At 43.4% G+C, this 71,889-nt stretch overlaps 1 protein-coding gene across 1 annotated transcript; it reads left to right on the top strand.

Annotated features, from left to right (window-relative positions):
- Positions 1–32,720: 32,720 nt before the first annotated feature.
- On the top strand, positions 32,721–67,128 carry PDGFRA (platelet derived growth factor receptor alpha). Its single transcript, XM_015625763.2, has 23 exons — positions 32,721–32,837; positions 39,974–40,034; positions 41,385–41,699; positions 44,406–44,669; positions 45,360–45,490; positions 46,803–46,974; positions 47,077–47,266; positions 47,759–47,874; positions 48,351–48,477; positions 48,980–49,173; positions 49,616–49,710; positions 49,820–49,952; positions 54,028–54,132; positions 54,794–54,904; positions 55,641–55,794; positions 56,898–57,064; positions 58,210–58,325; positions 58,883–59,005; positions 59,575–59,686; positions 61,476–61,575; positions 61,700–61,805; positions 62,505–62,740; positions 63,823–67,128. The coding sequence occupies exons 2-23, from the start codon at positions 39,986–39,988 to the stop codon at positions 63,968–63,970; spliced, it is 3,264 nt and encodes a 1,087-aa protein (XP_015481249.1). The 5' UTR covers positions 32,721–32,837; positions 39,974–39,985; the 3' UTR covers positions 63,971–67,128.
- Positions 67,129–71,889: the final 4,761 nt, after the last annotated feature.

The raw sequence follows: 71,889 nt of genomic DNA, 5'->3' as shown, positions 1-71,889 counted from the left end.
TTGTAGAGTTTCCACATCCAGCATTCAACATTTTGAAATTTAGGCAAATTTACATTAAAATATGTTGTTTTTTTCCTTCTGCACCCTCCCCCTTCTTTTTTCTATTAATTTTTTTTCTTCCCACAAAGTGTGAAGTGCAATATTTTCCCCTCGCTCATCCAGTGTCTAAGACACTGGCAGTGTTCAGCTCCTTATGGAGCCACTCGTGGCATAACTTGGTGGCAGAGCAGTTACCTGTGTCCTGGGTGGATTTCAGGTGTGGAACAGCCCCTAATGACCCTCTGGGTCACTTAGCCCCCCAGCAGCTGCTGCACTGGGCCCCCTACAAGCAAGGATCTGCAAGGGGAAGGTCACACAACTAAAGCCTGAGTGTTTGAACAAGAGATGTGAGTCATGTTTGTGTGAATGACCTTGCTACAGGCCTTCTGTAACTTGTTGGGTTAGCATCCCTCCAGAAAAGCTTTCCCCTTGAGATATTTATTTGCTAATTGTAATTCTACTTAACTCTTAACAATTATTTAAAAAAAAAAAAAAAAAAAAAAAAGAAAATGGAAGAAGAAAACATCATCTTGAGGAGTTTCCCTGACCTTGGTCTGCACGGCTGAGGTCATGGTACTGATTTCTCTGGTTGTGGTTCTCCTGGTTGAACCTGCTCCCATGTCCTGATCAGAGGAGTTAGCCCATGGGCAGCATTGGCCATGAGCTGATGGAACTTTGCAGTGCTGAAGACAGCACGCTCCCCCATCTGCTCTTTTGAGCCCTGCCCTGAAGTCCCCATAGGCGCTGCTGAAGCTTTTCCCCACTGTCTGAGTGAGCTCTTGCCAAAATGTCCATTTCTAGCATCTCGCACCTCTACCCCAGACACGGGGAAGTGAAGGCCCTTGCATCAGCTCCTTGCTTCCACCCGTGGTTTATCTGGGACACAAGGGCAGGTACGTTCCAGAGATTCCCAGACCAAAGAGCTCAGTGTTCTGGCCGGCTGCACATCCTCCCTGCGGATGTGCTCATCAGTCAAGCCCCAAGCACTCACGGAGAGGAGGGCTCACAGTGCAGGCATCCAGGCCAGGGGACTGCGGGAAACTCTCCTGCCTCAGTACCTCCGTTTGGAGGTTGGGCAGGGAGGGGCAGTCTATCTAATCCCACTGCATCCACCTCTAGTTTTTCCTAATTTCTTGCTCCTGCCCTTCCCGCTGACCTACCCTCCATGGGACACGGCCTGAGGTGCGGCTCCCCGGTGCCTGGTGCTGCCCTTGCGGGCAGGGACAGCCGAATCGGGGCAGCGCGTCTCGGCGGCTCGGCTGCTGCCCGGGGCTCCTTTTCCCTCTTGCACGCTTCAGTCGACGGCACAGCCGCAGGACGAGGCCACGGCCAGAAAGGATCACTCGGGAGTTTCTGTGGCGCCCACGGGGATAAGATGGCCAGTAAGGGGCGAGCCCTATTACCACCGCTCCGGGACCCCGGCGAGCGTCCTGACACCAGCTCGGAGGACGCGGGCAGGGCTGGGAGCACCCCCATTCTGGATCCGGAGACTAAAGATGACAGAATGCAGTCCTTCGGGAAAGACACCCGTCCAAAAAAACTACCCCCCCCCCCCCCCCCCCCCGCCCCCGCTGTTGCTGTTGCGTGAGTTTCGCGGCTGCTCGAAAAGCATGTTAAATAGTAGAGAGGGGAGCGCAGCCCGCAGCCCCCGCGCACCTCCGCCGGCTGAACCGGGGCTCGGTCAGGGCGAGAAACCCCGGGCACGGCTGGAGCCCGGGCCCGGGGCTCCTGGGTGGGAAGGCGGCCTGGCTTCGCCGGGCCCCCCCGGTGGCGGAAAGCCGTGCGCCGGGCAGCTGCCGGGGAGTCCCGCATGACAGCGGAATAACAAACAGCCCCAACCCAGTGTGCCACTCGGAAAACCTCGGGGCGTGTGTCCGCGCTGCAGCGCGCTCAGCCTCGCCGTGAAAGGGCCGATTTCACGCAGGATCTGCTCCGCGCCCCTCTCCGCCCCCCTGCGCGCTTCCCAGCCGGCCCGCTCAGGGCGATGCGCCGGCCTCGGCCCCTCCACGCCTCCCCCCTGCCCCGACCCCAGCCGGCGTGTCCGGGGGGATTTAAGCTGTTGGAAGCGAACCCAAAGAGATCGGAAGCGTGTGCTGTGTGCTCTGGAAAAATAACTAGTTTCAGATTAATGAAGGAGTGACAATTTCAAGGCTAACGTTGGCACTGCCCAAGCCAGAGCGTGGGGAGCTCGCCAGGCTTTGCTTTATATTGTCTGCTTTTCTGAAGAGCAGACAAAGATGGATAGAGAGACATTGAAAAGCAGAAGGCGTATTTCAAACAGTTCAATAAAGAGGGTTGTCACTTAAAGACAAGAACCATAGTGCTTTGATGACTTTGTATTAGCCTTACCGTTTCAAATAAGTGACTCTACTCTCTTTGCGGAATTCACCGAGTTTTAGTAGATGACACTTCAGTGAAGCCGCTTTAGACAGAAATGAGAGCTCGTAACTGCGGGGCAAAGCTTCTCTTCGGGAGGGTTTTACATAGAAGATTGCCGGGGCTTTTTTCTTCCCGTCCTTAAATTAAGGAACCTCGGTAAAACTGAGGTTTACAGTTTACGTGGAACTGCTGTATGAAATAGAGAAAAGTGCTCAGCCTCCTTGTGAATGTAAAGCAAGCGAAAGGGAGACCTCGCCTCGACGGCGAGAAACGCTGCCTCCCGGCAGAGCCCAGCAATACAGGGGCGGGCTTTCCAAACCAGTTCTACACCCTCGGAGGAAGCGCGGACACAGAGCGCTGGAAATAAAGTTGTCTGGAATTCCCCAGGCAGCCCGTGTGCTTTCCCACGTGTGTACGGACAGTCTTTCCATGGCCGTGTCCCCTCAGGTCCCCTCGTGTCCCGGCGGGACGACACCTCCCCTGTGCCCGGGGGGCAGCCGGAGTGCCGCAGCCCCGGGGTGTGCGCGCTGGGAAAGGGAGAGACCTCGCAGCCCTGCCGGGGGAGATTTTGCTGCCAAACTCGATAATTATTTTATATATATATAGATGTAAAATCTTTTTTAAGATGAGGACCCCCGACCGCTGCAGCCCCCCAGGCTTTGAAGGCACAGCGAAAGGGCTTCTCTGTGGGTTTGAGAGAACCATTTAGTCACTGTTTCATTAGGCACTATTTGAACCTTGCAACATGTGGTAATTTCTGGGGCAAGCTGAAAAGGGGGGATTATGTAGGAGGGACACAAGGAAATTAGCTAACGGTTAATTTAACTCGTTTTCTGGTAGAATTTTCGATACATTCCTAATTGACTGAGGAGGCAGGTGAAGTCTTCAGTTCCAGGCAGACTCATTCACGGTGAGAATAAATGGCTCTTTTTCAACTCTCACTGCTCACAATATATCATCAGGGAAAAGACATGCAATGAATATGTTGATTTAGGGTTTTTTTATCATTATTATTAATGGAATTACACCCTGCTACGCAGGTGTGAGGGTAAAACCTATACTGCGATGAAATCAGATTAACAATGAAATGAGAATTTTATTAGCTTTCTATGTCATATAGACCTGGATTTAAACTGTCAAAACAAGAAACAAGAGCGGGGAAAGATAAGTCTGAAGAAAACAATGTCAATCAATGGGCAGAAGTAGTAGCTTAGATTCCAAATGGTAATTAGCTGTAATTCAGGGTGAATATTGACACCCCGTACTCTACACCATTTATATAAAATAGAGAATATATGATTAGCCCATAATGGAAAATCTCTTTGAGTCCGGGGTTTGCCAATTAATCCTGACCACACCAATTTACTATGAAACCGGAACACTTGGTCGTAAGGTCCGAGTTTTCATAAAAGGTCGTGTCGGGAATAAACTCTGGCATTCTTGCCGTGCTCGCTGAGGAAAAGGGATCCGGCCGGATCGGAGTGTCCCGAGGGCGTTTGGGAGCAGCCTGGGGAGCAGCGGAAAAGCAGCTGTGATCCTGCACCGGGCAGCTTCGGACAGCGGTGGGCTGGAGCTGACCCTGTTTTGGGGGCGGTGGGCTGGAGCTGACCCTGTTCTGGGGGCGGTGGGCTGGAGGTGACCCTGTTCTGGGGGCGGTGGGCTGGAGCTGACCCTGTTTTGGGGGCGGTGGGCTGGAGCTGACCCCACGCCGGGCGGGTGGTGGCAGAGGCGCTACCTGCGCGGTGTGCGGAGGTGTTGGGCGCAGCCAGGCAGGACCCGCCGTCGCCAGAGGAGCCCGCCACGTCTGCCAAGGCCCCCTTTGTAACCTGCTATAGAAAATGGAGGTATTCTGCATGACAAAGCCCAATTAAGCTCGCTATTCAGTACTTCTGCAGCTGGTAGCCCATTGGGAGAGTGGGAGGAAACGCGAATATATATTCATTATGCGAAGGGGCGGTGAAAAGTACCAACAACCGCGGGTCTGGGTTGGGTGTTGGGTATGTTTGTTTGGTGTTTTATGTGTCATTCCCGTTATCTATATATGTAATTTGGTGGCAGGGGTGGGAGGAGGAGGAGGGGCGAGGTGAGCGCTGCCCGGGGCGCACAAGTCCCGGCCCACGGAGCCACAGCGGGTCTCGAGCGCAGCGGCAGGAGCATCCTCCTGCAAAGAGGAGCAAGGAAAGTTCCCTGCCAGGCTGCAGGACTGCGCTGTGAAACTGTCGATTAGTACACTAGCAAGGCTGTCGGTGTTCTGTAAGAATTCTCTCTTTCTTTCTTAACTGTCACTCAACAGAGGTCAGCTGTGAACTGCCAAGGGGTTTTCACAGGCTGAGGGGCATGAAACCCCAGGGTGGACGGAAGGCCATCCAGACAAAATACCTAACACTAAGATTGACCCAGACAATTAATTTATTCATTTGCTTTCCGTTTCTACCTTCCTGAGCCAAGAAGCCATAATATATGCATAGCTGTAGCTGGTATGTAAAACACAATTTCCCAAAGTGTCTGAGAAATAGCTTACATATTGTAGTCATCTTACCCTAAATAATCTGACTCCTGTAATAGGAGAGGAATTTTAGCTCAGGCCTATGTGCCACTGCACACAGAACTGCGTTTGGGGCCACGGAGTCTTCAGCCCTGACCGCCAATGCATACATGTGAGCACAGATCATTCCCTTTTCTTCTGTACAGTATAACATGATGGAGAAAATTCCATCTCTCCATGCTTCCAGTCTTCTCAAAATGCCATGAAGTTTAAGCCAGAATGTGGTCAACCACACATGCAGAAGATGCAAATTGCATTAAGCCAAGGAACATAAGACACGTAAAATGCATTTGAACAAAACTTGGTATTCCATTTTTTCTCCAGTATATTTAGATTTTAACCACCCTTATTGTATTCTTCTTGAACTGTTTTTAAAGTAGTCATGGCCTCATATCCTCAGTGTTGCTACAGAAAAGCAAGTAGACATCTCCAGGTTAGGTACAGGAAAGGAGAGAGGTATTTCTTTTTTGTTTCCATTCCCTTGAAAGACCAGTCCTGGCTTTTGATACATCTGGAGTGGATAGACAGGGATGAGCTGGTTTGAGCTAGACACCACTATGTGTCTTAGACATTTTTTACAATTAGATATGTGATTGCCTCAACCAAATACAGGAGAACAGTGTAGGTGAGTCAATCTTGCTGGTCTAAAATCGGTAATAACCCTGAGGGGAGCTAGAATAGCAACAGGAAAAATTTCTACTTGATGTTATTAAGATGAGTTTAAATTTTGTTGTAACCCTTTTCATCCCCTCCCATAGTTTTGTTTAGAAATTTCATTTTTTGGCAGTCAAATGAAAAGCCATAAGGAGGGGTGGTTTTCTGTTTGCATTGTTGTTTTTCAGCACAACCTGCCAATTTCATGTTACCAGTTTAAAATCATTATTGAAATGATGCTGTCATTATAAAAAGATCACAAGAGTTTTTGGGAGTTTTGGTATTGTCTATTTTCTCTTGCTAAAACATTTTTCAAGATCTGATTTGTCCTTTGTAATTAATGCAGGACAGAGTGGGTTTAGGCAATGTACAATTTAATAGATCGTGGCAGTTCAATGCACAGAAATTTTAGCAAAAGTTGTCAAATTGCAGTAAAATTTTCAATTTTTTTCTCTTTTCTAATTGCTATTAAATATGAGTAAGTGATTGCATATGCAGAAAGTAGCCCTCAAGCTTTTATATTTTTTCTTTCTTAGGCAAAGGTAAAATTTATTGAGTCACAAATGCATATTACTCCCCACTAATCTGCCTCAGCAATGGATTGCTTCTTCAGACAGTCTCCCAGTTTGTAATAGAATGAGCAGACCTTTTGTCTTCAGAACTAATTCTCAGAATGAGTTTAAGCTATATATTTGATTTAGGGATGGAGAGCTGCCATTATACATGAGCTCAAGAAGAAAGAAACCCCCAGCTAAAGAGCTTTTCCAAAACAGGCACTGAGTCCTTCAAACACCTTGATTTGGGACTTGATGCTTTTAGAAATATTCAGGAACAAGACTGAGACCATCACCTTCATACTTAGAGGTTTTCTTTATTGTCTGTACTATCAGTATAGGTAATAGGTCCAGCAGTTATTGGGGGTGTCTCCATGGGGTGGGAGGACGTGTGTCCCCTGCCACGGTGCTGATCTGAGCCACTTGATGCTGCTGAGATTGGAGCAGCACTGCTGGAGCTCACCATCCTGAGGGTACAGGCACTGTGCCCATCGGACAAGAAAAGGAGGTAATGCTACTTTTTGCATTGAGGGAAATCCTGTACAAGTAAATGAAAGTGAATCCTGAGAAGTGCAGACTGCCAGAATGATGTGTGTCAGCCTTGTTTATGCTGGAATCTCGTAACAGAGGACAGTGTTGTTGCTGAAAATGATGGCCTTTGCCTCTGGTCATTCACAGTTCTCTGGATCTTCTCATGTTTTGCTCTTTTTTTCTTTGCTATGGAAATCTCTGCCCTTGCCTTCATTCCATTTCTTGAGAAATACACAAAGTTAAAGGATGTGATCAGGTCATCCTCTTTACAGCCCTGCACCTACATGGGAGGACAGAGCACCAGTACATCTGATTGACTTCTACACTTTTCTAATTGACATTGGCTAATAGATCCCAAAATGACAGTGGACAAGCTTGAGAGACAGAGAGATGAAGGCTCAGACAGATCATTGTCATAAATTTAGTCTCTTTAGAATATGATATTTACAGTATCATCTGCTGGCAGAACCTGCACTCCCATAGCTACTAGGTCAAAGCTGAGGTGGTTTTAAAAAACCATCAGTGTAAATGCAGGTTTTGAAAGAGTTTTTTTCCAGAGGAAGACCTCCGCTGTGCTTGAGATACAGGAATATCAGCAGAAACCACAGTCTGCCTGAAGCCATAAAGATGATATACTTTGGTGGTCCTTTGACTATAAGAACTAGGGGATTTTGACTTAAAAAGAAAAGACTTGCATAAAATTCCAGGAAGAGGAGAGAGTAAACATAGTGCATATTTAGAGCAAAGGACAGCACTGATCTGTTGTTTTCATAACTGTTTTTTTCCCTTGTTAGTCTTGTGTTTAATTCTTCCCATAGTCTAAGGAGAAATGGAAGAGATTCACTATTTTTTCCTTATGTTAGTGCTCTCCCTGATGCCCCTTCCCACCAAGGCAAACTCCAGGGCATTTTAAGAAATTTAACATTTGAAATGAAAGACTATTTTTTGTGTTAAATGTAAACAGGAGATATAGATGTTTGAAAACTGTTTCTGCCTTACCCTAATTTAGAATGGCCAGCTCCAGCTTCCCCAGCCTCTGGAGCAAGCTGCAGTCCTCAGCCAGCCTGCCCCTTTCTGTATCTTCACCTTGGCTTTCCCATTTCATCTCATTCAGGTTCCAGCTTATCTTGAGGGAACTTGTGAATCTTCTAGGTCACATTTTGCAGTAATATTTTTTTAAGATTTTTCATAGGAAGGTAGGGTGTATTGTACCCCAACTGTCTATTACATAATGCTGTCTTTTACAGAATTAACAACACAGAAACAACTGGTTTTTCTGGATTTGTGTAATCACTTTCTTCTTTATTGGAGATTATTTAGGAATGAGATAAGGAAATGTTTCCCTTTCACCTTTTTAATATCTTTACTCTTTGGAAACAAAGGGAATAATGTTGGGCAATGGTTTATTGTTCTTTTGTTAGTTTTATACACATATGTTCTATCACCCATGTGCATGCACAGTTCTTTCTATGCACTGAAAGGAACTACAGAAACGCACAGGAAATTTTGTATTTGAAAAGATTATTTACTAATCCAAATGGTATACATTTGCAAAGGCATTTTTTGGCAGGGAATGCCGGCAAGCCTACAGAATTAACAGCTCTACAGATGGGCAACATCCAGGTCTGAAACAAGGAGTGAAAGAAGGCACGGTCCAGCAAACTCGGAGAAGGACTTTAATGGGAAACAGGCACTGGACCAAGCTGCTCCAAGATAGAATTTGAACTAATGCCACCTGATGGAGAGTGGGAATCACTGCAGCAGAAGAAAAGATTGAAGTTTGGGGTCACTTCAGGGGAGCTGGGTGGTTCCCCCCTGGGCTCTCTTTGGAAGGTATGGTGAAAGCAAAAGGTGAAAGTTGAAAAAAAAAAAAAAAGTGGAGAACAAAAGTTTTCCCTAAGAAAAGGAGTATTTTGATTCATTGGTGATTTTACTGTTCAGGCTGCCAGACTGTATAAAAGAAGGAACAGGAATGACCATCAAATCAAAGAGGGGATGGGGATTTGAAAACTTCATTGTTATTGTAGCTAGAAGAGAAAATGGCACAACATGAATCCATTCTAGGGGCAATGATTGTAAATGAGAAAGGGAATGGCACAAAGGTAACCCTTTCCAGTCCTAACAAGGTACACTTGTGTGGTCCTAACACCCTTTGGCTCTCTATTTTGTGTAATTTGCTGGTTTCTTTGCTAGAACCACTGCATGCTTGTAGCCCTGGAGCAGTGAATTAGCAAATACATTTTCATCTTTGGAAAACAGAAACTTCCATTGTAATTTCATTAATGATAATCAAGAAATGTATTTTATCTGTTCTATAGCATCATGAAAGTGATGTTACAGTGACTAAAGCAATGCTTTTGGTATCAGCCTATTCCATCCACTTAGAGTACTTAAAAAATGGGATGTTTTTTGCTAAGATGAACTGTATTCTCAGCAAAAAAGGTCAAGGGACAAACATTTCAAACCCTGTGCCTGGCTCAGATATGTGCAAACACAACTGGACAAAACAAACCTTGAAGTGTCCATGCAAACTCAAGTTTGCACAAGCAAAGCAGGATGTATATGTAAATGGGAGTTTGCTCACATACATTAACTAGCTGGAGCAGAAAGCAGCAGGAAAGTTTTGCTTTAATTATTTCAGAGAGTGAAGCAGGATGGTGATATTTGCCTGGGCCACTTCACCCTGTTGGCCATTTCCCACCCCCTTGGGAAAGCACTGAGGAGGCTTTGCTGGTTTGTAGGCACAGCTTGGTGGGTTTGTGTACAGCCAGAAGAAAAGTGGGGCAGGAATTCAGCAGTGAATTACAGCGAGGGTCAAACAGATCCTTATGGAAAACCTCCTGGGGACTGTTAGAGAGCTGCTAAATCTTGAAGCCAGACTTGGACCAGGGCTGCAGCAGGACTGAGAGTAAGTGTAGGCCAAGGTGAAGCCAATTCTCTCCAGTCAGGTGATTCTCCAACTCTCATGGTATATTTTTTGTAAACCATTTGAATTTGTTAACAGAATTTATTTAAAACTGATTAAAAGGTGTTGTGACTAATGTAGATACCTATGTATCTATATATCTCTATACATTTGGTATACTATCAGAACACTCAGAAAATCCCAATATTATGCATCCTTTAGCAAATAAATGACAATTTTAAGGGCTACTTATGGGGGAAAATATACCTAGGCTAAGTTTTTTATGCAAATTGCATTTTTAAAAAAAAGATATGAACCACAGATGAGGAGATGGGATGGGTGATGACTTCACTTTTAGACCTCAATTAGGTCTTACATCTGACACAAAAAGTATTTTTGTACTCCTGTTTTAATTATCCATGTCAGACAAATTATCTGTTTTTCCTGATTTGCATTTTTCAATACTTTTTAAAAATCTAAAAATGCTCCTTTTTTAGGACTCTGTTGCCCTTCTGCTACTGTGGTATTTGGAAGTTACCCATACCATGTATGTATAGCCACTGATCTTATGTTAAATTTATTATCAGTATTCTGAGTCAAAGGAATAGGTTTTGAAGCACAAGAGAAGACTGGAAGTGCTATGCACTGGAGTAAGTGCGAGTGTTTATTTGAATGGATCACAACACATTTGTGCATCTCAGAAATATGAGGGCAAAATAATTTTTCATATATGCAGGTTTATGAAATAGAAGGAGGTGCCAATATGTTGTCTAAATGAAATATATTATCCCTGAAGATTTATATTCAAATGCAAATCTGAAGATACTGAAGTTTACATTGTAGGTATTCACAGGTAAAGGAGCTAATATTTTAAAATTGTATGGTAATCTGTCACTGCTTTTACACTGCCACAGCTGATTTTATTTATTTGTTTAAGTTTCTCAGTTTCTTGCAGAAAGTATTGTTTGTTGCAGCTTCCCTCTACTCTGTGTCTTAAAGGACACTTACTGACATTTCTTGCTCTTGAGGAGGGTGAAAATAATGCATCACCAAGTACAGATGATGAGAGACGAGACCAGTTTTGCAAATGCTATTGTCTGTCTAACTCACTACTCCAGATCAGCCCAGTATGAAGGAGTGCTGATGAATGCTGATGCATTTGTTTATACCATTGAGTCACCTGTCCTTTTGCTTTTAACAGTTTGTCATCCCAGTATTCTATGTCATTGCCAAACAACAACAACAAGACTGTGCTCTACTAAATGCTCTGGGAGAGAATATTTACATTGACTGATTGTGCACACTGGATTTTGCTATCATTTTGTGGGCAACAGACTGTTGGCTTTGAGATCCAGGTATCCTACTAAAACTTTATGGCAAATTTTGGGACATATGTATTTCTGGCATTCAGTGTGAAAACTTGCAGCCTTTGCTCTGAAGATGGTGAGGCACTATAGCAAGTGCCCATCCATTCAAAAAGCCCCAGAAAATACAAATACAAAAAAATAAAAATAAAAATTGCATATAGTAAGACAACTTCAATGGAAATACAATTTTTTCTGGTTTTGGTTTGTTGTTTTTTTTTCAAGTGGAAATGTGTACACAGGTTATTTTCTGTTAATAGTGAATGGTAACGATTTAAGCACACACCTGAAAACAATTATATTTTAAGTAAAACAACCCAAGAAAAAATAAAATAACATGTAAAAATCACAGGTTTGATCTATTTCAGCATACCTTTTTTCCTTCAAGAACTGTATTCCAGTCTGCTTGAATAAACTCTTAGACTGGGTGCCTGAAGTAAGGCAAAATGTCCTCTCACTGGCAGGAGTTAAAAAAAACACAGTACAGGAACTGGTGATGGTAAACATTTTACCAGGTGTCAGAGCTGCCTGTTATTCCACATTTCCCCAGTCTGCAAAAATGTGAGAGCTGTCAAAAACAAGACAAGCACCTACCCTCTGTTCTAAGTAATGATTATAAAATGTTGTAAGTATGCCTTGGCATTTACATACATACTTCCTTTTTTATTTATTTACTTTTTTTTTGTTGATGAAATAGAGTGTACAACATTGTCAAGGGAATATTTTCACTTTTAATGTGCCTAAAATATTCAGCAGTGTATTCAAATTCTTTGGAAACAGAGGATTTCAACTTGAAATACTCAAAAAGCATCAGAGAGACACACACTTCACTGTCAGCAAACATTTCTGTCACTGTGGACACTGAAGCTGTCTTGTTTATAGTGTTTCAAGTGAACCATTTTAGAGGTCCTGTAGTGGATTTACAAGATGGGTTGACAGTGCTATTGTTAACCCCACTCATCAGTGCAGAGGGATTTCCCCTTGGGAACCGAGTCCAACAGGCCTTTGAATCACAAGATTTTATTTGACAATTTCTTTACTGACTTGGTCCTGCTTCTACTTCTGCAGTAGGTCAGCTAAAGGCATGTGCTCTAAAGAGAAACACTGAGAGCAGTTTCTAACTAGAGGCAGCAGGGGATTGATGCTCTTAGTATTTCATGTCCATTGCATTTCTCATCACTATGGCTATACACTGGGAACCATCCCTGTTAATTAGAGCATTCAATATTGTGTGAGCACACTTCAGAGGTTAAGTATGTGATTAAGTGCTTTCCTGAATCACTCTCTGGAGACACCTCTCTCTTTCCATGAATGCAGAGGCAACCAACTCAGCTTGGGTACCTGCATATAGAAGGCTAGAGCTGGCTACTCTAAGTGTGGATATGACTGTAAAAGGAGGATAGACAGTTTTTCATTTTCAGATCACACATATCAAGCTCCATCAGCCAGTGTCTTCCTCTCCAGGTCTGTCTGGTGTCATAACACCCTAATTCAAACTGGCTTTACTCTCTCTTGGGCAAATTCTGCTGCTCATTGTGCTATAGCTCTGAAGGCTGCAGCAGTGGGTGTCTTCTGCTCACAAGTTTGTCTGACCCTCTCACTTGCTTTCTTACTATTAAATGTTAACCCTTAATGTTTGAGAGAAAAGTAATTGTGGATGTATTCTCTGCCAACTCAGAAATTATTATGAGATTTTCCTACATTTTTCCCATTTTTTTGGACACAGGGTAGTGATGTAGAAAGAACTGGGAGGATTTTCCAGGTGTGGTTTTTTTTTTTTAATGTGAGTAGAAGGGCTATTTTCCAGTCCTGCCCTGTCCACATTCCACATATTTGTCTTCACCTCTGTGAACTTTTAATGGATTTTTCTGGGGAATGTTGCTCCTTAGAGTGAGTAGTAGCATCTCAGAGGGGTTTTGTTTTGGATCAGGTGATCTAACAGAGGAAGTCTGGAATAATTTGATTTAGGAGTAATAGTTATGGGCAGATGCATAGTCAGTCTGGTGTAGTGACAAGACATTAGTCATTTGGTAGGCAAGAAATTAAACCCACTGGCCAAAAAATGTGGAATCAGAGAGGTCAAATCCCTTATTCCTCCCAATTCCTCCATCCCCATCCAACATGTATAATGACTGTCAGGGTGTACTTCAAAATGAACCCATCAGAGCAGCTCATACTTGGTTGCTGTGTGACATTTATGTCAGGAGATAATAGGGATTGGGATTTTCTGCTCTCACCATCATGAAGTCAAGAGCTATTGAGCAAATGCTGCTCATGCAGTCTTGGCAAAGAGGCAAAGGTTGGGCAAAAATCTAAGAGGCCTGATTGCGATCTACTGTGCTGTTTTCACAACTTTATAAGAAAAAAACTGAGAGGGCAGTACCATATCTATCTAATACATTAACTTCCGTGAAGTTTATTTAGAAGTACCTTTGCACATGATATAGATTAATTACAGATAGAGAGAGTGAATACAGGATAAAATATTACACTTTTATTAATGACATTGCTTCTTCATTTTGAGGTTGACCTCAGTTCTAGGTCATCTTTATAAGCTTCTGTGTTGGGCCCCAGATTTATGCTGCATGTATATTGTCCAAACTGGGAGGATTTCTTGGCAGTCTTTGCCTCCTTTTCTTAAACACTGCTGATTCATGAAACAATTCTGCAGTACCACAAATATGGGAAACCCATGCTGTACACCAGTAATTGGCTCTGGCATGCTGAAAGAAAATTTCTTATGATGGGCAAGAAAGAATGACACGTTTTTAATGGAAGAGAATCTGTATTTTAAAATGCAAACACATATGCATAAAGATTTCTTTTCCAGCTACACATAACACAGATGAATGTGTATATATAATAATAATTTTAACAGGTGCTTAGTTTGAGAAGCCTCTTAGGTGATATTCCTGGAATAGTTGATATGAAATGGCAGGTAACATATTTTATACATAACCTGCTTTATTCTCTTACCTGATTCCCCTTTCATATAACAGAGGTGCAGCAACAGTATTAGTTCAATGGGATTCCTCCTGATTTGGACCACGTAGGCAAGAGTGGGATCTTTTTAGGCTGAGCTGATGAACATTTTGTTAAACTGCTCAGGAAAATATTTTGACTGATGGGAGAAAATGCTTGTAATACAGCACTCAATATGTTCAGTTGGTGTTGCTGTCATATAAAACAGTGGGCTTTGACAACATGAATATTTGCCATCTTTTCCCAGGAAAGTAAAAATCTTTCTTCATTTCAGTGGTGCAAAAACTGGCCTATCAAGGAAGTCATTTCCAGAAGACGATTTTCAGATTTATGGGGTTAACTCCCTACAGTATGATTTAAAATATAGGTATAATGAACTGTGTGATGATTTCAAATGATGCTTTGGAGCAATATTGCTTTCTGCAGTAAAGTGACCAACTGTTATTTCCATTCCTCTTGAGTTCATAAGAGTTATAGCCTCTTCCTGGAATTTGGAAAAGAGTGCTGATTCACTCCACCTAAAAAGCAACATTAAAGCATGGTGGGAAAATGTTGCATACCACAACTCCTTTGAGCAAAATTGCCACTGCTACCTCTTTAACATTTAGAAAGTGCAACACTAGTGAGAAGCCTGCAATCATAGACTTTCTTCTCACATATAAAAATAATCAACAATTAGGAGTAAGATGTGGCAAAACCAAAGTTGGGGAAAATACTACTCTGCCATATTGGTGTTGGTGTGTTTAGGATGGCAGGGATTTTTTCTGCTTAAAAGCCCATAGCAGATGGAGCAATACCATTCTCCTTTTACATTTGCCTTCTCTCCTGTAAGAACTGAAATGTGACAAAAGAAGTCAGTCAATGATTTTTCTGGGTTTATTTGTAATGGCTCTACTTGCATTTGATGCCTTTTTAGCAATATGAGGTTGAATCCCAAATTCCTGACCACAAGCTTTGCTTAAGAACAAAACAGCCATACCAGAGTATACGTAGTGTATATAGGCTGTAAGCATTGCTTGGGATGTTTAGGACTTGGTGCACTGTTTTCAAGGGAGAAAAACACTCTGACACTTTTAGATGACAGGCCAAGGCAACATTTCTGGGGTAAACTCCCTGGTGGCAGCTGGGTGACAGCTGCTCTGCCACAGCTGTTCATCATTACACTCCCAGCAGCTCCACACCACTTGCATCTGCCCATGGAGCACCTCCCATAAAGCTGTTCCTGGTTTTTATGGCCAACAGAGATGGACCAAGCTAACCTTATTGGATTAACAAGGTGGTTTTGGCTGACCTGAGCCACTTTAGGAGAAACATATCGGGGAGCAATCCTATGAGCAGCTGTGTGGATAGGGCAGAAACTGGTGGAGTTTCCAGGTGGGGATGGGTGCAAGGAGCAGAGGGGGTGGGAGGCTCCAAGAGCCAAGCTGCTGTGACGTTAACAAACTATGTTTCTCAGCAGCTCTTGTTAGCCTGGGCATGGTGCCATGCAGCTGAGGGGACAATGTGCAGCCAGCAGTGGCTCTGGGCTCTCTGTAGAATGCCCTGCTGTGTAGTGTAGACATCTACTTTGTGTTTTCTTCAGACCATTCATGCTACAGCTGTTTTTAAGAGGCTGAAAAGGCCTCAAACTTGACAAGATGCATGGAGTTGAAGCCCAAAATGAAATTATTAGTTTGTCTAATGTGGGCTCATGTATATCTCAGGTTATTAAATTTCATCTACTTCTTTTTTGGAGTCTGGAACTGATCCAAAGCCTACTGCAGCCTCTGGAATGACTCCAGAAAGTTCAATGGGTTGTGATTCAGGCTTTGAGTCAAGCCTCAACTTTATACATTTTTAATTATTGAAAAGACTCTAATCCCCCTTCTGCCTCCATGTGTGCTGATACAGAGACCTCATTTTCCACTGGTTAATGCTGGAATTTGTTGCTTTTTGTAGGAAACATACAGCATTTTCATTCAATGCAGTCAAACAGTGTATTTTTCTGATAGGTTCTGTGGGTGTGTTAATGAAGTTGTGGCACAGACTTAGGATGCGGCTGACAAAAATTATTTCTAAAACTCAATGTGTTGTGAGCGCAGAAACAGAAGTATCGTCCTTCAGCTTCAAATTACAGATCTCTGTTCCCTGAGTTGCACTCCCAGAGGTGAAGGGTAACACCCACAGAGGTCTACCAGCATCCCTGTTCAGGTAAGTATTCCCAAAGCTTTGAGGGGAAAAAAAAAATCTGGCTGGTTGCTAGAGTAATGAAAGCAGGCATTTGCCTCACACCATTCACAAAAACAAAAAGTGAAATGAAAAAAAAATTATTTCAAGACAAAATATTTTTGCTTCTGGAAGCAGAAGAGAAGAAGGGGACATAGAGAAATGACAAGGAAACTCACAAAGCAAGGGTGGCATTTGCCATGCAAGCATGAGCAAGCAGAACAAAATATTTCTCTCCAGCTTGGAAAAAATCTTTATTTTCTGTCTGTCAGCAGCAAAGAGGATGCACATGAGAAGAGGCTGGCACAGAACCAGCCCATATATAAAATTATTTAAAGAAACTTAGATGTTGAGTGCTGAAAAGGAGAGAGAAATCCCTGAGACCACACTGATAGCAGCTGTGTTCAGAGTTACTTAGGAAATACCCACTAACTTAATTCCCTTTATCATTTCAAAAAGAAGATAGAATTGAGTGTTGAAAGAGGAGTGCAAGGGCTAATTATTTTACAGATATAAATAACATGAGGTCCAGACCATTCTGTAAATACGACTTCCAGTTTTGCCTGATTTAATAGTGTTCCTTTACTTGTGGTGGTCTAACAAGATGGTTCAGCACATGGCCAAGGTATTTAGTGAAATGCTGTCACCTCCACACCACTTTTGTGGAGGTGCCTTCACAAGCTGCTGCACTAACAATGTGCTGAGCTGCTCTCAGAGGAGAGTGCCAGGTATCAGTGAAGTTAGCAGGTTGTAGCATGGCTTCCATTCCTGGTCTTTTTCTTGCCTGCTGTCCCAGCATTTTAATTCAGCACTGGGGACTAATCCTAGCTAGCAGCTAATTATTGCAAGCTTCAGAAAGGTGTAATTTTTCTGATGACCTGCCCTGAGCAAATACTGAACTTTTAACAAGCCAATTAACGAATCATCAGTGCAATTAATGGTTTCCTTTTATTTAGGACCTTTAAAAATCCAGATAAAGAGATATATACCTCTCTGTGCTGCAGTGATTTGTGAAGTGTCATAATTCAGCACTCTTAGCATGAGCAAATCTCTGGCTCCTCTTAAAGCTCTGGAAAATCAGACTGCAGTTAATGCAGCCACCAGCAAAGGATGAATTGGTGCATATATAGCAGAGGTTATTGGTGAGGGAGATGCCTCCTCCCCATAAGAGCAGAAGTTCCTTCGTGGCTTGCTTCAAGCTGGGAATGGGATACAATAGTTCTGATGCCCACTTGCCTTTGCTATCCCTTCCTTCTGGCAAAACAAGTGCTCTTCAGGATTTATACAGAGTCTGAGACTAGGGCCATGAGAGATCTTTAACCTCTCAGATTGATGCAGTGCTCCTGCTGACCAGCCCAGCATTTTAGAGGACAAAATGGAAGCACTTTATTTATCATCCTAAACACATGTATCATCAATATTTACTTCATTACTGATGTTTATTTACCAATATCTTTAAGCACATTTTTCTTTTTTTTTTGTTTATTTTTTAAAAGAGTTGTCTCCCTTCTGGTATTTACTTTGTTGATAATTTTTCAAGTTATTTATGCTTCTTCAGTTTTCAATTTGACAGACTGAGGTAGCCAAACTCTCCGGATGCCCTCCAACTTTCAAGGTGCCTCTTCTCTTCTACTGAAGATTTCCTTTTTATGGGTATTCTTGAATACAGCTGAACAAGGTCAACCCCATCCCTTGTAGAATGGCACTTGTTCTTCCACCTCTTTGATGTTAATTTCTGTCCTGTTATATATATCCTGTTATCTGTTTGCTTTTTTTTTATTTATTTTAATTTGACCGTTATATCTGTAGGAGATCAAAATCATCCCATCAGTCTACATGTCTTATATCCACAGCAAAAACTGTTCCTATCCCATTGGTAGATGATCTTGCACTGTCTCGTGCCAGATTTCATCTTAGTTCTCTCGCTTCAGTTCTTAACTTCTTTTTTGCCCACTGTCCTGGTCCTTTTGCCCACCAGTGATTCTTCCCAGCTTGATGCCAATGGAGTATATTGGCAGGCTCTTCCTTGCTGCTCTAGAAAGGCTTCTGCAGAGTTGTGTCCTTTGCAGTTCTTTGGCCTCCTGGAAGATCCACATGGATACTGTATGTTGTTACTGGCTGCTCAGCAAAAGCAGCCTTGAGCTTCATCACAGCCTTTAGATATATACAACACCTGGGACTGGAAACCTACTGCACTGTAAATTCTATTCCTCACTTTTTAATCTACAAGATGGCCTAATGGTTCTTAAAGAAAGTGACTTATTTCAGTTCAGACACCTTTCCATATTTCTGATGATAAATATAAATGAAAGGAAATCATGTACCTTCTTGTGGCAATTGCGTTGATTTAAAATTTTGTCTTTTATCCTTAGTGACCCAGAAAACCCCATGATCTTTCTTTAAGATCTTCCTTTCAATACAGGTAAAGAATACCTTACTGTTTGCTTTAAACTTTGTTTTTGTGCTTCTCTTTATGAAATCTATGATGACCCTTCTTCATTTTCTGCCTAATATTTGCCAGCTGTAATTTATGTTTTCTTTATTAGGATCTCAAAAATCTGAACTCACTGTCTGACACAGGACCATGACTGTCACACTTGGCCTGTCAGCCATGTGACTGCAGACTCCGGGACAGGCTTATTTATATTTATATATATCCATTTATAGATATTCATGTGTATAAAAAGCATCTTTTTTGGCAGTATCCTAATCTTGACTGATTACATTCTGCAAAAAAACTCCCAAACAAGCCACTGTTGGAAACAAACCCAGGTGTGAAGTGAAAATGTAGATAAATTAGGAAAGTTGATGGATAAAATTATGCTGGCATATATAAGTACATAGAAGGCTACAATAACAAATTGCTTCTGCATATGGTTTATTCATACTGTTCTCCATGTATTATTTTTTCAGTTCCCTACTCCAGACAGTAATAAGCTGGTTTTGTCAGTTTCTGTAGTAGTTAGAATACCAAACAATAGATTATTGTAATCTTTCTCTGGAAGAGGTAGCTTATGAAGTCATCTACATTGATCCAAAAATGGAGCAACATCCTTCTCTTCTGAAAACTGCAGTTCTGTGCTAAGAGATGAAAACACAGGAGAAGAATTGCACAACTTTGCCAGTTTACGGGAATATGTCATGTTATGTAAATAAAACAGCATTCTTGAAATCAAAATGTAAGGTAACATTACCAACTTGAAATTATGCCTGTGCCTGCATATTAGGTAAATATCAAAGTGGCAAATAATATACAGTATACTCAGGAAACTTGGCATAGCTTTTTTCTTATGAGAGAGCTATTCAATTTTTTTTTTTTTAAATAAAAGGTGCCTTGTGAAAATATAAAACTCAAAGATTAGGAAAACAAACTAATATGAACAAATAATGTGACAAAAATATTTCAAAGGAATTTCAAAAGAGATGCTTGAGATAGCATTTCAAAACTCTGCTAGTGGGACTTGATTTTTTCAAAGGATATCTCCAATAAGAATCATAACAGCCCAATAGTGATCAAAGTTTGTAATGAGACAAATTTAATGCCATGATATAACTTTTTGATCTATGTCACCACACCCTTCAGAAAAAAATGAGTGACCTTTGCACTTCAAAATCCTTTTAATATGAGTATAGGAAATGAAAAATCTTTCTAAAATGCTATTTTATGTTCAAAGCAGTTGTCAAATAAAGTAAAAATTAACCTAAATATCATATACAGTCATATTCTTCTACTTTTTTCTTGTATTAATATTATCTGCATTGCTGAAAGTGCCACATGTGTCATTTTCCTGAGGCGGCATGCCAAACGCTTATCAATATTTTCATAAAACTATGCATTTTTTTCAACATTTCCTGTCATTTTGTGTACATAGGAACAGTTAGGATTGCAATCACCCTGCCTGTTCAAGCCACATCAACCAGATGATGCTGGAGGCAGAAGAGGCTGGAAAGGAATTGTGTGCATTTTTTTGATCCTGTTCCTGTTTTTCATCACTCTCTATTCTCAAAATTGTTTAGAGAAGCCTTGGCATCCCCGGGTTGACCAAGTCCATCAGAATCTCCTTCCCTCTCAGGTATCTATCTGCTAACTCAGTCCAGCACTGCAGCGAGCACCTACTCTGCCTGTGCCACAGGCACAGCTTAAAGCCTTTTTGCCACAAAGGAGAGGGCACTGACCTGTCTTTCCCTTGACCCAATTTTCCTCTGGTGCAATAAATGGGAATGCGCTACTGTCTGAAGACAGACAGATGGAGGAAGAGTCTCAGGATGTGACTGTTGCAATAGCTTGAAAATGAGCCAGAACAACTTCATCATTGCACAAAGGAGTAAACAAGCTCAACTGGAGTATGGAGTTGAGATAACCCCAATGTTCAGTGTCAGCTCTCAAGCTGAGGAGAGTCACCATGCCGCAGGGATGTTTCTCGTTTTTCTCTCTCTTGTTCTTTTTTTTCCTATATTCTTTGAGGGAAAAAAAAAAGTAAAAATGAAACTCAAATAAATGTGGAAGATGGGAATCTGGTAGTGCTTTAAATATTTTTTTTTTCTGTACTAGGCTCCTATTTGGATCTTCTTAATTTTGTCTAAAAGGAAGAGATCTCTTGGAGGAAAAAAATGTCTTCCACAAAAGTCTGTTAAAAATTTCCAGCAAAAAGCAGTGGTCTGTTTTGGCTTATTGAAGCTTCTTAATTTATGTTAACAACTGCCAGAAGCCCATTTGGAGCAGTGATTTTTCAGTTTTCCATAGAGGGATTTGGGATGGAAGATATCCTACTTGATGATACTACGATGATACTACTTGATCTATCCAGTCCTGGAAAGCTACATTCAATGTTCTGAGTTTCTTCCCTAGTGATGGTGAAAAAGAACCCCTGACATGAGGAGAAGTAGATATTGGTATAGCTTGTTGAAGTTTTTTAACCACCTTATAGTGAGTTTTAGGAGCCCTGATCTTAACTCAGTCTACAGGTAGTATGGCCAAGCAGAAAGACTTTTTATATAAGATATGCAGAGGTATGGGTTTTGAGCAAATGTTTATGAAATCCCTAATTAATTCTGATGTAGTTATTACAACTATATATATATATATATATATGTCATGTTTGGAAAAGAGCAATACTTGCAAAAATATTCTGTTGTATCTAATTAATTATATTTCAAGATTAAAAGCTACTATACTACCTCTGAGTAATGTCGCTCACTAGTTAAACCCCTCAGCAACTTCAGAAAATATTTAATTTAGTATGCTACAGCACATTTTTTATTATTTTTTTTAAATTACCTTACACTAGAGTGGGCACCACTTGGTGAGAGGAGAGGGAAGCAGGAGGGTGGTGGTTTACCACTCTGTAGCAGGCATAGGCATCCCAACAAATTGAAGACTTTTATTGATCCTGTTGTCCTCAGGATCAGCTGTCTGGTGGCTACAGAAGCCTCTTTATCTGCATCCTCCCTCTACATGATAGCAGCAAATCCAGTGACTCCAGCAGATGCAGTGCACAGCCTCTTTGATGAGTGCCAGATGTTGCTAGTACAATGCACTTCAGACTCTGAGAGCATCTGAGCCCAGCTGATCTGCAGGGAGCAAAGAACTGCCTCAGTAATATCTGCCAGTTCAGAATCCAGAGACAGAGAATTTCTGCACATTTTTGGGAGTATGTGTGCAAAGCAAGTAGGGTACCTGCTGACTGTGAACAGAAAGTAGAATAATGAAAGACACTATAAGGAGGAAAGAAAGAAGCAAAATCTGAAAGCAGCCCTTACAGGACTATGGAAGGATTTCATAAAGCTCTGAATCAACTTTATGAAATCTACTCCCCTGCAGGGTCATGAGCTGTTGTGTTAGTCTGGTTTCAGACAGGAAAGGGTCTCCTGGCTCCATCACTGTGCACTGCCACCAAGGGGCCGGGGGCAGTTCTGTCCCACCAGCTCCACGCACACTGGAATCCCGTTGTGTTTCTTCCAGAGGCGCCTCTAAATCTCCAGGGGCAGGAGTCAGTTTTGGATGGCATGCAAGAGCGTTTGAAATGCCTGTGTAGAGCCTGCTCCTCTGTTGTGAGAGGCTGAGGAATCTAAGTGAACGGTCAGCTTCTTGAGATTTAGGAAACAGTCTGGTATTTAGGCTAGAGTAAAAACAAATGTTGCCTGCAAGAGCAGATGAGGATGCTGTGTCTCACTTCCTGGAATTTAGGGCTGGCAAAGGCAGAATCCTTTTAATTCATATCATATCAAGGTCTTCTGCACATTCCTTCTGAATGGGAGATGCTGGAAGTGGAAAGTTGGCTCTGGTTCTTATTGTTTCCAAAACAAAGTCCTTTTGGTGATACTCCTAACTGAAACACTAAAAACTTTTCTTAGAACCCCACCTTCAGTATACTGATTTTTCTGAGAGATATCTAACAGATCCCTGCAGGTACAGCTTGTTACATATAAAGTTGTCCTTACAGATTTTCTGATTTACCATTTCAGTTTTCTAAAAGTGAAAAACATCATGGGTGATCACTAGGAGTTCAAAGAGAAAAAACATCCTCTTGGTCCCATTCTTTGCTCGCTGTAGCTTTGTGGATTTCAACCATCATCCCTCATTTACATTAATGTAAATGATGTAATGTAATCACTGTGAAGTGATTGGTCTTTCTCCCTGCACAGATAGCACTAAACATGAGCTGATCCATTTCATTTACTAGGTTAACTAGTCTTCTGGACCATAACTCCAAAGGGGATTTCATGTGTTGGTACACATGGGCCCAAAGTTTTCCAAGCTAATATGGACAGAAATAGTAGGCAGTCTGAACTTTCACCTTTGTAGCCCTGTAGCTGCTTTAGTGAATGCTAAGTGCATCATTAACATAAATGCCAGCATGAGGGCATGGGCCTCTGCCTATGCTTTCTCCACAGGCTTAACTGCTGTGTCTACCCTGAGTTTTCCCTGCTGCAGAGAAACTTGTGCCCCTAATGTGGACCTAATTATCAGCAAAACCTCTCTCCATTCAAATGGAGGTTTTGAGGACTGGCATCGATGCATTTCAGTATGCCTGGAGACCTGTCACCACCAGCCTGAAGACTAGGAAGTACCCTGCCTGTACCTCTGCACGTGGCGTTTCTTGCGCTGGGGTCCTGCTCTGGTTCCAGGTCTCAGCACAATCCCTGACCTCAGGAGACCACAGACTGCATCCAGGTCTTTTCCAACAGAAAGCCTGTCCTCCAGTGTGTTACTCTCCTGTTCCTCTGGCCACATCTATGGGCTCAGATGTGGGGGCCAGATCCTTGGTCCTCCCCAGCAAATGGTAGAGACACAAGTCCACAGGAGTTAGTCATTACATTGCCATCCCGATGTGACACATTCAAACTGACATCAGGATGATGTCGTATTTCTCAGTACTGACTCCTTACCAGAGCCACAGTGCTGCTGTGTTTTGGATTCATTACCTGCTCTCATAATGAAATGGTTATTTTTTTCACCTGAACAGGTTAAAAACCATCATCCCTGGCACTTTTTAGTGTCTGTAGAGATCTGAAAGCTTTTCTCCCTGAAGGGCACCTCACCACAGACTACTTCGGGTTTGACTTTTGTGGTGTCTCCTTTCTGTTGTGGTTTCTGGAGATGCTGCAGGAGTTGCAGAGCAGGCAAAGCCATGGAGCTGGGTGGAGGGAGCCCATGGTGCCTGTGCTTACAGACTATGCTCATTTTATTTTTGCTTCTGGGTGGGAAGCCAGCGGTTGGTTTCAATCCCAATTTGAATGTGTCTTTCTCAGAGTCTGGCTCTCTTCTTGTGTAACGTTGTGACGCTGAGATATTCTGGGACACTTTTACTAACCATGGCAGAGATGCATTCCTGGAGACTGGAGCGAGGGTGTTTTTCAGTGCAGGGCCACATGTTTGAGTGATTCCAGCTGGGAAACCCACTCTCTCTGGTGGTCTGACGGAGCCGAGGTTTACTGACCTTCATAAAGCTGTGCCACCCACTGCAGTGTGACCACCTCCCCCCTGTCACACACATCCCCCTGTCACACTGCACACCCCTGTGACTGGGGCTTCACCCCTGCTGCTCCTGGGTTTGGTCAGGCAGGGCGGTTTAGGAACAATGATGGCAGAGAGAAGGGAGGAAACAAAGCTACCCAAGAATGACAGCAGGCTTTACTCAGGCTCCAGTGGATGCTTTGAGGGATCCAACATGGTTTTTTGAAAGACGGTTTGTTACGTCCTTAATTCCAAATAATCCTCACTGCTGAAATGGGATGCAAACATCCTCTGCTGTGATCCTGCTTCTCTCCTGTTCTTCAAAATAATTGAGGAGTGATACTTACACAAGGTGACTGCCTACTCTAGCTCCTCTTGTCCCTTTATCTTCATTCAGATGCTAATGATGGTTTAAACCAATGTTTGTGATTCACAGGCCTAAAGCAAAGCTAGGCAGAGGGTCTGTGGACAGTAGGGGAGCCAGTTATTTTTAACTTTCCTTCTTTCCTAAGTCAATATTAGGATAAGCAGCAATGAAAAAGGCCAACATACGGAGAAGGAATTTGAAGCCAGGAGAGCTGCAGAAGCTGTCAGAACAAGCAGCCTCACAGGGCAAAGGGCAGCAGAGAGACACCGGCAGGTGCTAAGTGGGCTGGGGGACCATTTGTCTCCCACCAAAAAAAAGCACTAGACTCCTCAGATATTTACAATGGCTTGTGTCCACTCAAAGTCTCTACCTACCTATATATTTTAAACTCCCCTAAACAGAGCTGCTTGCCTTCAACATCCCTGTTAATGGCAGAGGCTACGATTATACTTCTGAGCACTGTTTTGATCAGCCCCCAGCTGTACAGCTGGCAGTGTTTCTGGAGTCAAGCATTTCCTCAACCCTTCATCTTGTCAAGTTGACTAAATCCTACAATGTTTTGGAAAAGGATAATCGTGGCAGGCTTCATAGATTCATTCAGACTATCAGACACTCTGCTTGCAGCTTGCTTAGCAAGGGATTCCCAACAAAGTTTCACAGAGGCATGGATTTCAAGAATATCTTTTTACGACAATAGTATATAATGCATTGGGAAAGAAAAAAAAAAACCTAAGAAAATAAGAATATAAGATTGGTGGTGGAAATGATGGATAGGAATTGCAAGAATTTATTTGGATTTATGTTGGCTTTACAAATGTTTTCTCCCATTGAAAAGAAAGAATATTCTGTATTCTCTTGACAATAAGGAGAGCACGCTTGTATTTCCTTTGGCTATGAAATAAAAAACAGATATGGAGTGACCTGTGCCTATTCCTCCTTTGTGGTGTCTATGACTGATGGAAAAAGAGGACTGTTCTGAATTGGGCATCTTTTTGTACCCTTACTGCTATTCCTTCAGCATTTAGCCTGTTAATGAGGGGCAAAGGAAGCAAAACATGGATTGGAATAGGGGCCAGGTTGGTGAGGGATTACCCTGAAATTCCCTTTCACTGAAAGAAATCTCAAATGTATAAAATCAGAATGAGCTCCATCTCCCTGGCTCTTGCAGTACATATTCTTTCAAAGCTGCAGTCTGGGATCTTTTCCCATGTTTGCTTCCTGCAGCCTCCCGAGGCACTCATGCAGGGCAGAGGAGGGATGGTGGATAAGCTCATTACTACAAAAGGTTGGGGTGTGATGTGTCTTGGTGCTTCCTAATTCTACAAACAGCTTAACAGAGAGGTTAAAAGATTGTTCTGTGAAAGAGTCAGCTTTGCCATGGTGTCTTGTTTACTGATTCACCAAGAAGTCCTCTAGCAAAAAAAAAAGGCGGCTGACAAGGTTTGATACTCATGCACTTTTGACATAACAAAATAGATCTGACTCCTCGTACATGCCAACCACACTTAAAAAGAGGAAAATATATTTTCCAAATACACATTCTTCATACACCACAAGGAATCAAGGAATCCCCTTCAACCCTTCTTTTCCTATGCACCCTAAAGAGAGATCTGATTAATCCATGATGGAAATCTGGGGCCAGTCAAGGGAATGACAAATGTCCTTGTGATTTCATTGGGGCTGAAAGCCAGGCCTGATCAGCATCTTCTCACCCAATTGTAATAAAATTATGGTGACATGTTTTCTATGATGGGCATGGGCCTAACAAATACATTGATAGTGGACACAGAAACTGTTAAATGACATCTTGTTTTCTTATAGGAAATTGTGTAGTAATTTACAGTATTTCAGTGTTCCTCTAGGAACTCTTTGCAGAGTTTTCTTTCCAGGGATACTAAGGAACTTGACAATTGCTCCTTCTCAGTGTGTTGAGTTTAGCAGATAACAAAATTTGCACCATGAATAAAACCCATGTTGATTAAGGTATAAATTAAGAATTATTTATAGTGCTTGTGCCGTGGCTAGGGCAGTGAAATTCATGACTTTACCAGCAGGCAGAAGCTTGCAACTGCCACAGCAGCAATCGTATCCTTTTAATAGAATTTTGTGTTTGTTTGGACAATGTCCTGCAAAATTAGAAGTTTCTGTTCATAACGTTTTAAGTACAGTTGGTTGTCAAGGGTTAACTTGGTTAGTGGAATCTAAGTGAAAGTTTTAAAATACTGCTGTCATAGAGAGCAAACGCCTTCAAAGCGTCTATAGCATATGTTATTTAAAAGAGCACTGAAATAAAGTCCTGGTTTTAATTATTTTTCTTTGCAGAACTTCTCTAACTTTATTGCCAAAGAAAAGACTTCCAGAGCCAATTTTTAATCTTAATTATACCAGATTCAATCTGGAATATTTCCCTTGAAGTTAGAGTTACACCAGGTTTACACAAAGCAGAATCTGGCCCAGTTTCCACATCAGACTCTCTCAAAAGATAATTTAGATTAAGAAGCAAAATATCTGACTAAAAAAACCCAGCAGTCTGAGGATCACAATGTAACTAAATGGTGCTGTATCCTCTGTTCTTGAGCCACATCAGAGCTCTCCTGTCAAAGCCTGAACTGTAGCTTCACATGCATGGCTATAGGAACTTTTACCTGCATTTTCCTATCATCTCACTCTCTCATTTCTTTCTCCACAACCACCTTGCTCAAGAGGAGACCATATATCTGAGTTCTCTAAAGGATTGCCAACAATAAACAGGCAAATGATGGTGTAACTGAGGCAGAAAGTGCTCTCTGCAGAATTAGATGAAGTACAGACTGAAAACAAGGTGATCTTAGAGAAAAAGGCCAAACAGTCTTTTGGAGAATTAACAAAAAAATAGAGGAACGGTTTCCCCTGACATTTCAGTGTTTCAGTCTCTCTTGTCTCTGAACTAAAGAAAAGAATGAGGACATGGACATTGGCCACTCCTTGGAATGGCTTGAGGTGCGATTGGTGCCTGTTTGATATCTTCCATCACTGATTAGGGCCATAGAACCTTGAGTACAGGAGACACACAGTGCTGCAAGAAGAATGACAACGTGATTCATGCCTCCTGCTGACATATGTCCAGCATAATCTTCGTAATATGAGTAAAATGACTGAAAAAAATCAATGAATAAGGGGAAAGGCGACATTCATTTCCAGGTCTGGAGCTTTTTGCTGACTGTGAGAACATGGATGCTGCTTCTTGAAACTCTTAGTAATGGCTCCACACAAAACCCAATTCTGCAATTAATGGCTTTCCATCTTCTTAATCCTTAGGATGGGAAGATGTTCAGTAGCACTCCATGTCACAGAAATAGAGGGACAATGTTTTGTTTGCAGGGGTATTTTGGAACATGAAAGATCCAGTGAGGAGAAGGATCCTTTTAGAAACCTAATTACAATTCATAAACCTTGGCTGTAGCTCCAGTATTTCCACAGCAAATCACCCCAAACCTGTGTGTTAATCACAAAGGATCAGAAGCAAACTTGAATGAAGCAGAAAATTTATATCTCTTGCCTGGAGCATGGGCGGTTCTGGGTACCCAATAAACAGATACGTTTCTCTCCTGAGTCTGACACTTCATGATGCTCATCCTATCTTGGCCCTTCTGTGCCCACGGCAGGAATGTATGGTAGACGTGATCAGCCCAGGCATATGTGGGGACCGACACGGACACAGATGTTGGCACATGCCCACCGTGTTATGGGGACCATGACCACGACATCCAGGGTGGTCTCCACACTGTCCAGCTCCCCCGTGCAGAACTCAGGGCTGGGCTCCCATGGACAGTAGCTCGAGGGAAGCAAAGCTGGTACTAACAGTAAATAGCTGCAGAACGAAAACAGCATGGTCTGGCTGTGGTTTTGTCCTGCTGTAATCCATTAATTGCTGCAGCTCGAAAGAACAAAGGCAGAGATAATGGTATTGGGAGTTACGAACCGAAGTCAAACCTGGGCTGAATCAGCGAAGGATCCTTTGATTTCAGAGAGAAAACTTCTCATTTGTGGCACTGGAGGAATTTATCTCTCTGCTTTACTTGCAACATGCCACATCCCCCGAGCTGCTGAGCCCGCCCCTGGCTGGACCTGCAGGGCTGGAGCCATGAGGTTCCCGGGACGGCCCCGCTTCTCCACATTCTCCAGGGCCGGTCGGTCTCTAAAGAAGCGCAGCGGCAGCAGCGGCTGGCGGGGCGCGGTGCCCCTGCCGGGCCCGGCCGGCTGCTCCCGCGGGCTCCGGTGCCCTCTAGTGTCGCGGGTGGCGGTGGCACTGCCCCAGAGCCCTCGGCCGGCAATGAAGGCACCCCGGCGGCGCTGCCCCTCGGGGCCGGGGCTCCCCCCGGGGGCCGGAGCGGAGCGCGGAGCCCGGCGGCGGCCGAGGGCCAGGCGGGTAGCCAGCCCTTTCCCCCTCGCTTCGCCTCGGCCCTGAACTGCCTTCAGCCTGCTTCTGGACCAGAGCGGGCTGTTAATCCTGTCGCAATTAAAAAAGTCAGGGCGGGAGCAAAAGGAAAAACAAAGCCTGTTTTTCAAAGAATAAGGCTTCCACGGGTGTTTTGGCGTCTTTTAATGTCGAGGGCCAAACGCAACGATGGAAGCCAAGCAGCTCGACGTCGTGGCAGCAGCGGCCTCCGTGGGAAAACGACGGGCACGGGGAAGGAAAACGACGGCTAAGGGGAACTACCTCAGCCATGTGGGGAATAAAGAAAAAGGCTAAGGAGGGCAGGCTAGGAAAAGTGAAATTCTTTTGTCTATCGGCCTGTCCTCCCGGTGAGACGGGATCCCTGCTATTCAGAGCCAAATTCTGTTGAACAAACAAAATGAGGGAATCTGTACTTGTGGAAAGATTGAAAGAAATAGAAATCTAAAAATCTGGTAGGACTGTAAATGTACACAAGACCCTCCCTCCGCAGAACACATTTCTGTGCCGGAGAGGCTCGGGCCCTTGGCTCTCCTTCCTAAGTGAGGCGGCACTCACCGCTGCGTTCTCCTCCCTAGGCGATAGATGTGAGCACAGACATGAGGCCGTCTGCTTTCTCCCTCTCTCAGGGGTTTGAGGGGTCTCTGCTCCAGGCCGTAGCCGCTTTTCATGCAGGCGTTCCTGCTCTAAAAAGTAAAAAGGGTGACTACTGCTCTGTGCATCGCTGAACGTGGGTAACGATAATTAAACCCAGACATGCCTTCCTATCCAGTCAAAAGGCTGCGGCTCCTCAGCGGGGGTTCCCGTGGAGCCCGGGCCAGGACACCCCCTCTTGCCTGCCCAGTCCTGCCGGTGGCCACACAAGCCACCTATTAGGTTGTTCAATAGGCTTATCCAGTTAACCGCTCCCCGGCTCACCCTTGGGCGAGAGCCGCAGGAAAGGATTTATTACTTGAAACAAATTGTGACTTCCCCAGGGAGAAGGATGCTGAGCGGGGGAGGGGGAAAAAAGAGGCCTCGAAGGGTCCCAGTCCCTCCTGGAAGCGTCTGAGAGTGGAGAGAGCCGCCCCGCAATAACCCGAACCGTCGGTGCTCCCGCTGCCCGGACTGTGACGGCGCCGCTGGCCCGGGGAGGGGGACACACACCCCCGCCCACCCCGGGGGACAGGTTGGGAGCATAAACAGGCGAGAGCGGCTCTAGCCTGGGCGCCGCACTTTGTTTGAGACGTGCAGCTTCCATCTGTTACCACATAAACACACGCTAACGGGATGCTTTATGCTCCAGCCCTTCAGGGGAGGGGAAGGCGGGAGGACAGGGGAGAGGAGAGGCAAAAAATCCCCCCACCCCCAGCCTGTCCTCTCGCTAACCCCACGTCCCCCTCGCCTCCCTGGACGGGACCCCCCTCCACGGGGCGGGAGGCAGAGCTCAGCAGCCGTCTCGGAGGTTTATTTTAACTACCACCTCCTCTTCGCGGGACCAGCCCATCGGCACCGCCGGCACTGCGGAGAGGGACCGGCCCAGCCACCAGAGCGGCTCGGTGCTCCTCGGCCGGCCCTAAGTGTGGGGAAGGGGAAGCTACGTCGGGGAAAGTGTCACCGTTCCCCAGAAGGGTCCCGGGGCGACGGGACACCTCCGTCCCTATCTCCGCAAAGCCGTCGGGCCCCACCCGAGGGGCCAGACTGGCCTAGCAGGCAGCCTTGCCAGCCCCCAAGTTTGCAATTTTTATTTTTCGCTGGGTCTTGTGAGATCCCACGTGGAAGCCGTTAACGACCTCTCGATAATGATCATGACAAAGGCATTATTCAAATGAGGCAGGTAATATGCAACCAGAAGGCGCCTCCTCCCCTTTCATTTTGCTCCTTTCTTTTCGAAATAGTAACTCTCGCATTACATCCCATCCTGATGGTGTTTCGCCAGGAATCGCCCCGAATGTTAAACCAGATACGCTCATGCCGGTACATCGTGCCCGAGCCCTGCAGGATCGCCCCGGCACATAGGCAGTTGTCGTTCGTCTCCGAGGGGCTTAAATTTGCTAGAGCCCGCAGCTCTAATCCAAGTCATGATAAAGCATTTCCCTCCACAAATTAAGGGTTTCAGGATGCTGGGTGCGCTCGCCCTCTCAGATGGAGAGTTCCAGGGTGCGGTATGGGTTTTTTTCTCCTGTGTTGTTTGTTTGGTTTGGATTTATTTTTTTTCTCCGTGCTTTTTGACTCACTGGAAGCCTGTTGTTTATTCACAAGCATTACGGTATCCTGTTAGCATTCCGACCAGGGGCTGCTCATAGATGTGACTCCGATGATTTCCTGGAGGAACATGTGGAAGCAATAGCGGGGTTGTGCACTCACCCGAGCCGAGGATGCACTAGTGGAGGGCGTGCAAAGGGCCGGGAGCGCCGCCGGGAGCCCTGAGAGCCCAGACAGGGGTACCTCAGCCTGAGCGCGCATCCTTGGGAGTTGCCTCTGTTCTCTTCGGGGCATCTTCGTTTCAGAGGCTTAACTCTCCCTTGCTTAGGAAAGAGAATAACCACCGGCTTCCGGCTCTTGACTTCGAGAAAAACTTTTGTTTAATACTAAATGAGAAAAAGAGGTGCGGGTGGTGATGCTGCTGGACTGGGGAGGCAAAGAAACGGAGAAGCCCCGGCACGCAGCTGTGGCGCCGGTGCCCTCCCCAGAAGGCAGGCGGCGGGCAGGGACCCGCTCCGCTCCGTTCCTGGGGCTGCACTGCCCCCTCTCCCGCGGCCGCCGCATCGCCGCGCCCCGCCGGCCCCGCTCGCCTCGCTCCGCACGAAGCCTGCAGCAAAAGGGCGGCGAGGGCAGCTCCCCGGCAGCTCCCTCGGCCACCCCTTATCGCCAGCGATAGCGACGGCCAACAAAGCAGAGATACCTAGCGCTGGTTCCCCGGCGGGGATCAAAGCTCCGTCTGGAGCGTGTTCAAACAGGACGGGCTCGGACGTGCGCTGCCAGCGCCTCCGCCGCCACCTCCGGCCCCTGCAGTGTCCCTGGTTTGGTTATTACTGGGGGCTGTTTGCGCTGGGCAAAGCGAAGGCAGAGACGAAGAGAAGAGTGTTCTCGGTCCCGTCGGAGCTGCGGGCTTTGGGGGGGCTGACTCCTGGCGAAGGTTACCTTTCGTTGTGTCTTTCATTCATAAATGTTAGTGATTCGTCTCTCCTCCTGTTTCTCTGTGCCTCCTGGTCCTGGCTGGCTCACGGCCGTCCATCCAGCTTTCTAGCCCAAACCCGAGCTCAGCGGTGTACAAAGGACAGGAGGAAGCCGTGAATTCGTTTCCAAATCAAACTCCCCATCCATAAACTCACACTGTAAGCGTGGACATCGAGTCCGGCGCCCAACCCACCGTCCTGGAGGGTCTGAGAAAGGAAGGCTCATTCATGAAATTTGGGAGCACTCTGAGTTTTCATGAAAGTTTTTTGGGTCTTTTCTTTTTTTTTATTTATTTTTTTTTTATTTTCTCCCCCTGCAGTGCAAAACTCCCCGCTTCCCCCTTTCCTCCCCCTCGCCCCTGCCATATGGCCAGCCTCCCCCTCCCCTGCAAGGCTGCTGAAATCTGGAGGCAGAGACTGGCCCCCCTGCCTGCGTAAGAGCCTCCCGCCGGCGCGCCCGCCTCCGGCCGCGGGGCTGGGGGCGCCGAGCGAGCCAGCACGCTCTTATTCTGAAGGGGCCTGAGGGGGGCTTCATTTCCTGACAGCTATTTACTTAAAGCAAATGATTAGTTTTGGAAGGATGGTCTATAACATTGAATCAATTACGGGACGCGGTTTGTGAGACCATTACAGTCGGATCGGGAGGGAGGGCGAGCGAGAGGGAAAGAGCGCGGCTGAGCAGGGAAAGTCACAAAAAGACGTGGACATATTTTGGATGTTTTACAATCTGCAGGATTGGGGCTGCGGATTGTAAAGGAGAAGGTAAGAGGTGCGGGACATTTTTCCCCACCTTTTTCTTTTTTTTTTTTTTTTATTAGTACCTTTTCTGCCGCGGTTTTTTCTCGTTTATTTTATTAGTTTTTCTTTATTTTTTTCCCTTTTCTTTTTTTCTTTTTTTTGGGGGGTGGTGTGTTTTTTTTTGTTTGTTTTTTTCCTTTTCCCCGATGTTGTGAGACGAGAGGAGGGCTTCTTCTCTCGGGGCGCAGGCAGCGGGCGCCGGTGACCCCGCGGAGGGCAGTGGGGGTGCAGCGCTGCGCAGCGCCGGCCGTCGGGGTGCGGCGGCGAGCAGCGCGGGCAGCGCTAATGACAAACACATTGGGACGGCGGGGCCACCGCGCCGCATTCCTGCCGCGGGGGCGGGAGCGACCCGCCGGGGCTCCGCGGGCAGCGGCGGTGCCCTCCCCAGGGGGGAAAGCGGGGACGCGCACCGACCAAGTAAGCGGCTCCCTCTCTTCTCGCATCCCTCGCTTCCTTCACCCCGCCGCTCTCCCGTCCCTTCCCCCATCCTTTGTTTTTCACCACCTTCCCTCCTTTAGATCCCTTTTCTCACCTCGCTCCCCCTGACCCGGTAGCCTAAAATCCCCGAGATCCCGAGCGGAGGCACGCACACAACCCCCGAAAGGCGACCCCATCTCCATCCCTTGCGCGCCCCGTCTTTTTTTTTTTTTTTAAAAGCGTCTCGGTGAAAGGGAAGATGCTGAATTTAAACAGGGCTGGTACCTGGAGCCTTTCCAGCCTGCAGCCCCTCTCTCAACGGGAATGCCAGCCCTGCCGTATGTCCTGCCGGACTTCTGGACCCCACTGCTTCCTACCCCGGCAAAGTCGTCGCGGCCACCTTTTGGATTTTGTCAAGCGCGGAGCTGCAAACTTGCCAGCCTCTGCCAGGCTGGAGTCCCCTGGAAAAGTCCAAGGAGCAAGTAGGAAATGGCTTTTTGGCTGTCCGCGGCATTGCTCAACATTTTTGGACGCGGAACCCATAGCTCAGGAACCGTTCCAGAGAACAGGACTTGGACAGCTTTTTCTGGAGCCAGCAGCGACAGATCTAGCGAGGCAGCAGCAGTCCCAGGGCACAGCCGCCAGCCCCCGGGGCTCGTCCGCACCCCGTCGGGGAGGCAGCTGCGGACCAGAGGCGGGAGCGCTGGCCTGGTCCCCACCAGTGCCCGGGGCACGTTTCCAGCGCCCCTCGACGGTATTTTCGGCGCGTCTCTGGCCAATGTTCGAGCTCCCTAGCGCTCCTTCGGGGCCTAAGTCTGCAAGCCCGGAGAGGGCAGCGCATCGCCTCGGCTCTTACGGGAACCGACGAACCCGTTCCCGGCGCTGCGGGCGCATCGCTCCCTCTTGGTCCCGCAGCTCCCAGGCGGGCACAACCTCTGTCCCTGCCGGGACTCCCGGCCCTCTCCAGACCCTCCGCCCTGCGGCTTCGTGCTTCGCCTGAAGGAGAGGGCTGGAGAAGAAGCGTCGGGTCGTAGGGGAACACGTCTGTGCTCTGCTCCTCTTCGTCTGCCCTACCCCGCTTTTTCTTTTTCGCGGCTACCTCGCATTAAGAAAAAAAAAAGTCGTCTCTCCGGCTTGGCAAAGGCTTTCCTATTGTTTCCCAGACGAACAGTGAAGTGGCTGGGAGCTGCCATCTCTGCTAGGTTTGCTCGGTGTCCGGGGCATCTTTTGATCTGTAGCGGCTCTCGCCGTCGGGCTGAGCCGAGGGTGGGCGGACCGAGGGGAGCCGCGGCAGCGCCTCTGTCCCGCTCCCCGGGGGCTGCAGCCCGGGCTCCCCACGGCCCGCAGGGTCTGTCAAGCGCCTGCAGCCTGGTGGGGGCTGGAGAGTGTGAACGGAACTTCCCACCACCATCCACACCCCAGTCCCGACTGGCTGCAGGCAGCCGCTGTCTCCCCGACGGGACGTACCGGGGAAAGCGGGATGGCTTGTTATGCTCTGGGCATCTCCCAGGGCCGATGCAGAGCTCAGCTGGAGTCCCAGGTCGGCTGACTGAGCTCTGTGTCCTTAGATGGGACAAGACACAGGATCAAAGCAAGGAGACAGGCATCAAAGGTTCCTCTGTCATCGTCTCATCAAAATCTGAGCTGCGGAGATCCGACTTTTAACTTTGTGTGTAGAAACACTAGGGAAGGACTTCCCAGCAAGGGACTTCGGGTTTAGCTTCTAGTTAACAATGAGTATTTTAGAACGCCCCTCAACTAAACAGCAGATTAGCCAACCTCAAAGTCTGGTGAAAAAAAGTTTGCACAAAAATGAGACCTCACAAAACACTGGGATTTAGGAGCCTACAAGCAAACCAGCTCTTTCAGCCTGCAGGCACTCTCCTGCTGCTTTTAAATGAGATCTCTTGTTCTGGTACTCCTCTCCAGGCACCGAGGGGCAGGAGGGATGCCAGTCCAGTTGCCATCGGGTACTGGGGCCATCTTTGCTGCTGCTAGTTTGTTGATGTATGGGAAATCTTCATGTGGCTGTGAGGGCAATATATAGGTATTAGGTTTCAAGAAAGCAGGAAGTAATAAATATTTTTAAAAAATACCTCTCTTCTGTACTACAGCATTGGGCTAGGATTGAAGTATGTGTAGACAGAAAGTCTTGTGTAGCCCAGACCTCACAGATTATTTCCAGCTATACCAGTTGGTCTAAAAAGGAGGCTGAAATGTATAACTTTGTATAATCCTTGCCTTGCTTGCTTCTTTATTTCATCATGACTACAGTGGTACCTACTTTTGCATGTGAACTCTAAAATTTTTAATAGAAGATGTTTCCATCTTTTTCTTTTGAAGATTTAAAGGCAAAGGAATGACTTTTGAGAGGCGATTTTTCATAATGGTGGCGAGAATTACTGTTAATTGAAAAAAGAACAAGCAAGAAAGCAAGTGATCCTTTCTCTCCCTCTTGCCTTGCTCTCCTGCTTGACTCATCTCTTTCAAGCCTATAAAGCTTTGCATGGGCACCCAAGGGAAAAGTTTGCAATAGCTAGTCTTCCTAGTTCTTGTGGTCAACGGAGATGGATATTTTAATGCTTCTCAGCACTTGAGTTTGGATTTACTTGGAAGTGCCAGCTGTTTTTTTGGGTTTGGTTTTAGTTTTTTTTTTTGTTTTAGTTTTTTTGGGGTTTTTTTTGGTTTTTTTGTTTTGTTTCTTTTTTTTCTTCCCTGTTTTCTAGGACAGTCTGGAAAACCTTCCTTGGATTATGTGGGAAAATTCAAATTTTGCAATTCCCCCACCACCTTTAGCTCCTAGACTAAGGGACTCTGTCCTGGAGGGTTAGGCTAAAGAATTGTGACTGACTAGAAAGCTCGTTGGGAGGCAGCCTCACTGTGTGTCCTGCAGAGCCCAAAGGACTCAGCAGGAGCCCAGAACTGGGCTGTCCTTGATGAAAGGTTATTCCTTGGGCTTTTCTTGATGCATAGTTTTTCTATGTACAGGCTATACTGGATTCAAATATTTGTAAAGGGACATGGAACAAGCCTCGTTTGGGGAGAATATTTATGCCAGTCTTTTTCATTGAAGAGCTTTGAGCCCTTCCCCAGCAAAACCATCAGACCCACATGTTAGCGCTGCAGGGCAGCGCTGCTTTTGTGGAGAGTTGAGTTTGCAGTTTGGGAACTGAGGACCAAGAAATGTTTCAGGAGGTCCTGTCTGAACATTTACATCCAGCTGGTGACATATACCACAAGAAAGAAATATCTTTTCTTGGGCTGGCTTAGCTCTTCCTGGAAAAGATCAGCTTTCCCAAAAGGACAGACTGCCACTCTGACAAAATCATGACTGAAATTACCCAGCCCTCTCATAACAAGGATAATCATATCATTACGTGCCAAGATTTACAATCCAAATACTGTCCTATCACTTATGTAAATACAGAGAAAATGGAACCAGGGTTGGTGTGTTGTTGGGGTTTTTTTTGGTTGTTGCTTTTTTGTTTGTTTGTTTGTTTGGGGTTTTGGGGGGGGGGTTGGTTAGTTTTTTGGTTTTGTGTTGCTTTTTTTTTTGTTGTTTTGTTTTGTTTTTTTTTTTAATCACATGAAATTAAAAATATAGGGATTTTGAATTTTAAGTTAATCCGGGAGACCCAGTTTGGGCTGCCGCGCTGGAGACCAGCGCTGCCTTTTGCAGGACCAGAACTGTGGCTCGTAATGTGGATCAACATTGCCATCCTGTGGCCGCGAGTACCAACTGCGGTGGCTGGGCGGCTGCTAGGAAATCAGCCCAGCAGTCTCCCGTGCTCCGAGTGATGGGCTGGTTTGCTGTCTTGAAAGAGGTCTTTGGTTGATTCCCAGTAGTATGAAAATAACATATACCCTGGCCTCTTCTTGGTCCCCCTCCGCTCTTTCGCTTTAGAGCACTCCTCTACGAATATCATAATTTTCTAAACATATATTTCCATTGAACATTGATTATACCTTGTCTTTTGTAACACAATGAAACTTTTCTTTTTGGAAGCCAGTGCTTACCAGTTAGTGTTTAAAAAATCGACTCCTGAATGATAACAATTCTTCAGAATTAGTTTTTTGATTTTTTTTTTAAACCACAAAAATGCACAAGAGAGATACCAGGATTTCAGTCAGAACCTTTCAAAATCTATGTAAATTCAATGACTGCTCAACCCAGGGCAAACCCCTGCAAATGGGGGGGTTTGTTTGGCAAATCCTCCAGCACATTACCTAGCTTTTACTATACACACCCATGTTTGTGTTTTAGCTAGCAGTGTCCTAAGTATGCAAGAAGTTAAGATTTGCTCGAACTCATATAGCATGTGTCATATAAATACTGGGTTTCAGCTTGCATAACCTACTGGCTTCAGCAGGGCTACACCAAGTTATGGACTGATAGATGGACCAGTGTTAGGAACTGAACCTGATGTATTTATCCAGGCCTGAGATTTGGGTAGCTGGAGACAGAGACAACTGCTCTGCCATAAGGGAGGTAAAGGAGCTAAAAAGGTGCATACAAAGGTGTATGTGATTGTAAATAAAGAAAACCAGGATAGGTGTACCTACTTGGTGTTGTGGGAATGAGTAAACTCTCTTGCCCACAAGTGTGAAATGGTGCTTGTGATAAACCCTGAGTCTGGCATGGATTTGTGAGGGTATGTTGGTGATGGCACTAGCATTTTTAAATCAGACATGTGATGTAGCTAAATTCAGTTCAAATAGGTTTTGAATACAAGTGATGGTGAATCCTTAGTACATTATTCTGTCTTTCACAGTGAGGAAGTGTTGCACTGGGTCTTGATGAGATTAACGGGTCATTGAGGAAAGATCAAAGCTCTGGGTTGTGAAAGAAGAGCCAGATGGAGAAAGCAAATTTAGTTAAATCCTTGAGTTTTTAAACTGCAATGCTACATTGAGACACTCATTGATTTCAGTGTCAGCCCAACCAGGTCAGCAAGTTCAAAGTAGCACTCTGGAAATGCCATCACCTCTATTTACATCATTTGGCTTCAGTCCTCACTTACACACACAGCTCTTCAGTAAGTCCGCTTCAGCAGAGCTTCTGGCTTGCAAGAGATGAGCTAGCTTTGTTTTTTCTCCTCCTGTGCTGCATCACTTGCACTGAATAGTCTGGCAAAACAACACAAGAGGGGGAGAGATTTGCCTTTTCAGTCAGGTAAAGGAGGGAACTTGGCAGAAGTGGCATAACATTGTCATGTGGATCTTGGGAGATTAGGAATCAGATCAATAAAGTAGACCATGGCAAGTCTTTAAAGAGTTACAGAGAGTTGCTTTTTTAGAAAAAAAATGGAGGATACAAATGTGAGAAAAATGAGTAAGGAGGCTGAAGCTGAGGGAACTATTTGATGTCCAAGAGTCTGTTACCGATGGCAGACAGATACATAAACACATAGCAATTATTGCTAATTGAAGAATCAGACAAGATGCCTTGTCTCTGCTGGAATATCATTAGCTGGATTTCTGAAGGTGTTTGTACATGCTTTTGAGGCAGGCAGTCTTCTAATCCTGCTTCTGAGAACTTTGAGTATAAAATTCTTTTGCTCTGCAAAGGGGTGCTATCTGCTCCACCCATTGCATGAGGAAAGCAGGGCTAGATCAGAAACACTCCTTGGCATATTGTAAGCATTTAGCCCCCATATGGCACTGCTACAGTTGTAATAACTAGACGTACCTACGTGCTTTCATATCTCAGCATCAGGAACTGAATACCAGAGGATAAATAGGTTTTATAAAAAGGTTCTCCAGAACCTTTGAAAAGTAGTCCCTGTCTTGGCACATCATCCTTTATTTTACTCTTTGGTCAGTGTTTCAAATTAGGGGCTCCTCTGTGAAGTGTTTTTTTAATCTATATTGGATTTGGGCCTAATCCAGTTGCTATTAGAAGTCACCAACAAAACAAACTTTGTTGTCACCAACAAAACAACAAATTTGTTGGTTTCAATGGGAGCAGGGATTGTAGGACCTTCTCCTTTAGAAATGACCTAGCATGCTGCTTCAGGGTTTTATGTAGAAATATCATTACATGGCACGAAAACTACATAGATGCTGATTGCTATTGTTGTCTCTATAAGACCAATGCTTTAGGATTATATGTTTGAAAGCTGAAATAATTACATGTGATCTATGACCCTCTGCACTTTTGGGGGAGAATAGGTGCTCTATGAATGGCACTGCTGGCCTACAGTCTGTCATGGATTTATTTCATTAGAAAATTTCAGCATGTGTTTTAAATAACGTGTCTCTCGATCAAGGGAATTCTTGCTAAATAAGCAATAAGCACTATTGTATTACATTGTATTCTGTAAGCTATATATACACATATATACAATGGCAAAACAAAAATATCACTCAGGGTTGTACTATTTGTAATAAGAGTAGCTTTAAAACATGCTTTTTCTCCCATAAAAGCTGCTTGCAGCTGAAAAGTCAGAACTTACTGCATGAAGATGTTACATCTTCATCGATGCTTATGAGGATGCTTGTGGCTGTAAGTGGCCTGAGTCTCACTAAGCTGTGGCTGTGAATTGGGGTCCCTGGGCCATTCCTCTTTGTGGAACTGTGTGGAGCAATGGGAGGCTGCACTTGGGCACTGCAGAAGAGGAGTCCTCCTATGTCTTGTACAGTTGTCAGTCCATTAACTGTGTCTCTCTTGCCTTCTTTTTCAGCTGTTGGTAGCTATGGGTACTTCCCCACAGACCTTCTTGATCCTGGGATGTTTTCTCACAGGTAATGTTCCTCAATCCTCTACGCTTCTCCACCCCCAATTCTTCATAAATCTGTATTTAAACTCTCTCTCGTTCTGCCCACAATAACAAATGCCACAGGGTTGCCAGCTGGTCACAGACCTGGTTCTTCTGCTTTTCCCTCCGCTAGGCTATGACATGGCCTACTGAGGAGGCAGTGCTTTTGCTGGCCCATGTCGGCCGCTTTGGCTGTGCTGTGCTGCTCTAACCTCCCACCAGACCCGTGTGAGTGTGCAGGGGAAGCAGCCCTGCCCTCCTCCGGCTGCCGCCCGCCCGCCCCGCTGGGGAAGCCCGGGCGGCGCGGTGCAGGCCGGGCCGCCTGTGTGGGCTCCCCGCATCCCGCCGTGCCGCACCGCAGCAGGCCTCGCCTCATCTGGTGGGCTAATGGCCCTGGGAGGGCAGGACAGCCTCAGCCACCGGCTGACAAATATAGAAAGGGCCTGTAGAGAGACGCAGCTCTGGGCAGGAATGGAAATTGATTTCAGAGACAATCTGGATTCCTGGTGCTGGTTTATTGCAGAGTGCCGATTTCACTCGGTGGGCCTAGGTGCTTGTTTATTGTACAGGCCATTTGGTAGACTGAAACCACAAACATACTTCCTTGGCAAATTCCTCATTTTGTAGGGTTTGGATCCTCTAATTTTCCTTCTGACAGTTGGACCTGCACCAACCCACCTGCAAATTACCTAGACTTACAAATCTGAGCCTGTAACTGGAGACTGCATCTGAAAACCAGTGCCATCTACAACATCTAGTTCAGTGAATTCCAGTTTTATTTGGCTACAACCCTTTTGTACATTTTGGCTAGAAAGCAGATCTGATGTACAAGCTCCTGCTCCAGCCCTTTGCAGAAACTGAAGTCAGATGTAAAACACAGGTTTTAGTCTTGGGAAGTGGTTAATGTCAGCTGTGAGCTTACTTGAAGGCTGACAGGACTGCTGGTTTCCTGACCATGGCTATAAGAAGGTGTGAGATGCCTGTGACCCAGCAGTCAGGGTGTGGAATTCAGTGGTCTGCAGTAGAGCTGTGTACACCTTTGGGGCTGGAAAGCTGTGGTGTGGATTGGGAGCTATCTCTAACTTCACCTCTGTCTTTCACCTCTTGATTTCACAAAGAGAAGTCAGCAAGCAAACACTTAACATTTCAAAGGAAAGCCATTTGCTATTCCTGGGGCAAAGCCTTGGCTTTTAACAGGGGCAAATTTCCTGGGACATCAGCAGGTCTGAAACAGTCAGAAAATAAAGCTGCTCTGGATCCTCTTTGCTTCCTTTCACATCCCTGTGATGAGGCTGTGTTGTGTATTCACATGCTATTTATTTGTGTCTTTTTGCAGGACCATTCCTAACATTTTGCCAGCTTCCTCTGCCAACCATTGTTCCCAATAGGAATGAAATGGTGGTACAGCTGAATTCCAATTTCACACTCAAATGCTCTGGAGACAGTGAAGTGAGCTGGCAGTACCCAGTGACCGAGGGAAACCACAGGATAGACATTAGACACGAAGAAAACAACAGTGGCCTCTTCGTGACAGTGCTCGAAGTAGGAAATGCCTCGGCCGCCCATACAGGCTTGTATGTTTGCTATTATAACCACACACAAGTGGAGGACGGGGAAGTGGAAGGGAAGGACATCTACATCTACGTGCCTGGTAAGTGGGGGATGTCACAGCTGTACCTGGAGGTTTGGGTGAAAGAGGTGAACCATGGATGTTCAGAAGAGATGTGTTGCTGGTGACAGTTTTCTGTCAGAGGAAGAGAAATAACCCCAGGGACATTTCCTCATGTGTAAATCAAGACCAACCCCAGTGAATCTATGGACATACTCTTATTTCTTTCTGTTGGTTTTCACTTTTTGATAAGAATTTTAGTTCTCAAGAAGAGTAATGAGCTCAGAACTTTAGAGCTGAGGTCTTTTGACCACCAGGGGCTGGGGAGTAGATTGTGGTGCCCAGGCCAGCTCATCTGCAGGAGTATGTGCAGCCTTCAGGTTTGCCTGGCTCCCATGTGGCAATTAACAGAAATGTCAGTTTTTTCAGGGGGTACTTGGGTGGATATTTTGGTATGTGTACTGACCAAACCAGTGCAGTGTATGATACTAAAGCTGCTGCCAGATGAGGAAGGCCATATCTTTTTCTTAACCTGAATTAGGCTTGAACTAAAAACTGGAAGAAGTTCATGTGTACACTGGGAAGCAAAAAGCAATGGAGATGTCTTTGAGGTGGCTGTCAGAAGGAGGGGAAAGAAATGCTCTTGCTGGCTAGTCTGATGCAAGATTAAACACATGGGGGCTAAGTGGCGTGCCCTGTAATTTTCAAGGCAAACATAGCCTTTCCCAGGCCTTGTGTTGCATTTCTTTTTAGTGGTGGAAAACTGCTGGACTCAGAATAAATGGTATCCCTTCTTTCTGAAAGTGCCTATTTCCAACTTTGCCTTCCCACCCCCTTGTTCTGACTGGAAATCTGCTTAAAGGCTTTCCACGATCTCTATGGGATGAAAATCTTCATTGTCATAGCTGAGATAGATACCAAAGGCTGAGCCACACTGCTTTTGTAAAGCCCTGTCTGGATGTTTCCTTGGCATTGGCAGGGCTTCAGGGGGTGAGGGTCCCAGCTGTGGGGCCAGAAGAGATCAAGCCACTGGATTTGCAATAAATATTTGGAACAGGGAACAAAAGAGAGAAGAAGAGATTGCAAATTGTCCTGCAAAAGTGCATCATGTTCTGAAAGAGATAATATCTTCAATGGCAAGGAAGATTCTGGAAGGGCAAAAAACCAGGAAGCAATAACAGGACTTGTTTTAAAGGCTATTTTGCAGTTGCATTAAGCTTTTGCTGTTGACAGCGTGTGATTCAAGGACAGTGATTCTTCCAAAACTTTCTCTCCATTTGCCAGAACAAATGTGAAGTGTTTGTGTTCGTTCTTGAAGCAAGATGTTTCAGCAGAGGCTGCCAGTTTTGGCACATATATCTCACTATCCAAGCAGCTATAACCAAATTACCAGAAGATGTTGTTTATGTTAAGCAGTCTTGCAACTCATCCAGTGGAGGAATATAAAAGCAAGCGATGGAAGATTTCTTCAACAGGACTTTTTGGTTTGGTTTTCAAAAGCCTCTAGACACCAGCCTACCAGATTTGCAGGGCAGAGACACCCTGTAATTTTTTCCACTTGCTAACCATCAAGATGTCATAAATGCAGAAACATATCCTTTTCTCCAAATTATAGAGAATGTCTCTGTTTCCACTATAAACTTTGTCTTTACAATTGTTTTTCCTGCAATGAATTAGGAGGGCAATGGGTGGCAGCAATCCACTTTAGCCAGGGAGGATTACGTTGGGACTTCACACAATATCCTATTTTCATTAACAGCACAGAAAACCAAACTAGGTGAATCTTGTTTCTGTTTTAAATTACAGTGGGAAAATGAGTACATGGAGTTGGCAGCATTTTTGGGACGGAGCGCTGTGTTTGGAATATTGCTACAAAGAGCCTGCCAGTGCAGCAGAAAGTCTATTGTTGGAGGGATTTGGATTGCTATTTATTAAATTTTATTATGAAGCTTTGCACAGAAGCTTCAGGCTAGCGGGGATTATTTGTTTATTCTGAATGGCCAAATGGAGACGATTTGAGGGCTATGCATTTTATGCATAATGTTATGCAATTATGTTTTAAACTCAGACTTTGGATTGGCTGGGTAGGAAAGTTGGCATGTATTTTGTTGACTTTAAAAGAAATAAAACTACCAGGTCCTTGTTTGCTTTTTTTTCCTAGTTGAATACCATATTTTGAAAACCACATGCTGTGACCATAATTAACTATGTCTCATAACTGTAATGTTGGACATGTTAGAAATACATGAAGATAAGTACCTTGAACTATTTTTGATGAAATGTGGCTTTAGTGGTGTTCAACATATACAACATGAAGCTGACTTCTACTTTTTGTTTTAACTTGGAGAGTGTTTGGATTTTTTCATTATTTTTCCACCTGGTTCCATATTGGATAGGAGACAGCTACTAATAAAAAAGGGGAAAAACATCTAACTTGAAATCATGTGAGCTGTGATTGATAACACTTAACATTTTGTGGGGAGAATATTTTGTCTTTTTCATTTTGCATCTTGAATTGTCACAAAGGAACCTAAGCCATTTCCTGCTTTGTGCTTAGGAGAAATGTTTCATTACGTCACATCAAATAGCTAAAATGAGATACCACATGAAATTAGCAAACCTTACCTGCAATATCTGAAACATGGTGCAAGTTTCACTTATGGTCTGTAAGTGTTCATTGATACTCAATTCTTGTACATGGACTTGCTACAAACAAGACAGTGTAAGATTGCCTCTTGTTTTTTACAGACCCAGATATGCCTTTTGTTCCTTCTATACCAGAAGACCAGTTCATCCTAGTAGAAGAAGGTGATCCTGCAGTTATTCCTTGTCGGACAAGTGACCCAGATGCTCAAGTGACTTTAGTTAACAGTTTAGACAAGCCCGTGTATGCTTTATATGACACCAAACAAGGCTTCATAGGCAATTTTCCTGCGGGCTCATACACATGCAAAACAATGGTTAAAGGCGTGGAGTTCAAATCTGACGAGTTCCTCATCTATATTATAAGAGGTATTTATTTCTGTTCATTTAAAAAAAAAAAAGTGATTGTGTTCTTTCTTCATACTGTAAGAGCACCAGCATCATGGGGTTATATCAGATATTTCTCCAATGTTGAGCTTCTTGCTCCTCTGGCGGTACTGCCAGTTACTTAGTTTCAAGTTTACTTACAATTTTGATGAGAATTTCGTGTCCCTAACTTTATCTCTCCAAAATTATTGCAAGAAAAATGTTTTATAATCCATGTATTTTCATCATATTTGCTGAAACACAACTTAAAAAGCTGGTCTTTCCCAGTGGCTTTGAGTTGTAGAACTCTGGGCAGCCTGAAAAACATAATGATTTAATTATTTTTAAAACATTTTTCCTGGCTATCAAGGGATTCTCAAAGACAGTCACTGATAAGCAAAATGGGAAATTGCTCTTATATCTAATGCCTTTTTACATGGGCATTTGAGATAGGAACCTCTAATTGAAATTTTATTTGTGGATTATTTCTTAGTGGGATTGAACCCAATGCCTGTGTGGTTCATGCTTTACATACAAATTATTTATATTAGTATAGATCAGCAGTGCTTTTACTGAATTTTTAAGGGGATGCCTCAGTAGAGGAAGTGAGATGGAAATTTTCCTCTGAAACTGCACCATGTGAAAATTGCTATCTTTTAAAAACTAAATGAGATCTCTCTTTCTCTCTCTTAGCTACTTCACAGCTGCCTGTTGAAATTGAAGCTCTTAAAACTGTCTACAAAACAGGCGAGACCATCGTAGTAACTTGTGTGGTCTTTGACAATGAGGTGGTTAATTTACAGTGGAATTATCCTGGGAAAGTGGTAAATCTCTTTTTTTTTCTCTCAATGTTTGTAGTTACTTATTAGGCAGGCAAGTGGGGCTGGAAAATATTCATATCTGAATTAGTTCAGCTGAGGAGAGAAAACCAAGTTCTTTTAATTTAAGGTTACCATAAAAAAAGTCAGTCCCAAAAGGTGAATTTTCTGTTAGTAACTAAGCAAAGCATGAGAAGAAGGTGAGGTATGGCTGAGGAAGGAATGTTGTCTCTCAGGTCTTGTGCTGCTGCAAAAAAGAAACGTGAAAACAGAAAGATCTAGGTACATGGAATATCTGAGTAGAGCTCTGCTGCTGAAGGTCTGAACCTCTAAAACAGCTCACCTAAATCCTGGTTCTTGGGAATAATAAAGGACAATGAAGAATCAAGTCTATAATCTTAAGTGTTCTTCATTATGCAGGTGTAAACTGAAATGATTCTTAAGGTCACTGAATCTACTAATGAGAAACATCTAGTAAGAAAATATTGAAACTTCTGTATAACCCTGAAATTTCTCAGACTGATTTAATATCCTTTTGCAGTGAAAGCTTTTATTGAGTGAAACTTGGCTAGGGCCAGTACCAGACAATTTCAGAGTAACCCATGTAAAAAGTCTGGTTGCTGAAGGAATGATGTAATTCAAGTGTACCTAGTTGTTACTCCACATCTCACCTTTTATTTAAGAGCCCAAGTGGAAAAATTATTTGAGCAAGTTTTGTTTTGTTTTCCCTCTTACACATCAGTACAGTCTCTGTTATATGCCACCTTTCAAAACTAGCTCCAGCATATTTTTGTACCAGCCCCTCGTGACAACATAGTCTGACATTTTCACCATCCTTTTACTCTCTGGATTTTTCTCCTTGACAAGAAATTATTCTTGTTTTAAGAGGAGGTGGAACACAGCATCTATTAATTGGTTACTTTTTGTCTGATGAAGGGGATAAAAATTAATCTTCCTTCATGTACACTGGACAAAGGGGACTCAAGTGGCTTTTACATCTGAGGAAAAGGTGGTGCATAAAGAGTGAATTGATCTATCAAGTTGCTTACCCAAATTTTCAAAGGTATTTGCTTCTTGTAAACAAAATATGGGTTTTCAACCTCAACCTTTTGTGCCTGCCCCAAAAAGGGTGTATTTTTCATAGGCACAGCTTTTCTGTTGTGGCTGAAAAAGGCATCCTTAACCAAGTAAACAAGTCTTCTGCCGTACAGGATTTAGATGTTTGCTCTCACTTCAGGGATATCAAAGATCCTCAATGATGTGCTTTCAGCTCAGTTACTTAAGCAAGTTTTTTTTTTTTTCCTTCTCCAAACTACAGAAAGAAAAAGGTCTGATAAAACTTGATGATATCAAAGTCCCATCGCAGAAGCTGGTTTACACCTTGACCATTCCTGAGGCATCAGTGAAAGACACAGGGGATTATGAATGTACTGCTCGGCATGCAACCAAGGAGGTTAAGGAAAATAAGAAAGTAGTCATTACAGTTCATGGTATAGTCTGATTTTAGTGTCCAAAATTATTAGCACATTGGAAAACACCATTCTTGAAAGATGTTTCATAGTTTTTTTTACACAAGGCTTTTTCATTTACAGACAAAGGCTTTGTTCACCTGGAGCCCCAGTTTAGCCCTCTGGAAGCTGTCAACCTGCATGAAGTCAAAAACTTTGTTGTTGATGTGCAGGCTTACCCAGCACCAAAAATGTACTGGTTGAAGGATAATGTGACTCTGATTGAAAATCTTACGGAGATTGTTACTAGTTCCAACAGAGTCCAGGAAACAAGGTAAAAAACCTTCTGAGCCTTTCTTACCATGCTGACTTGAGTTCCTCCCCCAGAAACCTGGGCACTGCTCCTGCTCACTCTTCACACCTCAGTTGCTTCTTCCTCAGTGGCATTTAAAAATAGTTTATTTGTTTTCCGTTCTAAAGGGCAATGCCTAATTTCCTTTCCTACCTTCATCACATCAACCTCTTCAAGGTTCCTGAGCAAGAAACCTCTTTGCTCCCTTTAACATGTCTCCACACCAGTAATTTTCAGCTATTTCCGGTAAAATCAGGGCTTTGTCAGGTCCTTGCAGAAAGTAACTAGGGCTACTTCTTTCTCAGTTGTATGTTGATAGTTATTTACTGCTTGAGTAATGACTCAGCTAAGGGCATGCCAGAAATGCTAAATGTCACTATGTTATAATCACAACATACCCAGATTACGTGTTGCACTTCAACTACTTTCTTATGTCTGCTTTAAAAGTACTAACAAAGGCTTGCATTTCTGCAGGTTTCAGAGTATTTTAAAATTGATACGGGCCAAGGAGGAAGACAGTGGATACTATACTTTGGTTGCTGAAAATGAAGATGAAATTAAAAGATACACCTTCTCATTGCTAATACAAGGTAAGCAGCCCAAAGTCTTGCCCCCCAGAACTCATGGCACACAGCAAAGGCTTGATCCACTTACACACTGCATTGCCTGGAGTATGGATATATGAAAGGCATGAACCAGGGTGAGCGGAGGAGTGCGTGCGTGTTAGTCTCGGGAGCTTTTCTAGCCCCATCCTGGCTTTCACTTCTGCACTGGCCTTGAGCCAAAGAGAAACTTTATCCACCCAGCTAAGTTATTCCAGCTGACAGTAGGACGATAGCTCATTTAACATGACATGAAGACGTGGCACAACTGCAGCACTTCCTTCTCATTGCTCTAGCCTAGAATCCTCTCTGAGCTACAGGACATAAGCACCTCCTGGTTGAGTCTGTGTCTGTAGCCCTTGCTAAGGTGTTGGCCAAACATCACCTGCGCTGCTTTGAAATTTGAAGCTGTTTTTTTTGTAGGCACTGACAAACATTTTAACAAACTCCTGACTCCTTCCCAGTTCCAGCTCTGATCTCAGCTCTTGTGGATGATCACCATGGCTCTGCAGGTGGGCAGACAGTGAGATGTTTGGCAGAGGGGACCCCACTTCCTGATGTGGAATGGCTGGTTTGCAAGGACATTAAAAAGTAAGAGGAATGGCCGGTTTCTTACCTGGAATATGACTTGTATCCTCAATTATCTTTACAAAATTACTTACTGTACCATGTTTTCCTCATCAAAAGCCAGTAAGTTTCAGAAAATTCTTACTTGTTTTTAGAGGCATGTTGCTTATATTTCAAGAGAGGTTATCAGTGCCCTTCTTTTTCATTCTATAGGACACAAAACAATACATCAATTCACGTTTCTCTCATAAAGGCTTTCTGTTCAGTAAGCCAGCTCCAAGGATTCCACAGTTTAGTTTGAGTGAGGATTTTTGAGAAGTAGCTGTCCTTCCATTCAGGGAGTATTTTTATCTTGAAGGAAGAAAGGTTCAGGTTTTTCAAAGATGCAATCTAAAGAGATCCTTCTGGCCCTTAAATATCTTGTTGTCAGAAGAAATTTGCAGGGAAAGGTGATCCTTGTTCTGTTCACTCTTATTTATCCATATGTACACCAAATGCCCATTTCCCCCATTATTCTTCTCTACAGGTGCAGCAATGACACCTCATGGACCCTTTTGACTAACAATATGTCTGATATACACATGGAAGCCCACCTGGATGAGAAAAATATGGTGGAAAGCCAGGTGACCTTCCAGAAGGTAGAGGAAACCCTGGCTGTGCGATGTGTGGCAAGGAATGACCTCGGTGCTGTTACTCGAGAACTGAAGCTTGTGGCTCCCAGTGAGTTTGCTTTGTCCTTCTGTGCAATTACAACAGCCAGTTTGACCCTGCTCTCACTCACCCCAGTTCAGTCTTAATGGATAAAAATATGGATTGTTGTAGATAATAGATTAAAGTGGATTTTTTTCCACCCTGGTATTTCTCAGGATGAGGCATTTTATAGCTCTTTATGGTGCACCTGCTTTTTGCTGATTATGTGGTTCGATAATTCATTTTAGCATTTTATTCATACTGGCTATGGGACATTCTTCTAGGCAATCTGCATTTGGTTTTGAAACAAGATGGCAGAGCAGCTTTGGGCTTTACAGTCACCAGCCTCAGGAGCCGCTCTTGCCACTTCTGCAGGATATGGGAACTGCAATGATAGGGGAGGTGGTTGTCTTATGTGTGTGATGTTCCTCATGGCTCATGAGGAAAATATGGTCTGTCTTTTACTCCACAGCCTTGAGATCAGAGCTGACAGTGGCTGCTGCCGTCTTAGTGCTGTTAGTGATTGTGATAATTTCACTGATTGTCCTGGTCATCATATGGAAACAGGTATGTAGAAAAGTATTTTGGTTTGGGTACTGAGTCCTGCTGGGCTTTGATCTGCTCTAAAGTCAGGTCCAGGACTAATGCTTGGTTTTGCATTCAATGTGCTCTGCAGAAGCCAAGGTATGAGATTAGATGGAGAGTCATTGAGTCTATCAGCCCTGATGGCCACGAGTACATTTATGTGGACCCAATGCAACTGCCTTATGACTCCAGATGGGAATTTCCTCGAGATGGGTTAGTGCTTGGTAAGTTTTCTGTAAGGGACTAGCCTCACCCTTCTTTGAGAAGAAAGACATTCAATGGCCACTCCAGGGTCTCTGCAGGATTAGGAATGGAAGTTATGGCCACAAAGTCCAGAGTCTCTCTGTCTGTTCTCCTCAGTTCTCCTTCCTGATCCTCTTCTACAGTGGTATCAGCCCTGAGGTCCTTGTGTTAGTGTTTCCTGGGCCTTCCTTCCAGTTCTCCTCCACATGCCCTGTGTGCAGTGTCCACCCCTTTGTGGCTTAGGGAACTCTCAGTGTTAAACACCCTTTTCAACCCTCACTTCTGCTAAGGCATCCAAAAGAAGGATGTCAGTCTGCAAGACATTTATATACTTATGTACAGAGGCCAATAAAATCTGCAACTAATTATGTGGTTTTATTAAAAATATTTTTTAAATTATTAATTCATGCCATGCACATATCAGTGGTGAGTAACTGCATATTTTTGTGGCTACTGTCCTTCTTTCTTCTTCCTTCCCCTTCTTCTTTCTTGCTTTGCTATTCCTCATTGTAATTCATGCAGAATTCAGTTGTAATTATTTCCTCAAGGCTGGCCCAATCTCTCATTTATATCAATTTAAAGTGTAATGACTATAGAAAATTTTAATGTTCTATCCAGATAGTGCTTTAAACATACAACGCTTTCCTCTCTTGGAGATATCTGTGGACCAAATTGTATTGCAAAACACAGGAGAAGAAGATAAAATGTGTACTTTGTTTGATATATTTTAAGAAACATACTCCCCTGGTGTAGTTCTTCACCATCACTGAGAAAGAGTTAATTCTTGAAAGAAGCAAGAGAAAAAATTTCTGGTTCAGGAACAATATCCTTTAATTAAATTCATGTTGCTAATTGAAGACTAGAGGAGGGTGAATGTTTTATGGAATTATTTTATTACAACCCAGACTTTAATTATATGCCTAAATAGGATTTGTCAGATCTGACTTGTTAAAGACCACCACTGTGACTTTGTCTCCCTCTGACTCATGAGCACCAGCCTGCTTCAACGCCTTCTTATTTACAAGTGTATTCAGAATAGTTAGTAACTTTAAAACCCAATGCTCCATATTCTTTTGGCAATCTGGATTGCACAACTGCTCTACTTGACACATTCACCCGCTGGCACTTCTGCCATATTAAATGCTTGCTGGTGAGGGGGGGACCCTCTTTTGTTTCTGCATCTAACAATTCTGGTTTGTGTGGATTTTCTCTTATCTAAGTGGGAGATAACAGCAAAGCAATAACACCTTTAGTTCAGGGAGGCTCTGAAGCAGGTTAGATACCCATTTTGGCTCCACCAGATGAGTATTTCCCATCCTAGCTGTGTGAGCCAGATGGCATTTATTGGTTTTTTCTAGCCAGTAATGCCTGGAGTGCAGTACTGTGTTAAATGCCAGCTCTGAACATCGGCTGGATGGAGCTTCTGTTGATAAATTTGGGTTATACTGCAAATTTCCCTTTGCAATCACTGATCCACAGTATGTGCAGCACACTGCTATTTAAAGGGCTCACAAAGCAGTGCAAGTCCAGAATGTGCATACCAGAAGGAACAGCCCAGTAATGGCATGAGCTGTTTGAACACCACTGCCTTCTCCTGACTCTGCTGAGCATTAGTGAGGTGACAGCAGGACATGGACCTCCTCATCCGGCTGACAGAACTGAGAGCAGTGCCTTTTGAGGCATGGGGTCCGAGTGCTGCTGCTCAGGATACCAAGGTGGCTGTACAGAGACAGCAGAATTGCTGTCATTGCTTCCCAGAAAGCCACTGATTTGTCCCAGTGACCTTAATAAAATTAAATGCTGGTCTGACACAGGATCGGACCTGTGCCCATTTGAAAAAGGCAAGTTAAGATTCAAGTCACACAGCAGTCAGAGATGTGGTACCTAGTTTCATAAGTCTAGAAACTGGGTGTACATTATAAAGCCTGACACTTGTTTGGTTTTTAATATAGACCAAGAGACTTATGGTTTCATTTGGGGTGGGTTGATTATCCCAGGCCAATTTCAGCAAAAGAAATGTCCAGCTGAGCTGGTTGCATCTGGAACAAATTCACACACTTCACCCATGTGTCCTCTGAGCAGAAAAGCAGCACCTCTCTGGCAGGCACAGCAGATAAACTCTGTGGATGGGTACAGAGGCTGAATTAGATGCTCTTCTTCCACTAGTCTGAGGGGTCTGGAGCTGCTGCTGTGTCTGCACAGTCCCTCTGTGGTGGTGAAGCAGCGCTGCTCCTTCAGCCAGCAGATCACAGCAGTGCCTTTATACTGAGAAGTAAGCTTGCACTATTATTTGGAGCTTCAATGAAGCGCTCATCAAGAATTTGACAGCATTACAGATGCTTCCAGTTCTTGGGCAGTTAGCTCCCACCTGGCTCTGAATTTCAAATGCGAAAGACGTGGGGCTTGGGCTACATCTGCAGAGAGGGTTGAAAAGGGGAAATAGCGGTGATGGCTCCCTGCCATTCCGGAAGTGCTCTCATTGTCTCCACATGCACCCCAGGCCAGCAGAGGTGATGGAGAGGGAGATGTGTGCCTCGTGCTCAGCTGACAATATGGTTTTGGGGAGGAATTGGCTTGTGAAGACAAGAAGATCAAGGAGCATCAGCAAATGCCATCATATTCTGAAGGGCTGCATCCTGCCATATGGCTCCCAGATCTTCAGTCTGAAAAGTTTCAGGGTCCAAATTTCAAACTCAGGTTGTTTGAATTAGTCTGAAATTTAGTGTGAAGCTTTCTCACATCCTGATTGGGAAGGATAACCTTTGGAGCATGGGAATCTTGAAAAGAAATCACATAGCTTCTGTGGGCATGACAAATTATGCTGTCATAATCTTGGAGAAGTTTGCCAGTGTTAACTCAGCTAAGCATTTTTTAACCACTTTTTGTGCTTGCTAATGATGTAGATATTGTTTGGCTGGAAATTTTCTTTCAAAAGCATGTGTACAATGAAAGTGTGGGGGCAGTAGCTAGAGGGTAAGGGAAACATATGGCATTGCATGCCAGATAACACCTTCAGAAGTGTAAAAGGTGACAAGTTCAAACTGCAAACGAATGTCAAAGACAAAATGCCGTATATCTCCATAGTAAAAGTCACTGCTTGTTCTTTCTGCGCTCAAGGTTTAAAAGTAACATAAAATCAGAGCAACAGCTTGTCAGGCATGTGACTGTATTCTGGCATCTGGATCTCATATACAGGTTCGTTCACTAAGTGTTCCCTTGATGAACTTGGTTTTCAATGCAGAAGCTATGAAATACAGTATTTTGGAGTATGTCTGTGCAGTTTGTATTTCTCTAAAATCTCAATCAACCTGTACAAAATTCTTCTGGAGACTGTATTCATATTAGAAGACAGGATATATTAATCCCAAATTTTTGTCTAAATTGATTTGTGAGAGGACTAAAGGGTCTATAAACATTAGCTGTTTCATTACAGCACTTGGAAATTTGCAATACAATTTATTCCAGCAGATGAAGCACACTTGTACATTAAACTTCAGAGAAGTTTCCCCTCATATGTGATCAATATGTATTTCAGCTTCTGGCAGATTTGAAATGGTGCTGCCTGTCTGTTTCTGAACGTGCTATCGATGTGCTTTAGACCATTTTACTGCTGGATATATCCAGCATTATATAATAGACCTAAACTATAGCTGAGGGACCCAATTCAGATTTGCAAGTCAGGAACATGCCTGTATTTTAACCAGGTGCTGGCTGAGGCAAAGAGGTCAGCCTAAGCCTAGGACAACCCATGATGTGAGAGGATAAAGTGAAGATGGCAGAGCACAGGAAGGGATGAATTGGAATGATCTGAACTTCCAGGTGTAGGTGTGCTCTTGATGTTTGCTTGCATCTTTTTAAGAATTGTGCTTAATGACAGCATTTCATATCTGCTTTTTCTACTTAAAAATGACCAGATATAATAAGAGCAATGTCAGTGGTCTGGCTAAGGGAATGTGCCCTTTCCACAGAAGAATCAACTTGTAGAGGAATAGAGACAGGAAAGGAGCTGAATTGCTGTTACTTTCTGAAATAAATGATGCTCTCCCTTGTGTTCAGGTCGGATCCTTGGTTCTGGTGCATTTGGAAAAGTAGTTGAAGGGACTGCATATGGATTGAGTCGCTCTCAACCGGTGATGAAAGTAGCTGTGAAAATGCTGAAACGTAAGTTGTCATGGCTCCATTTCCCAAGCTAGGTAGTGCAAGTTCCCATGGGGTTATTCAAACATTGCTTGTTATAAATTAATTCTTCATATCTAAAGTTGAAAATGAATGGTGAAATGACGGGATTTTAAAATTATATGTTAGATTGCTTTATAGCATTTCAAGCCTGAAGGTACCCAGGCTTTTGAGAACATCCAACGTTTAGGTTTAGCTGAACAGCTACAATAACAAATATTGGGAAAGATCAAGTACTGTGAACAAATGAGTGCTATACAAAAAGGGAAATAGGCAGGTCTTTTACAAGAATCTTAAGTTCACTGAAGATTTCCTGGTTCATGAGAACTGAGAATCAGATGGAGTGATTCTGTAGGAACCATGGGGAGCTTGCTTGTGTTGAGTGAGCAGCTTGTAGGGTGCTTCTGTGCCATGTGAGCAACCCACTACACCCCTGGAGAGCGACAGACTGGGTCAGCCACTGAGCCACATCAAGTGAGTTCCTCACTAATCATTTGTGGCTCCTCTCCAAGTCTTAAGAATGACACATATCAAGTAAAGGACTCAGTGGCAGCAATGCTACAATGAGGCAAGCAAGGAGAAATTTGTTGTTAGTATGAAAAAGGTCACTTGCTCCCACTGAGTGGCTAATGTGTTTTTTCTACAGCTACAGCTAGATCCAGTGAAAAACAGGCACTCATGTCTGAACTGAAGATAATGACACATCTTGGCCCCCACCTGAATATTGTGAATCTGCTTGGAGCTTGTACAAAATCAGGTGGGTTTTGCTCACAAAATAAAGGCTTGCTGTGGGGTCATCATTCAATATTTAACAAGCACATTGATGCCTAAAGATTTTTAGCTTTTTATGCAATCTTCAAGTATTTGTAGCTTTTTAGATTGTTAAATGCTTAGGTATAATTTCTAGTACTTTTCCAGCTTTCTTTCCCACAGTGAACAAATGCTTATTGATGTGTTATTGATAAATTTTATCTAGTCTTGCCTGTTAGCTTACTAAGGACCTTTTATTTTGCACCATGTAATCATAGACACCATAAAGGTAGGGTAGGAGATCAGGGGGAGAACTCCAATGGGGCAGAATCCAGGGTGGAAGTTACCTAAACTGCTGCTCCTCTAACTGCACAATATTGGCTAGATATTCTAATTGCCAAATTTTATAAAACTGTCCAAATTTAATTTGGAGCATGGTTTTGGTTTTAGTTTTTTTGCCATATTGTGTGCCTGAAGGCTTTTATATGTTTCTTGGAAAAGTTTGTGTTCTATTTCCAGACATCAACACAGGTTTCAAGTAAAGGATTTACCAACAAATATAAACAAATATAAGTTCTTCAGAAAAGTTCTTGATATTTGATAATAGCTGCAATCATAATTTAGTAGATAGAAATGTAGCAAGTCACAACTCCATTTTCTACTACTTTTGGAGTCTTTTTGTATTTGTTTCTGTTTTTCAAAAACCCCACACATCAATGCATAATTTTGCTTTATTTTAACAGGTCCTATTTACATCATTACTGAATACTGTTTTTATGGGGATTTGGTGAACTACCTGCATAAGAATAGGGACAATTTCCTGAACCGACACCCAGAAAAGCCTAAAAAAGATTTGGATATCTTTGGGATGAACCCTGCTGATGAAAGCACAAGAAGGTGGGGGAAAAAATGAAAAAATTAAATACATGACCTTAAGGACTTAAGTCATTATTAACCCTTATTGAATTTACTGTCATTTATTGGTTTAAATTCCCCCCTAATTTTTCTTGTCAGACTTTTGTCAGGTTTAGGTCTGGGAAAGACCAGATAGTTTTTATTCAGTCTCCCTGACATGTGTCCTAGATTTCTGTTTCCTGCATGTAGACATGCCTGCAGTCTGAGAACCCCTGTGGTTTCTCCATAGATATCCTGATGTCCTAGAGATTTTGAATAATAAATCACAGCCCAGTATTTATTTATTTTTTTAAACAAACAAACAAACATCCTTTCAGCTTTACATGCCAGAAACTTTTAAAAGTAAAGTGCATCTACCTGTTTTCTTGTTTCTATGCTTGGGGAATTTCCACTGTCTAAAACTCCCTTCAACACTGGCAGAGCTTGCTCTCCAAGCTCAAGTCCTCTCCTTTATCTACCCATGGCTTAGCCAGTCTCAATAGTGTCCTAATGGTTAATTTCATCCCAGAACTTTTTCCAGATGGTGGTTGAGGAAGTTTGTCATCATACATTCAACAATGTAATGCCATAAAATGAGCCAGGATTTAAATACTGAACAGAGGTTCATTCAAAAAATCACTCAGACAAACAGAACAACTGACTTGGTTGCTGAGTAAAGCCAGTACTATTCATCTGGGCATGGGTTTGTTCAGCAGGACTGGGTTTGATATTAACTGTCTGGGTGAATAAATTACTCCTATCATTTGGAATATCTTGAGCTAACAGCCCTTGGTGGTAATGCTTGACTTCAGTGGGACTTTGGGAAATAAGGTATGGTAACATACCTGACTGATGGCAAAAGGCTAAGATCAAAGTGCTTGTGTTTGAGTACAGTAATACACAGTAACATGTATTAATAAATGATGATTATGTTATATATATGATATATGGCAATGATCTTTATATATCTATATATTGCCTAGGAAAAAGCCAGCTGTTGAATTTCACATCAGTACAATGGTACACCTTACATCAATGGTTAGATATGCACATGCTGTGACAGGGGAGTCACTAGCTGATACACTTGTATTTTTTTCCAATTTCAGTTATGTGATACTATCGTTTGAAAACACTGGAGAATACATGGACATGAAACAAGCTGATACCACTCAGTATGTGCCAATGCTGGAAAGGAAGGAGGGCTCTAAATACTCTGATATTCAGAGATCTGTGTATGATCGGCCTGCTTCATATAAGAAGAAATCCATGTCAGGTAATGTAGAACTGTCCCTTCTGCATATATCATTAATACAAATGACTCTTGTGAAAACATGTATGTTATTTTTGTCCTCTAAATGTACACAAACTCTTAAGCTCTGTTCAGCAAGAGTGTGAGCATAAGCTGTAAGCTAAAAGCTTGTGGTTTTGTTCTTCCATTCTACTCTGGGGGTAGGAGAGCATGTTGCTAGAGCAGAAGGGTTCCAGTTGTGTATTTGTTTCTGTGCTGAAACGCTGTTTGCTTGTGTTCTGCAGTGGGGCTGTAGGCAGTGATTTTATCAGTCTTGTAGTCTGAAGGATTTTGAGTAATAGCAATGACCAAAAATAATAGTAGTTTGTTTTGTACATTTTCCACTTACATTTTGCATTAACTGACACTTAGCAAATGCAGAACACTCCCAAATACTTTCCTGGATTATGTAATGAAGATAATGAATGCATCCTATTCCCTTTCCCTGTTCTCAGAAACCAAATATGCTTTTGTTTAAAAACAGACACCATCACTTCTGCCTGCAGGCCTCAGAAACTGAACCATATCCAGTCCAACATTTACATGGCAGACTTATGTACTCATGCTCCAGGACAGTCAGAGAAAATGAATCACTGAATTTTGACTGTTTTTTTTCTGGCATTTTTTCATAAAAGAAATAAGAACTGTTGCCATAGAATTACTGACCCTTTTTGCTGGTATTGGATTAGTCCCAGTGAATACTTCCTGGGAACAACAGTGTTCAGCAAAAGTAAACGGATAAGAATGTACATGCATGCACAAAACCCTAATGAAGGCATCACCTCTAAACAAATATTTTTGTACCACACACTGAGTAAACAACATATGTGACAGTCCAGTAATGTCCAGTAACACTCCTTTTTCATTTTACTTTTTCCTACTCTTCCCAGGGGAAAAAATTACAGACAGAAGAAAACCCAAACGCATTATTTAATACTGGCTGTTTCTAAAAGTGCAGTGTGTGTCAGTGACTGATGCAAACATTAAAACTGGTAATAGTTGCTATGAAAAGACTGTTTTGGTCATGGTACTCTGCTAAAATTATCGGCTCAGAATCATGATAGGTAGGGGAAATGGATGCTACTTTCACATTCCCCAGCAAACCCACATTTTTTTTCTTTTTTCAATAGAATCAGAAGTCAAAAACCTTCTTTCAGATGACAGTTCAGAGGGCCTCAGCCTACTGGATTTGCTGAGCTTCACCTACCAGGTTGCACGGGGAATGGAATTCTTGGCTTCTAAAAATGTAAGTAAATTAAAAAATAAGCAAAATGGAATAAGGTGTAAAAATGTCTTCTGCAGCTATGGTTTTAAATTTAGATTTTGAGCATGTGACACAATATAGTATTCTTTTTGGAGATATAGTCAGCTTTCTCACTTACCTGGAAATAGAGATCACCATGATGGGAAAAAATCAAAGCAGTAGTCACTTGTCTTCCCTGCTGCATTCTGTGACATTCCCAGTCAGGCTGCCAGAGACCGTGGAGGATCAAAGTAGGGTCTGGGTGAAGGGTACATGCCAAAAAGGTACAAACCAGCATGGCCAGAAGAACAGGCATATCATTAATACATGATGGGTAGAATGGGAAAGGGTGACCTCACTCTTGCCTTCTCCCCCCTCCAAATGCATCCATGTGAGAACTGGCTGGTCCTCAGGTGTGACGCATCTCTGCCCCTGTTAGCAGGTGTTTGTTCAGTAGAAGGTTTTGTTAGGACTGTACCTAGAAAGTCAACCCTTTTGTAAAGGCAGAGGCCTGCTTGCAAAAAACATGTCCTTGAACAACTTCATTTTTCTCCATACAGTGTGTGCACCGTGACTTGGCTGCTCGTAATGTCCTCCTGGCTCAAGGAAAAATTGTGAAGATCTGTGACTTTGGGCTGGCTAGAGACATCATGCATGATTCCAACTATGTCTCCAAGGGCAGTGTATGTACTTAATCTCTGGAGCTCTGCTTTAACTGAAATGAAAATTGTCAGTTTTAAATGCTATTTCATGTTCTTGCCATTCAAGATGGTTGCAGTAATTGACCGTTGGGATGAATGTTCCTCAGAGCAATTTATCTTCAGTTCATTAATTCCTGTAACTTTTCTAACTCTGTTTTAAAGCCAAAAGGTACACATTTAGTACTTCACACTCTGACATTTTTAACTGGCAGGTTTTGTGACTGTATAAACTATTGACAAACTGTCAGACAGTGACATAGCAGACCTAGTTCAGAAGTGCCAGGTTTTGCATCATACCTTAATCTGCTACCTGGTCATTTGATAGTAATGAAATGAATATGGTTTGACTAGTTTTTGTGGGGAGCAACAAGTAGCATTGCTTATAATCCTGGTACCTCTGTATTAAATTGAATTAAAATAAACACTAGCAAGGTTATCATAACTTTTCTTATAGAGAGATGTTATTCCTGGCTATCAAACAACAATTGCAATGGAAAGCATTTACTTAATGACTAATCGGTGTGTTTGGGCTTTCTTTCTTTTTATTACAGACTTTTCTCCCAGTAAAATGGATGGCACCTGAAAGTATTTTTGACAACCTGTACACAACATTAAGTGATGTCTGGTCTTATGGCATTCTGCTGTGGGAAATATTTTCTCTTGGTATGTACTATTAATATTTTCTTTTATGTAGTGATTAATTTTTTTTTCAATTCAAACTGTTCTACATTAAGTATTTAAAATTCTGCATTTAAAAATACATGTGTGACTGAATGCTGTTAGCTGTATGGGACTTCAGATTCCAGTGTTAGGTGCAAAGTGAAATGTCCATATTCTCCCAAAGTTCTTTTGGTTTTGGTACAGATTTTTTTTTGTTTGTTTGCTTGGGCATTTTGGTTTTGGGTTTTTTGCTTGTTTTTGCAATATACTTTTTTTTCCTGTAAATCTAAAAGAACCGTGTGAAAATCTTTTGTGGAAAGGTATTGGTGTGCCACAACAGGATTGCTTTTCTGTCTAATATGAGAAAGAACATATTTCACCCTTGCAATGGGGTGCCTGGGGCTGCAGCCCAGCTCAGCAGCTGCTTTGGAACAGTCTCTTCATACACATTTCAAAAGAGCCTGTCTTAGTCCCATTAGAGAATGAAAATAAATGTCAATCTTCTGGGACACTGATTTCTCATTTCCAGGTCAGCACTGTTCACACAGTTGGTTTATGGCAGCGTAAAGTGGTTATGACAATATATAGCAGTTACAGACAATGTACAGTTCCCAGCTGGGAACAGCCTGGCTCTCTCCTTAGCATCATTAATTAGCCTCCTGGACGGGTGGATGGCCTGCTTCAGTGGGCATGCATTGCCCAGATTTACTGCCAGCAGAATTACTCATGCCTGTATGGTATCTACTGCTGCCCCACAGCAACCCCAAGCCTAATGTTATTTGGTAGAATAAGTTGTCACATAACTGCTTCTCAGAAAACAACAGTTGCACCACTATTTATGGTATCGATTCCTGAAATCTCTGGGCATCATAGGATCCTGTAAATAGCCATTCCTCCGTATCCCTGGGAGGCATTGGAGAGCTCAGGAACTGAAGCACTACACTTCACTGCTCTATGTGTAAAGAAGGCTCAGTTTTAGGTGAAAATCCTGCTTTTGAAAGGGCAGAAGTTTCTGAAGTAACATTATAGTATGTCTTCTCCATCTGACAAAGTTGTTCCTTTTTGGAAAGCAAAACATATCCTCAGCAGTATGTGTTAAGAAGGTCAATTTTAACATCTTTCTACCATGCTGACTTCAGCTTGAATCACCCTTTTACACATCAGCAGCAGCTGAGACTGAGTGCAGTGATGTCTCTGTGTTGCAGCCCCAAATTACCAATTAACTGTGTCAGATTGGGCCAAGTCCAAACTTCTTGAGAACCCATGCATGTGACATGTTAGCTATTGTCTAAAGCCAGCTGCCCAGCTGGGATGAGTGGGGTATGGAGAGGACTTAGCAAGGCTTTGGCCTTGCAGGCAGGCTGAGGTGTGTTACTCAGACCACATCACTCTCAGCTGTCCTACAGGTGCCAAAGGCAATAATGCACACAGAGCAAGTATCCGGGCTAAGTCCTCACAGAAAGGCAGTGGCAGAGCAGAGCCATGACCTCAGCCATGCCAAATGCAAGCTGATGACCTGATCCAGGTATCATCCAATCTCTGTCCCCTATACATTCTATAAACACCATAAACATACTTTTTCCTAACTAGTGTCGACTTTAATCTTTCCTAGCCAGCATTTTACATTAGGGTTTAATGTCATCAAGACAATAGCTCTGATGTGAAATGCTGGCTAGGAAAGAATCATTCATAGTGTTAACATGTCATGACATGAACAAGGAAGACAGTATTTAGGAACTCTGCATGGATGGTCAAGTACAGAGTAGTACTTTTGCTTCTCTTTTATCTGCAGGTGGCACACCATATCCTGGCATGATGGTGGATTCTACTTTCTACAATAAGATCAAGAGTGGATACCGAATGGCCAAACCCGATCATGCTACCAATGAAGTGTATGTGTGCATTTGGCTTTTCCCACCTGCCCAGTCTCCAGAGAACTTTTGCTTTAGTTTCTGTTTGATCAGTTATGTTCCTCTACCACCTGGATAAACTAGTTGGTTTCCTTCTTACCTGCAGGTATGAGATTATGGTGAAGTGCTGGAACAGTGAACCAGAGAAAAGACCGTCTTTCTACCATTTGAGTGAAATTGTGGAGAGCCTGCTGCCTGGAGAGTACAAAAAGGTTTGCATTTTGTAATTTTGTCTGTGTTTTCTGTATGCTGCTTCAGAGGGTATTATCAGCATTGTTCCAGCCATGAGAGCCATGAGCACTGAACTGGCACATTCTAACCTATGTGAATTATGTGATTAGCACGGGGACACTGCATGTTCGGTTTCTTCATTTGAGCTTGCTGAGAGAAGCAGTTCTGCAGTATTAACTGGGAAGCAGGACTCTTCATGTCTAATTAAATCCTAACAACTCAATTTTTCTACTGGAGAACTAGTTCTATATATTTTCATGGGATTTTGTAGGCTGTGAAATAATTCTATAAAAGGACTTCTTGGCCCATGTGTATAATCTCCCTGTCTCCTTCTTTGGACCCTGACACCTGCAAGTTTTCCCATCACACTTCCTATATCTCTGGACAAGTTGTGCCTGCCCCATCATTCAGTGTTTCATTTTTCCCACCTAACTTAGCTCCTTTCTCCCTACCCTTCTTTCACATCTATTTGCCTGCTTTGTGCTGCCACAAAGCTTTGCTCTTGCATCATCTAAAACTTATGTGCCACTTCTGTCAAAGCAATTCTGGACTTCTTTATCCTGTGTTGCTGGCTCATAGGGCAGAGTGTTTGCTAGGCTAAAGAATCACAGCTGCCCATCTGAAGAAAGGCAGCCTTAGTAAATAACATCTAATGAAAGGGTTAAAATGAATGTTTTCAGAGCTATGAGAAGATTCATCTGGACTTCCTGAAAAGTGACCACCCAGCTGTCACACGCATGAGAGGGGACTGTGACAATGCTTACATTGGTGTAACTTACAAGAACGAAGACAAGCTAAAGGACAGGGAGAGTGGATTTGATGAGCAGAGGCTGAGTGCTGACAGTGGATACATCATTCCCCTGCCTGACATTGACCCTGTTTCTGAAGATGAGCTTGGCAAAAGAAACAGACACAGGTAGGTGCAGTTTACAGATCCCTTAGCCCATAGTCCCTATTTGGGGTCATGTTTGGCAATGTCCATTTATGCTTTTCAGCATCATACTCTGCAAATGGTTTCCTTAGCTTTGTTGAAACTACTTACTGGGGGAGTTGCATATGAATATGGTAGTATGACTGGCCACAGTGTTTTCAATAGGAAAAAAATAGTTTTGCCTTTTTGTGGTTGCCAGGGTTAGGTCACTGCTGGTAGGGTGCTTCTGTGTGTTTTTGGGGCTCCTTTAATAGCTTGGTCAAGTCACAGTGGTTGTCCGGCAGATCTGTGGGCATATTTGGCAACATCTTGCCTCCTTGGAGCTTCATATGAGATCTCAAATGATTGATTTGTTTGTATGAGACAAATTCCAAAATCTGTGAGAAGTTGTTTGACCTGAGCCCAACAACAGTTGTTGATAATATCTTCTATGATAAAATTTTCTGTGAAAGCAGGGTGTCCAGAACTTCTTAGTTCTCTCTTGTCAATTTTCATGACCAATGACACTACAACACAGCACTGCCTGACCCTAATTGTGAATGGTGCAGATTTAAGTCATCCCTTAATTCATAGTATATAGATTCAGCAATCTAGAAATGTCTCTTTTTTTATTTTTTTTTTTTTTTTACATTTTTTCTTTGTGTTATATTCAAATAAGGGAAGAAAGGAGTCCTTAAAAGTACTATCAAAATTAAGACATATTATCTCTCTCTGTTATCTTACTGTCTGTTATTGCTATCTTATTTTCACCTGACCTCCCTAGATTTACATAACTGACCTATTGTCACAGTAGTGTCGTAAAACTATTTCTCCAACAAGTGTCTGGCTGAGAGTGCTTGGAGGAACATAAGAAGAGCATGCTCCTTTGAATTCCAAGGTGGTTCACTACTTTTGATATACAAGATATATCATGTCCTACGAAACTGGTGGTCACAGTCACCTAAGATTGCACAGAAATTGGATGAGAAAGCATCTGGGGTGGTAGCATTCAGTTCTGCTAGAGACTGGAGTATTTACCCAGCCATAGTCACCACGTACTTTATCTCTGAGATATTTGTCTCTTCCAGTTCGCAGACATCTGAAGAAAGTGCCATTGAAACTGGTTCCAGTAGCTCTACCTTCATCAAGAGAGAGGACGAGACCATTGAGGACATTGACATGATGGATGACATTGGGATCGACTCCTCAGACCTGGTGGAGGACAGCTTCCTGTAACCCCACCGACACCTGCCAGCTCTGCACACAGGGAAGCTTCCCGTGTTGCCTACAGACTTCTGCTCCACAGAGAAAACCACTTTAATGTAACAACAAGGATGTGAAGAGGAGGTGGATTTGTAGAAAGGAATTCCCAGAAATGGGCAGAGGATTCAGCCTGAGAATAAATGAAAGAGATATATTGAAGATGGATTTTTTTTAGTGTTGCTCCTTGCAGTACTTCAGTAGCATCTCAGTGTTGCTTGCCATTCCAACTGGTAGGAGGATGAAGGGAAAGGCCACAAACTGACCAGTTTTGGGTTTCAAGGGCATTCATATGACTTTGATGGACCAATTTTCCACTGCAGCAATACTTCACCATTGTAATTATGTAAATAACTGTCTACTCAAGGATCTTTTGAGGTGCACATTGAACATATGCCATGGATTTTAGAAGAGGTCATTCATGAATTTTGTGTACTCCTCCCTCAATCTCAATGTCAGCTGCTGTTGAACTATCATGTGAATTGAAGAACATGCAAAAACCACTTTTGGACCATAAAGGTCTAAAACCACAAGGGACTGACTGGTACTATAAAGCACGTTACTTTCTACCATTAATGCAAGTAAAGGGGAATAATAACGATAATAATAATGATAATTAAAAGTCAGTCTATAAATAGGTGTTAGAAACCTAGTAAGTCTTTATTAACTATAGAAGGTAGCTATTTTCAAGATAATACTACTACTGTTTTCAGTAACACTAAATGTATATTTTACAATCCATTGTCCTTCAGTAAAAGCACAGTATTGAAACACTTTTTTAAGTGCAGGGGAGAAATTTCCAGCCCAAAACATATTTTTTTTTTTGGATCTACACAGAATGGTAATAGTAACATGGAGAAAAAAATTAAAATTATTTTCTTTCATGAGCTGAGTGCTTTTCTAATCAGATATACTAGAAGCAATTACCTTTTCTCTGATTAAGTGAGGTTTAAAAAATTTAAATTAAAAAAAAAGCAACAAAAAACAACACCAGAAATATCCCATTATTAGTTTTTCATGGGTACTCAAAAGAAATCTTATCCTGAGGTTAACTGTGAAGAATTGATTTGATATTTGAACTGTTCAAGGAATAAAGACATTTCTCTCATCCTGAAACATGAGTTCAAATAAGCAGAAATAAATATGCAGAAAATAATCTTGTCTTAATTTTCAAGTTTAAACAGGAGCAGAAATCTTTACTATCTTTGCAGACTAACTACAAAAGGTATATGCTTCTATGAATGTTTTTTGGAAGAAGGTGCATGAAAATGAACCTGCTCTCAGCCTGCAATTGTTTTTTGACACCAGTTATATGAACAAAGTATTATAATTACTTTTATCACTGTACAATGTGTTATTGAGCTATGATGCTTCGGAAGACTTACACGTGAAAAATGTTCATCACTGCCAAGGGTTCCATCCTTTCTGGTACTCAACTTTCAAACTTTGCCTTAATTCAGTGCAATGAGCACCTAGCAGGATATGCCCAGCCTCTGTTACAACATAACCAATGCAAATGCGGTGCAAACTCATTCCTGTGTTACAGTATTTTCCTAGGAAGTGTGAAAGAGTGACTGACAGAACATGCTGCCATGTTAAACTACAGTTTACCTTCAAATGGCCCTACAAAAAGCTTCATAAGTCCCCTTGACTTCACTTGTGGACAGATCAGATAAAAGCAAATGCAATATTGGCAATGTTACAGTGTGGGATGCTGCACAGGCAAATAATTTTGGGTCTGGGTTTCAAGCTGTCACCTGGCTGAGGCCATGCACAAGATCACAGCAAATGTGAAAACAGGACCTGAAGCGAGCCCCTGCATTTTCAACCGCGATGGAAGCTGACAATCAGAAGGAATGGTGAATGAAGGTGCATTCTCTGCTTCTTGCATTCGACAGACCAAGAACAAGTGTCTTCCTGGGACCATGCTTTTGCCAAACACGTCACTGAGCTCTGTATGGGGACAACTGTGAAACATAGACTCTTGATACAGCCAGGACAGATGAGATGGTGTGAAATCTCCCTCCAGTTATGAACTACGAATTGAGGAAACACAAATTGTCTATGGATATCCCAGATATCTGAATGGCCACTTGAGATGACATGTGCCTTAATTTGCACGTGTAGTCTTTACAACTACACATTCAAATTAGGCAAGTAATTTCACCTGCATTTTTGCACATGGCCTAGTGTTCTTCAGGGTTTGAAAATCAGCCCCAGCATGTTTTATTATATCAGTTACTGGAATCTAAGGACATTTTTATGCAGATTTGCCTTCCCCTCACCAGACTCATTCTGTATCTCACAGTGCATCTCAAGCTAGACTCAAACAGTGAACCAGAGCTGACTCACTTTCTGGTACACAGTAGTGTTAATTCCCCATCTTGCCATGAGTATTGTGCAGATCAGTTGCATCCGTGGCAGGGGTCTAGCCAAACCCAGCTCACTGCAGGCTTGTCATCAGACAAGCTGGCCTGGAAACTGGAATGAGAAGGAGAGGAAGAGAGAGGATTTACTAGACAGGGAGAAGTGTGAGAGGATGAATTGTTTAGTTTCACAATATTATCAGTATTACAGACTTTTTTCTTTTTATGGCTTACTTTTTGAGAAGCCACTGGAAGAGATATTCCCAAACCTTTTGCTACAGTAATTGTATAACGACAATCAGTGTTATCCTACAAAATGCAGCTTTTGATTTGGAATGGCCAACCAATTCCTTACAGCGTGGTCTGCAACTTGTACAAAATGGTCCTATTACATGATGAAGGACGTGAGATATGATGATGTTATACATCAATATGTATATAAGTATTTTTATATAGACTTCTAGAATACTGCCAAAACATTTATGACAGCTATATCACTGCCTTTGTTTATATTTTTTTTACTGTGATATATTCCACAGGCACGTTAACTGTTGCACTTTGAATGTCCAAAAGCTATATTTTAGAATAATAAAAAAGGAAGTGTTTCCAAAATGTTGGCTGTTGTGAAATGTTTGAAGAAGGGCAAACTGGCCTGAGCGACGGTAGGCACAAAATGTATTTCAAAAATGCCCCTGTTGATATTTTGTCTTTGAAAAAAATCTTGTAAATTAAGATCTCTATATTTCAATAAATGATATATAATTTAAAGATATGTGAGGGGTCTATACTCACTTATTGAAAGATGGTTGTAAAGAATCAGTCTTGCTCAGGGGCTTTTCCCCTCAAGAAAGAGCTCTTTGAGCTCTCTGCAAAGCCATCAGGCAGTAGTGACAAGCATGCGTCCGAGCCTTTCCAGTGGGCATAGTGAGGAAGTGCTGATACCGGGACACTGAGTGACATCTGTGGGGAGTCACATTTTCTCCCAAAACACAGCAGGTAAGGTGCTCCAGCACTGGGTGGGTGAGTGGGTGGGCACTGGGCTCCCTGCACAAGATAAAACCCTTGGCCTTGGCACCATATGTGCTGGGGCATTGATGCCTGCTGGTCTGCACACACCCGGGAAAGGCCCCTGGCAACAGGGGAACAAGAACTTGTGCTGAACTCACCTCCTTTGTGAATCAAACCAGATTATTACTATGGTTCTGGGCTGCCACAGTGATCAGTTTTACACAGTGAATGTAACTCAATGGGAATTTGAGGAGATTTGCAAGACTTCAACTTGAAATCAGAGTTAAACTTGACAGCTGCACTTCCTGCACAAAAGCCTGTCGGTTTTCCAGTGGGAGCCAGGCAAGGCTGGCTGTGGGAATGCCCTGTGAATGTGTAGGTTAGCAACTTTCTGTCCTTGGGGTGGTCACTGTTCTTGCTGGGAACTTGCTGGGAGATGAATTCTCCATCTAACATCTCCCCCTCCTCATTCAAATGGGGTGCAGCATCCTGGGCCCTTTAGATAAGAGTTACAGTAGGTTGTCTCTCCTTTGTGTGTCCTTGCTGAAAGGAGTCTTTATCCTGTAACACTGCACAGACACACCACTTCCTGTCACCACAGGGGGACAGGAAAGAGTTCTGGAAGTGCTTGTGTCCCTACATCCTGCTCAGCTGTGCACCTGCTCTTCTGGAAGCCCAGCAGCTGTGTGAGACACAAGGACTGATGGACTCGTTATTTCTGCTGTGTGGGGTAAAGGGTGGGGGTACCCAAATCTCTCTCTGTGTAAGAGCCTGGGTACAGAGCATTCACCCAAGCACAGGGCATGACTGTGTGTGCCTGTGAGCACATCTGTCCATGCTGGGGAACACGGACAGTGAGTTTCTCACCTTCTTGCTGAAGTACACCCATTTTGGGCAAAATTCTAGCCCCCTGCTCCACCAGACTGGGGTTCTACACAACATCTTGCTCCCTGTCTCAAGGCCTCTGCAAGTATTTGGCTGGAAAAGTGCTGAGGGCATGCACTGGCACACAGCAGAGGCAGTCTGCCCAGGAAACAGGAGCTGTGAGAGAGCAGCACTGTGCCAGGAGCAGAGAAGGGCAGGCTTCTGGCAAGGAGGATAGAAAGACCAACCCCAGTTCATTTCCATCCAAACGACTGGAGGATGGAACAACTAAGGATTAGAACCACCTCTAAAAATTACAGCATTTCCTTTCATTTGTTAATAATAACTTTACTGAAATAACGACCCAAAGTTTTCTTTTCCAAGTTGGCCACAAGATGGAAGCAACAGACAAAAATATGTGAAATTGTTTTTTTTCCTCATCCTTCCTCTGTTTTTGCTTGCACAGCAACACAGATGTACTGCCACTGCAGAGGCAGAGCTGGAGCTCTTAAAGCAATAGGAAGAACACACAGTGTCCATCAGCTCCAGCTGTTTTGTTTGGAAGAACTTTGAACCTATTATGATAACCATAGGTTTTTTACAGGATGAGACTGGCAACCACCTTGCTATCCCTGATAGGGCTGGAGGGCACTCTGCTTTTTGCCTCAAAAAACTATTACTTGTGGAGAGCGAGGGAGGAATTAAAAAAAATATGATTTAAAATGTGGCAAAAAGTGAGACGTTAGATATCCTGATATCACCTGAGACAATGTCTGTTTCTCTGCATTAATTCTTTTGTTGCTTTAGTGTTGTGCTGGTGCTAGATGGGGAGCTACAAGCACTGCTGAGCTGAGGGCCAGGTTCATGTATCTTCTTGAGACTCAAAAAAAAGAGTTGGGACCAGCCTAATGTATGTATCAAGACTCCCAAAATGTAACCCCCAGGGGGCATGGGGGTTGGAGGTAAGCTCGAGTTTGCCAGCTCTTCCCTGCAGCAATCTGATGTATCAGACTTTGCTGTACCCACCCTGCCATTAGCTCTGCTGCGCTCTGCCAGCAGGAGCATTGCCTGCTCCATCATTTCTCCATAAAAGTGATACAAGCTTTGTCAGAAGGGGGATGTAACTTATTAGACCACCTGATAAATCTAAAAAAAATGAGAAGAAACTCACATCAGGTACTCAAGCCCTTGACATAGGGCTTGGGTAGCTAAAACCTGGGTTGTGTTTTCCGGCTCTACTAATTGGCCTCATAAAAACCGTCTTTCGCATATTACTTCTGTGTGGCTGAGACAACAGCCCTTGTGTTGCCAGCAGAAGCATGTGCCAGCTGATATCCAAGTCTAAGAAAAGCCTATTTAAAGGCAGCTCTAAGCTTTGAAATTGCAGCCACCTTGTCTAAGGTAAGCCAAGCATGTGTGGGTTCCAAGCTGTGCAAAAAAGTGGCTCCCGCCAGCAAGCGTATATAGGTGTAATTGTATTTATTCCAAGTGTATTTGTGTTCTCATTGATTGAGTGCTTTTAAAGGCAGAGTTCTACTTTTTTCACAATCTATTTGACATGCAAACTGATGGGTGCTTTGGTAGGTAAAAATGCTGCTATACTGATGTGGGAACGATGTCAATGCTCTAAAACTAATCTTCAATTATACAGTAAATAGAGTCTACTCTAGTCATTTAACCTGGCATGCTGTATGATACAAACCAGAGGGTTTTCCCAAATTAATTCCCATTTGAACCAGAGCCTGCCATCTAGAAAAGAAAGAAAGAAAAAAAAGCAGGCTTTTCTCATCTCTGTGAATCCTTGTGTAAATATCAGGTTTTGCAGCTGCTTACATATGAGACAAGTGTTATTAGTTCAACACTCTGGGCATGCACCAAACCAAGACTTATATTTTCACACTGTTTGCTCAGAGGAGCTCAGAAACCCCATCATCTAGACTAGAGTCTGGTGGGCTGTATAAGCAGGGAAGTGGGATTTCATGAGCATATTTTAATTGTTTTTAGTGTAGTTTCTGGTGTCTGCCTGTGGCAGTTCTGGTCACGTGTGTGCAACACTCTGATGCTCTGCGTATGAAGCTCCTCTGGCTAAAAGTTAGTGAAGGTGGACTGGCCTGAAGGAGAAAAGATGCCTGTAGGAAAAAAAAAAAAAAGCCATAACACTTCTATTCAGTAAAAACATGCAGATGAATTTAGTTAAATGTGTTTTCTCAAGCTGTCACAAGACCTTCCCTTGCTTCTTTGAGCTGTATCTCCCTGTTGGTTGGCTCAGAGAGATTGCTCTGTGAAGAGCAGGAGGGGCACCACTGCCAACCCCTCCTGGGCTGGATCAGAGCTGCTTGCACATGTATGGAAAAGCAGGAATGTATAGAGGACCCTCCATAGCATTTCCAGCCACAGTGCAGTGTAGCAACACGGAGGCTTTGACACTGCCTTTGGTTGCAAGTACAGGGGAGTGCCCATGCTTCTCTTACAGCTGTAGGCTAGGCTTTGACACTGCCTTTGGTTGCAAGTACAGGGGAGTGCCCATGCTTCTCTTACAGCTGTAGGCTGGTCAGGAGATGCTCTCTCTTGTCTGCAAGGCTTGGCACAAGTAGAGAGACAATGCTGGGGCATGACACAGTCTGGTTTTTTTTGCTGTCTTTGCACCATTTGATCAAAGGTGCATTTGACTTGGCTCTTTTCTCCTGTGCCTACCCTTTTCAGCTTCCCCCCAGAGGTGGGCTGGGAGCTCTGCTGCATCTCTGCCCCACTTCAAACTTGGGCAACACCAGCTGCTGCCAAGGGCCAGAATCGAAGGGGCCCAGTGCCACTTCAAGCTGCTCTTGAGAGCTGGCATATCTCATGCATTTCCATGGCTCCTCCCTGGATCCTTGGCTGTTCCCCTGGCAGTGAGAATCCCTGAGAATTAAATACCGTGGAAAAGCGTTGTTGAAAATGTTCAAGACAAACTGCATTTCAAGAGAAAATGCATTTGAAAATGTCAGCATACTGTAAAAGAAGATGAAAAAAATGGTGCGAATATATGTTGCTTTACTGTCAAAAACTGAGCAGCCCAAACCTGTCCTGAGCTGCCAAAAATTAAAAGCTTTATTTTTTGGCTTGAATATTTTGGTATTTAGACTTTTCCTTGAAAATTCCATTTTTGCTATGGACAAAAAAGCAAGCTACTGGGTTTTTTTTGACCCAATTGAAATCCACTTTTACCTCCTCCCTCCTGAGGTTCCAAATAAATGCTGTGAGAGGGTAGGGGCATGAGAGCTGTGTCTGCTTGGTTGCTGCTCAGACTGCACTCCCAGGCATGAAAGATGCATTTTGTTCCCCTACTCTGCCCTGTGGCAGTCGGCTCTGGGAGCCAGTGAGAGCCTCATTTCCCTGGGTCCCTGACACAAGGGCTCAAACATGCTAGCAGAACGCAGTGGCGCTTGTGTGTGGGCATGTCTGCCCACTGGCTGCTCCCTGCCCACGGGCTCCTCACCTTTATGGCTCAGGAGTAATGGGAAAGAGGGCTCTGAGCCCCACCACAGCCTTACAACTTCACACCCATCAGAGACGCTGCCAGTGCTGCCTGGGTTTTGCCAGCCATGTGGATATGCTCATAAAAGACATAGCCAATGTGCCACATATTAATCCTGAGACCATCTCAGCCAGGGGAGCTCT

This window comes from Parus major, chromosome 4 (assembly GCF_001522545.3).
Source record: "Parus major isolate Abel chromosome 4, Parus_major1.1, whole genome shotgun sequence".
Classification (NCBI taxonomy): domain Eukaryota; kingdom Metazoa; phylum Chordata; class Aves; order Passeriformes; family Paridae; genus Parus; species Parus major.
This window is presented reverse-complemented; position numbering and strand designations above follow the sequence as displayed.

Excerpts from the sequence above, each read along its gene's own strand:
- PDGFRA (XM_015625763.2), top strand. The coding sequence starts at position 39,986 with ATGGGTACTTCCCCACAGACCTTCTTGATCCTGGGATGTTTTCTCACA. Across the intron at positions 40,035-41,384 it reads CCTGGGATGTTTTCTCACAG|GACCATTCCTAACATTTTGC; the intron begins GTAATGTTCCTC and ends GTCTTTTTGCAG. Across the intron at positions 59,006-59,574 it reads ACTATGTCTCCAAGGGCAGT|ACTTTTCTCCCAGTAAAATG; the intron begins GTATGTACTTAA and ends TTTTTATTACAG.